The sequence below is a fragment of the Rutidosis leptorrhynchoides genome, chromosome 2 (assembly GCF_046630445.1).
Source record: "Rutidosis leptorrhynchoides isolate AG116_Rl617_1_P2 chromosome 2, CSIRO_AGI_Rlap_v1, whole genome shotgun sequence".
Lineage (NCBI taxonomy): Eukaryota > Viridiplantae > Streptophyta > Magnoliopsida > Asterales > Asteraceae > Rutidosis > Rutidosis leptorrhynchoides.
This window is the reverse complement of record NC_092334.1, coordinates 393,415,704-393,487,792: the sequence shown is the minus strand read 5'-3', so window position 1 is coordinate 393,487,792 and position 72,089 is coordinate 393,415,704. Positions and strand designations below refer to the sequence as shown.

At 33.8% G+C, this 72,089-nt stretch overlaps 4 protein-coding genes and 1 pseudogene across 6 annotated transcripts; all 5 read right to left on the bottom strand.

Annotated features, from left to right (window-relative positions):
- Positions 1-29,463: 29,463 nt before the first annotated feature.
- LOC139892172 (uncharacterized) lies at positions 29,464-34,038 on the bottom strand. The gene is made up of 7 exons (XM_071875211.1): positions 33,716-34,038; positions 33,100-33,225; positions 32,769-32,975; positions 32,023-32,119; positions 30,312-30,415; positions 30,178-30,229; positions 29,464-30,045 (listed from the first exon to the last, which is right to left on the bottom strand). The coding sequence occupies exons 1-7, from the start codon at positions 33,931-33,933 to the stop codon at positions 29,827-29,829; spliced, it is 1,023 nt and encodes a 340-aa protein (XP_071731312.1). The 5' UTR covers positions 33,934-34,038; the 3' UTR covers positions 29,464-29,826.
- A 6,810-nt stretch (positions 34,039-40,848) lies between these two features.
- On the bottom strand, positions 40,849-44,138 carry LOC139892171 (ATP synthase subunit beta, mitochondrial-like). The gene is made up of 8 exons (XM_071875210.1): positions 43,643-44,138; positions 43,422-43,497; positions 43,224-43,312; positions 42,843-42,960; positions 42,425-42,687; positions 42,116-42,340; positions 41,711-42,022; positions 40,849-41,130 (listed from the first exon to the last, which is right to left on the bottom strand). The coding sequence occupies exons 1-8, from the start codon at positions 44,102-44,104 to the stop codon at positions 41,017-41,019; spliced, it is 1,659 nt and encodes a 552-aa protein (XP_071731311.1). The 5' UTR covers positions 44,105-44,138; the 3' UTR covers positions 40,849-41,016.
- A 1,485-nt stretch (positions 44,139-45,623) lies between these two features.
- LOC139892170 (uncharacterized) lies at positions 45,624-47,862 on the bottom strand. Its single transcript, XM_071875209.1, has 6 exons — positions 47,612-47,862; positions 47,468-47,518; positions 46,465-46,691; positions 46,244-46,378; positions 46,071-46,142; positions 45,624-45,978 (listed from the first exon to the last, which is right to left on the bottom strand). Exons 1-6 carry the CDS (start codon positions 47,799-47,801, stop codon positions 45,907-45,909), a joined length of 747 nt encoding a protein of 248 aa, XP_071731310.1. The 5' UTR covers positions 47,802-47,862; the 3' UTR covers positions 45,624-45,906.
- Positions 47,863-49,442: 1,580 nt separating this feature from the next.
- On the bottom strand, positions 49,443-51,218 carry LOC139892169 (transcription initiation factor TFIID subunit 9-like). Of its 3 annotated transcripts, none has more exons than XM_071875205.1 (3): positions 51,138-51,218; positions 49,893-50,209; positions 49,443-49,807 (listed from the first exon to the last, which is right to left on the bottom strand). In XM_071875205.1, exons 2-3 carry the CDS (start codon positions 50,148-50,150, stop codon positions 49,526-49,528), a joined length of 540 nt encoding a protein of 179 aa, XP_071731306.1. In that variant the 5' UTR covers positions 50,151-50,209; positions 51,138-51,218; the 3' UTR covers positions 49,443-49,525. The 3 variants fall into 3 exon arrangements, with proteins under 3 accessions (XP_071731306.1, XP_071731307.1, XP_071731308.1); XM_071875206.1 differs by having other exon boundaries at positions 49,893-50,159; XM_071875207.1 differs by having other exon boundaries at positions 49,893-50,169; positions 51,138-51,205.
- A 2,283-nt stretch (positions 51,219-53,501) lies between these two features.
- LOC139892167 (lipid phosphate phosphatase 2-like) lies at positions 53,502-56,911 on the bottom strand (annotated as a pseudogene).
- Between the last annotated feature and the right edge of the window lie 15,178 nt (positions 56,912-72,089).

The following is a 72,089-nucleotide window of genomic DNA, read 5'->3' as shown; positions in this document are numbered from 1 at the left end:
TCACGTACTTGTGTCTATTTTGTAAATCATTTATAAAACCTGCATGTATTCTCATCCCAAAAATATTAGATTTTAAAAGTGGGACTATAACTCACTTTCACAGATTTTTACTTCGTCGGGAAGTAAGACTTGGCTACTGGTTGATTCACGAACCTATAACAATATATACATATATATCAAAGTATGTTCAAAAATATATTTACAACACTTTTAATATATTTTGATGTTTTAAGTTTATTAAGTCAGCTGTCCTCGTTAGTAACCTACAACTAGTTGTCCACAATTAGATGTACAGAAATAAATCGATAAATATTATCTTGAATCAATCCACGACCCAGTGTATACGTATCTCAGTATTGATCACAACTCAAACTATATATATTTTGGAATCAACCTCAACCCTGTATAGCTAACTCCAACATTCACATATAGAGTGTCTATGGTTGTTCCGAAATATATATAGATGTGTCGACATGATAGGTCGAAACATTGTATACGTGTCTATGGTATCTCAAGATTACATAATATACAATACAAGTTGATTAAGTTATGGTTGGAATAGATTTGTTACCAATTTTCACGTAGCTGAAATGAAAAAAATTATCCAATCTTGTTTTACCCATAACTTCTTCATTTTAAATCCGTTTTGAGTGAATCAAATTGCTATGGTTTCATATTGAACTCTATTTTATGAATCTAAACAGAAAAAGTATAGGTTTATAGTCGGAAAAATAAGTTACAAGTCATTTTTGTAAAGGTAGTCATTTCAGTCGAAAGAACGACGTCTAGATGACCATTTTAGAAAACATACTTCCACTTTGAGTTTAACCATAATTTTTGGATATAGTTTCATGTTCATAATAAAAATCATTTTCTCAGAATAACAACTTTTAAATCAAAGTTTATCATAGTTTTTAATTAACTAACCCAAAACAGCCCGCGGTGTTACTACGACGGCGTAAATCCGGTTTTACGGTGTTTTTCGTGTTTCCAGGTTTTAAATCATTAAGTTAGCATATCATATAGATATAGAACATGTGTTTAGTTGATTTTAAAAGTCAAGTTAGAAGGATTAATTTTTGTTTGCGAACAAGTTTAGAATTAACTAAACTATGTTCTAGTGATTACAAGTTTAAACCTTCGAATAAGATAGCTTTATATGTATGAATCGAATGATGTTATGAACATCATTACTACCTTAAGTTCCTTGGATGAACCTACTGGAAAAGAGAAAAATGGATCTAGCTTCAATGGATCCTTGGATGGCTCAAAGTTCTTGAAGCAAAATCATGACACGAAAACAAGTTCAAGTAAGATCATCACTTGAAATAAGATTGTTATAGTTATAGAAATTGAACCAAAGTTTGAATATGATTATTACCTTGTATTAGAATGATAACCTACTGTAAGAAACAAAGATTTCTTGAGGTTGGATGATCACCTTACAAGATTGGAAGTGAGCTAGCAAACTTGAAAGTATTCTTGATTTTATGAAACTAGAACTTTTGGAATTTATGAAGAACACTTAGAACTTGAAGATAGAACTTGAGAGAGTTCAATTAGATGAAGAAAATTGAAGAATGAAAGTGTTTGTAGGTGTTTTTGGTCGTTGGTGTATGGATTAGATATAAAGGATATGTAATTTTGTTTTCATGTAAATAAGTCATGAATGATTACTCATATTTTTGTAATCTTATGAGATATTTCATGCTAGTTGCCAAATGATGGTTCCCACATGTGTTAGGTGACTCAAATGGGCTGCTAAGAGCTGATCATTGGAGTGTATATACCAATAGTACATACATCTAAAAGCTATGTATTGTACGAGTACGAATACGGGTGCATACGAGTAGAATTGTTGATGAAACTGAACGAGAATGTAATTGTAAGCATTTTTGTTAAGTAGAAGTATTTTGATAAGTGTATTGAAGTCTTTCAAAAGTGTATAAATACATATTAAAACACTTCATGTATATACATTTTAACTGAGTCGTTAAGTCATCGTTAGTCGTTACATGTAAGTGTTGTTTTGAAACCTTTAGGTTAACGATCTTGTTAAATGTTGTTAACCCAATGTTTATAATATCAAAAGAGATTTTAAATTATTATATTATCATGATATTATGATGTACGAATATCTCTTAATATGATATATATATATATTAAATGTCGTTACAACGATAAACGTTACATATATGTCTCGTTTCAAAATCATTAAGTTAGTAGTCTTGTTTTTACATATGTAGTTCATTGTTAATATAATTAATGATATGTTTACTTATCATAATATCATGTTAACTATATATATAACCATATATATGTCATCATATAGTTTTTTTTACAAGTTTTAACGTTCGTGAATCACCGGTCAACTTGGGTGGTCAATTGTCTATATGAAACCTATTTCAATTAATCAAGTCTTAACAAGTTTGATTGCTTAACATGTTGGAAACATTTAATCATGTAAACATCAATCTCAATTAATGTATATAAACATGGAAAAGTTCGGGTCACTACAGTACCTACCCGTTAAATAAATTTCGTCCCGAAATTTTAAGCTGTTGAAGGTGTTGACGAATCTTCTGGAAATAGATGCGGGTATTTCTTCTTCATCTGATCTTCACGCTCCCAGGTGAACTCGGGTCCTCTACGAGCATTCCATCGAACCTTAACAATTGGTATCTTGTTTTGCTTAAGTCTTTTAACCTCACGATCCATTATTTCGACGGGTTCTTCGATGAATTGGAGTTTTTCGTTGATTTGGATTTCATCTAACGGAATAGTGAGATCTTCTTTAGCAAAACATTTCTTCAAATTCGAGACGTGGAAAGTGTTATGTACAGCCGCGAGTTGTTGAGGTAACTCAAGTCGGTAAGCTACTGGTCCGACACGATCAATAATCTTGAATGGTCCAATATACCTTGGATTTAATTTCCCTCGTTTACCAAATCGAACAACGCCTTTCCAAGGTGAAACTTTAAGCATGACCATCTCTCCAATTTCAAATTCTATATCTTTTCTTTTAATGTCAGCGTAGCTCTTTTGTCGACTTTGGGCGGTTTTCAACCGTTGTTGAATTTGGATGATCTTCTCGGTAGTTTCTTGTATAATCTCCGGACCCGTAATCTGTCTATCCCCCACCTCACTCCAACAAATCGGAGACCTGCACTTTCTACCATAAAGTGCTTCAAACGGCGCCATCTCAATGCTTGAATGGTAGCTGTTGTTGTAGGAAAATTCTGCTAACGGTAGATGTCGATCCCAACTGTTTCCGAAATCAATAACACATGCTCGTAGCATGTCTTCAAGCGTTTGTATCGTCCTTTCGCTCTGCCCATCAGTTTGTGGATGATAGGCAGTACTCATGTCTAGACGAGTTCCTAATGCTTGCTGTAATGTCTGCCAGAATCTTGAAATAAATCTGCCATCCCTATCAGAGATAATAGAGATTGGTATTCCATGTCTGGAGACGACTTCCTTCAAATACAGTCGTGCTAACTTCTCCATCTTGTCATCTTCTCTTATTGGTAGGAAGTGTGCTGATTTGGTGAGACGATCAACTATTACCCAAATAGTATCAAAACCACTTGCAGTCCTTGGCAATTTAGTGATGAAATCCATGGTAATGTTTTCCCATTTCCATTCCGGGATTTCGGGTTGTTGAAGTAGACCTGATGGTTTCTGATGCTCAGCTTTGACCTTAGAACACGTCAAACATTCTCCTACGTATTTAGCAACATCGGCTTTCATACCCGGCCACCAAAAATGTTTCTTGAGATCCTTGTACATCTTCCCCGTTCCAGGATGTATTGAGTATCTGGTTTTATGAGCTTCTCTAAGTACCATTTCTCTCATATCTCCAAATTTTGGTACCCAAATCCTTTCAGCCCTATACCGGGTTCCGTCTTCCCGAATATTAAGATGCTTCTCCGATCCTTTGGGTATTTCATCCTTTAAATTTCCCTCTTTTAAAACTCCTTGTTGCGCCTCCTTTATTTGAGTAGTAATGTTATTATGAATCATTATATTCATAGATTTTACTCGAATGGGTTCTCTATCCTTCCTGCTCAAGGCATCGGCTACCACATTTGCCTTCCCCGGGTGGTAACGAATCTCAAAATCGTAATCATTCAATAATTCAATCCACCTACGCTGCCTCATATTCAGTTGTTTCTGATTAAATATGTGTTGAAGACTTTTGTGGTCGGTATATATAATACTTTTGACCCCATATAAGTAGTGCCTCCAAGTCTTTAATGCAAAAACAACCGCGCCTAATTCCAAATCATGCGTCGTATAATTTTGTTCGTGAATCTTCAATTGTCTGGACGCATAAGCAATCACCTTCGTTCGTTGCATTAATACACAACCGAGACCTTGCTTTGATGCATCACAATAAATCACAAAATCATCATTCCCTTCAGGCAATGACAATATAGGTGCCGTAGTTAGCTTTTTCTTCAATAACTGAAACGCTTTCTCTTGTTCATCATTCCATTCAAATTTCTTCCCTTTATGCGTTAATGCAGTCAAGGGTTTTGCTATTCTGGAAAAGTCTTGGATGAACCTTCTGTAGTAACCAGCTAGTCCTAAAAACTGGCGTATGTGTTTCGGAGTTTTCGGGGTTTCCCACTTTTCAACAGTTTCTATCTTTGCCGGATCCACCTTAATACCTTCTTTGTTCACTATGTGACCGAGGAATTGAACTTCTTCCAACCAAAATGCACACTTTGAAAACTTAGCGTACAATTCTTCCTTCCTCAATACTTCTAACACCTTTCTCAAATGTTCACCGTGTTCTTGGTCATTCTTTGAGTAAATAAGTATGTCATCAATGAAAACAATGACAAACTTGTCAAGGTATGGTCCACACACTCGGTTCATAAGGTCCATGAACACAGCTGGTGCATTAGTTAAACCAAACGGCATGACCATAAACTCGTAATGACCGTAACGTGTTCTGAAAGCAGTCTTTGGAATATCATCTTCTTTCACCCGCATTTGATGATACCCGGAACGTAAGTCAATCTTTGAATAAACAGACGAGCCTTGTAGTTGATCAAATAAGTCGTCGATTCTCGGTAGTGGGTAGCGGTTCTTGATGGTAAGTTTGTTCAACTCTCGGTAGTCGATACACAACCTGAATGTACCATCTTTCTTCTTGACAAACAAAACAGGAGCTCCCCACGGTGATGTGCTTGGTCGAATGAAACCACGCTCTAAAAGTTCTTGTAATTGGCTTTGCAGTTCTTTCATCTCGCTGGGTGCGAGTCTGTAAGGAGCACGAGCTATTGGTGCAGCTCCTGGTACAAGATCTATTTGAAATTCAACGGATCGATGTGGAGGTAATCCCGGTAATTCTTTCGGAAATACATCGGGAAATTCTTTTGCAATGGGAACATCATTGATGCTCTTTTCTTCAGTTTGTACTTTCTCGACGTGTGCTAGAACAGCATAGCAACCTTTTCTTATTAGTTTTTGTGCCTTCAAATTACTAATAAGATGTAGCTTCGTGTTGCCCTTTTCTCCGTACACCATTAAGGGTTTTCCTTTTTCTCGTATAATGCGAATTGCATTTTTGTAACAAACGATCTCCGCTTTCACTTCTTTCAACCAGTCCATACCGATTATCACATCAAAACTCCCTAACTCTACTGGTATCAAATCAATCTTAAATGTTTCGCTAACCAGTTTAATTTCTCGATTCCGACATATATTATCTGCTGAAATTAATTTACCATTTGCTAATTCGAGTAAAAATTTACTATCCAAAGGCGTCAATGGACACTTAATTTAGCACAAAAATCTCTACTCATATAGCTTCTATCCGCACCCGAATCAAATAAAACGTAAGCAGATTTATTGTCAATAAGAAACGTACCCGTAATAAGCTCCGGGTCTTCCTGTGCCTCTACCGCATTAATATTGAAAACTCTTCCACGGCCTTGTCCATTCGTGTTCTCCTGGTTCGGGCAATTTCTAATAATGTGGCCTGGTTTTCCACATTTATAACAAACTACATTGGCATAACTTGCTCCGACACTACTTGCTCCGCCATTACTCGTTCCGACACCATTTGTTCCTTTCGTTCTATTAACCCCTGGTCCGTAGACCTCACACTTCGCCGCGCTATGACCATTTCTTTTACACTTGTTGCAAAATTTGGTGCAGAACCCCGAGTGATTCTTTTCACACCTTTGGCATAGCTGCTTCTGATTGTTGTTGTTGTTGCGGTTATTATTGTTGTTGGGATGATTGTTGTAGTTGCTGTTGTTGTTATTGTTGTTGTTGGGCCGTTTGTTGTAGTTGCGATTGATGTTGCGATTGTTGGGATAATTGTTGCGATTATTGTTGTAATTGCTGTTGTTGTTGTATTGGTGATTCTTATCACCGTTTTCCTCCCACTTTCTTTTGACTTGCTTCACATTGGCCTCTTCAGCAGTCTGTTCTTTAATTCTTTCTTCAATCTGGTTCACTAGTTTGTGAGCCATTCTACATGCCTGTTGTATGGAGGCGGGCTCGTGTGAACTTATATCTTCTTGGATTCTTTCCGGTAATCCTTTCACAAACGCGTCGATCTTCTCTTCTTCATCTTCGAATGCTCCCGGACACAATAGGCACAATTCTGTGAATCGTCTTTCGTACGTGGTAATATCAAATCCTTGGGTTCGTAACCCTCTAAGTTCTGTCTTGAGCTTATTGACCTCGGTTCTGGGACGGTACTTCTCGTTCATCAAGTGCTTGAATGCTGACCACGATAGTGCGTACGCATCATCTTGTCCCACTTGCTCTAGATAGGTATTCCACCATGTTAACGCAGAACCTGTGAAGGTATGCGTAGCGTACTTCACTTTGTCCTCTTCAGTACACTTACTTATGGCAAACACCGATTCAACCTTCTCGGTCCACCGTTTCAATCCGATCGGTCCTTCGTTTCCATCAAATTCCAAAGGTTTGCAGGCAGTGAATTCTTTGTAGGTGCATCCTACACGATTTCCTGTACTGCTAGATCCAAGGTTATTGTTGGTATGTAGCGCAGCCTGTACTGCGGCTATGTTTGAAGCTAGAAAAGTACGGAATTCCTCTTCATTCATATTCACGGTGTGTCGAGTAGTCGGTGCCATTTCCTTCAAAATAGTTAAATGGAACAAGTTAATCATACAGAATATTAAGAGTAGTTAATAGTATTTCGTAGCATAATATGAACTCATTTATAAAAGCTTTTTCTTCATATTAGCGTTTTATAAGTTTAAATTCGGGTAGTACCTACCCGTTAAGTTCATACTTAGTAGCTAATATACAATTCAACTACTACAATTCTATATGAAAAACTGATTGTAATAATATTTCGCGTTCAAACTTTTATACAATATTTTACAAACTTACAATACCGCTTATTTTACATAAAGCATGAAATATAGCACACAATAACTTTGATACAAGATAGTTGTGAAGACAATTCTAGCTAGTACACAAGTCGTTCGGCAAAGGCAATAAAGACACGTAATTCATACGTCCAGAAACAAGTCATGCATTCTGGTTTTACTAGGACTACTTCCCATCCTTGGTCTTGTGCAACATAACCGTTATGGCCGTTGATAAGACAGCGTGTTGTAACGTCATCAAAGGGACGAGGGTTACGTAATGTCCAACAGTCCCGTAATAATCTAAAAACCTCATTTCTTACCCCAATTACCGACTCCGTCACTTGTGGAAACGTTTTGTTTAATAGTTGTAGCCCGATGTTCTTGTTCTCACTTTGGTGAGAAGCGAACATTACTAATCCGTAAGCATAACATGCTTCTTTATGTTGCATGTTAGCCGCTTTTTCTAAATCACGAAGTCCAATATTCGGATATATTGAGTCAAAATAATTTCTTAACCCGTTGCGTAAAATAGCATTTGGGTTCCCCGCAATATATGCGTCAAAGTAAACACATCGTAATTTATGGGTTTTCCAATGTGATATCCCCCATCTTTCAAACGAAAGTCTCTTATAAACCAAGACATTCTTGGAACGTTCTTCGAATGTCTTACAAACTGATCTCGCCTTAAATAGTTGTGCCGAAGAATTCTGGCCGACTCTAGACAAGATTTCATCAATCATGTCTCCGGGTAGGTCTCTTAAAATATTGGGTTGTCTATCCATTTTGTGTTTTTAAACTGTAAAATAGACAAGAGTTAGATTCATAAAAAAAATACTTATTAATACAAGCAATTTTTACATATATCATAAAGCATAAGAACACTATATTCCATATATTACACCACACGAATACAACTATCTTATTCCGACTCGCTCGTTTCTTCTTCTTCGGTTTTGGTTCGTTTTGCCAAGTTTCTAGGGATATATGATGTTCCCCTAATACGAGCCGTCGTTGTCCACATTGGTTTAGAAAAACCTGGTGGTTTAGAGGTTCCCGGGTCATTGTTACAACTTAAGGACTTTGGGGGTTGACGATACATATAAAGTTCATCGGGGTTGGAATTAGATTTCTCTATTTTTATGCCCTTTCCCTTATTATTTTCTTTTGCCTTTTTAAATTCAGTTGGGGTAATTTCTATAACATCATCGGAATTCTCTTCGAAATCCGATTCATCGGAGAATTGGTAATCCTCCCAATATTTTGCTTCCTTGGCGGAAACACCATTGACCATAATTAACTTTGGTCGGTTGGTTGAGGATTTTCTTTTACTTAACCGTTTTATTATTTCCCCCACCGGTTCTATTTCTTCATCCGGTTCCGATTCTTCTTCCGGTTCCGATTCTTCTTCCGGTTCCGACTCTTCTTCCGGTTCCTCTTCGGGAACTTGTGAATCAGTCCACAAATCATTCCAATTTACATTTGACTCTTCATTATTATTAGGTGAGTCAATGGGACTTGTTCTAGAGGTAGACATCTATCACATAATATCAAACACGTTAAGAGATTAATATATCACATAATATTCATATGTTAAAAATATATAGTTTCCAACAAAAATGTTAAGCAATCATTTTTAAAGAAAACACGGTCGAAGTCCAGACTCACTAATGCATCCTAACAAACTCGATAAGACACACTAATGCAAATTTTCTGGTTCTCTAAGACCAACGCTCTGATACCAACTGAAATGTCCCGTTCTTATTGATTAAAAACGTTCCATATTAATTGATTTCGTTGCGAGGTTTTGACCTCTATATGAGACATTTTTCAAAGACTGCATTCATTTTTAAACAAACCATAACCTTTATTTCATCAATAAAGGTTTAAAAAGCTTTACGTAGATTATCAAATAATGATAATCTAAAATATCCTGTTTACACACGACCATTACATAATGGTTTACAATACAAATATGTTACAACAAAAAAAGTTTCTTGAATGCAGTTTTTACACAATATCATACAAGCATGGACTCCAAATCTTGTCCTTATTTAAGTATGCGACAGTGGAAGCTCTTAATAATCACCTGAGAATAAACATGCTTAAAACGTCAACAAAAATGTTGGTGAGTTATAGGTTTAACCTATATATATCAAATCGTAACAATAGACCACAAGATTTCATATTTCAATACACATCCCATACATAGAGATAAAAATCATTCATATGATGAACACCTGGTAACCGACATTAACAAGATGCATATATATAAGAATATCCCCATCATTCCGGGACACCCTTCGGATATGATATAAATTTCGAAGTACTAAAGCATCCGGTACTTTGGATGGGGTTTGTTAGGCCCAATAGATCTATCTTTAGGATTCGCGTCAATTAGGGTGTCTGTTCCCTAATTCTTAGATTACCAGACTTAATAAAAAGGGGCATATTCGATTTCGATAATTCAACCATAGAATGTAGTTTCACGTACTTGTGTCTATTTTGTAAATCATTTATAAAACCTGCATGTATTCTCATCCCAAAAATATTAGATTTTAAAAGTGGGACTATAACTCACTTTCACAGATTTTTACTTCGTCGGGAAGTAAGACTTGGCTACTGGTTGATTCACGAACCTATAACAATATATACATATATATCAAAGTATGTTCAAAAATATATTTACAACACTTTTAATATATTTTGATGTTTTAAGTTTATTAAGTCAGCTGTCCTCGTTAGTAACCTACAACTAGTTGTCCACAATTAGATGTACAGAAATAAATCGATAAATATTATCTTGAATCAATCCACGACCCAGTGTATACGTATCTCAGTATTGATCACAACTCAAACTATATATATTTTGGAATCAACCTCAACCCTGTATAGCTAACTCCAACATTCACATATAGAGTGTCTATGGTTGTTCCGAAATATATATAGATGTGTCGACATGATAGGTCGAAACATTGTATACGTGTCTATGGTATCTCAAGATTACATAATATACAATACAAGTTGATTAAGTTATGGTTGGAATAGATTTGTTACCAATTTTCACGTAGCTGAAATGAGAAAAATTATCCAATCTTGTTTTACCCATAACTTCTTCATTTTAAATCCGTTTTGAGTGAATCAAATTGCTATGGTTTCATATTGAACTCTATTTTATGAATCTAAACAGAAAAAGTATAGGTTTATAGTCGGAAAAATAAGTTACAAGTCATTTTTGTAAAGGTAGTCATTTCAGTCGAAAGAACGACGTCTAGATGACCATTTTAGAAAACATACTTCCACTTTGAGTTTAACCATAATTTTTGGATATAGTTTCATGTTCATAATAAAAATCATTTTCTCAGAATAACAACTTTTAAATCAAAGTTTATCATAGTTTTTAATTAACTAACCCAAAACAGCCCGCGGTGTTACTACGACGGCGTAAATCCGGTTTTACGGTGTTTTTCGTGTTTCCAGGTTTTAAATCATTAAGTTAGCATATCATATAGATATAGAACATGTGTTTAGTTGATTTTAAAAGTCAAGTTAGAAGGATTAATTTTTGTTTGCGAACAAGTTTAGAATTAACTAAACTATGTTCTAGTGATTACAAGTTTAAACCTTCGAATAAGATAGCTTTATATGTATGAATCGAATGATGTTATGAACATCATTACTACCTTAAGTTCCTTGGATGAACCTACTGGAAAAGAGAAAAATGGATCTAGCTTCAATGGATCCTTGGATGGCTCAAAGTTCTTGAAGCAAAATCATGACACGAAAACAAGTTCAAGTAAGATCATCACTTGAAATAAGATTGTTATAGTTATAGAAATTGAACCAAAGTTTGAATATGATTATTACCTTGTATTAGAATGATAACCTACTGTAAGAAACAAAGATTTCTTGAGGTTGGATGATCACCTTACAAGATTGGAAGTGAGCTAGCAAACTTGAAAGTATTCTTGATTTTATGAAACTAGAACTTTTGGAATTTATGAAGAACACTTAGAACTTGAAGATAGAACTTGAGAGAGTTCAATTAGATGAAGAAAATTGAAGAATGAAAGTGTTTGTAGGTGTTTTTGGTCGTTGGTGTATGGATTAGATATAAAGGATATGTAATTTTGTTTTCATGTAAATAAGTCATGAATGATTACTCATATTTTTGTAATCTTATGAGATATTTCATGCTAGTTGCCAAATGATGGTTCCCACATGTGTTAGGTGACTCAAATGGGCTGCTAAGAGCTGATCATTGGAGTGTATATACCAATAGTACATACATCTAAAAGCTGTGTATTGTACTAGTACGAATACGGGTGCATACGAGTAGAATTGTTGATGAAACTGAACGAGAATGTAATTGTAAGCATTTTTGTTAAGTAGAAGTATTTTGATAAGTGTATTGAAGTCTTTCAAAAGTGTATAAATACATATTAAAACACTTCATGTATATACATTTTAACTGAGTCGTTAAGTCATCGTTAGTCGTTACATGTAAGTGTTGTTTTGAAACCTTTAGGTTAACGATCTTGTTAAATGTTGTTAACCCAATGTTTATAATATCAAAATAGATTTTAAATTATTATATTATCATGATATTATGATGTACGAATATCTCTTAATATGATATATATATATATATATTAAATGTCGTTACAACGATAAACGTTACATATATGTCTCGTTTCAAAATCATTAAGTTAGTAGTCTTGTTTTTACATATGTAGTTCATTGTTAATATAATTAATGATATGTTTACTTATCATAATATCATGTTAACTATATATATAACCATATATATGTCATCATATAGTTTTTTTTACAAGTTTTAACGTTCGTGAATCACCGGTCAACTTGGGTGGTCAATTGTCTATATGAAACCTATTTCAATTAATCAAGTCTTAACAAGTTTGATTGCTTAACATGTTGGAAACATTTAATCATGTAAACATCAATCTCAATTAATGTATATAAACATGGAAAAGTTCGGGTCACTACATGAAGCTCCGAAATATAATGGAGAACATAAAGCCCGATAACAACCCCAAAATTACAAACCGTGTATATCAATGCGTATAGCAATATAAAGACACGGGAGAATGAAAAACACTATAACCCCAAGGTAATAGTAGAAGAAAATAACTTCCTCTGGTGGCAGATGAAAAAGAAGAATGAAGGATACGATAGCCAGGAAAATATCAAGAATCAGAACTGGATTAAGCATTTTCACAATCTATTGGGATGTATGAAATAAGAAAGAAGATTATAGGAGTGTTGAAAATAAATGAAACGAAAGAGGTCAATTTATAGCAAAATATCGGACGCAGCAATAGAGGCAGATTACGCATTTAATCAAAGAAAATCTTAATTTCCGCAAATTCTGAAAAATCAAATCTTATTTAAATTATGAAGATTTTCTATTCCTTAAAATCCGGAAATCAATCGTTACTACATTAAGAGATAAGACGCATCTTTATTCTCCATTTCACTTTATTACGATAACTTCTCTCATACGCTTCGAGTAATTGGATTATTTTATCTATATTATTCAAACATAGATAAAACTCTATTATCAACCCATATTCGTCATTAAAACATTTTTATTGTTAGCCATGACGACCTCACTCAAATTTCGGGACGAAATTTCTTTAACGGGTAGGTACTGTGATGACCCGAAAATCTCGACTAAATTTAAACTTAATCTTTGTATGATTAACATTTCCGACACGATAAGCAAAGTCTGTAAAACTGAATCTCAAAATTTTTGAATTACTTTTATATATTTAAATACCCTTCGGTTGTTTTCGACGATTCGCGAACAATTATATGTAAATAGATACATATATACTATAACATGAAAAGGTAACAATGTATTAATTGTTTGATACCGTACATTAAACTTATTGGTTTAAATATCTATTTGAATGTATATGATAAGTTGAAATATTTATTATTAAAATTTATTTATAAATAACTTCCAATGTGTATTTAAAAACTGATTTATGTATATTAAAAAGATATATACATATATATAATAAACGATAGTAACATTCGTTTATTGATTCAATTGATATTTAGATAAGTTAACTAAAGCGTTTAAGATGAACCAGTTAAACACTAATTTGTTACAGTGTTTTCAAATTGCCACATTACTCAAAATGCTACAGTGTTTTCAAAAATCACTATTTGCTACAGTGAATTGCTACAGTAAAAATTGACTTTGCTACAGTAACTTTGCTACAGTGGTATATTTTATGGATGATTTAAGACTATATTTTGACAAAGGTACGATTCACGAAACGTAAAGTACAAGTTTTCTCAGCGTACGAAAGGGCGTTCGAAAAACCGGAACCGGGACATAAGTCGAGTGACAACGTACGACTTATCGGAACAAAAATTACAAGTCAACTATGCACGTGAATTTAATATAATATATAATTAATTAATTTAAATTATATATATTATATTTATATTTTATTATGTCGACAAATGTTAGGACAAAAACAATGTGAGCTGTCCCTGGTCCTCATGCGAGTCGCATGGCCAGAAGGCCATTTCCATGCGAGTCGCATGACTCCAGATTTCAGGCCAAGTGCTATAAATTCTCGAGTTTTGGCCAGATAAATCACACACACACATATATTATTTTTACTCCGTATTTATTTATTTTATTATTATTATTATTATTATTATTATTATTATTATTATTATTATTATTAATAATAATAAGATTATTATTAATCTTATTATTTTTATTATTAGTGTTATTATTTTTGCGATACAAAAATAATAATGTACATAAAATATTACGACGGAGTGCTGTCCAAGTAATTTTTCAAAACGAGTTTCCGAGAAAGCTAGAGCTAAGGAAAATATGGGTTATTGCCAAGGAGGTTATGGGTAATATTCGGGGGTATTTTTGTGAATCAAACCTCGTGCTTATTATATCCAATGCGTCTACGTGCTTTCCTGCAATATTGTATATCAATATAAAACAGTGAGTTTCATATGATCCCTTTTACTCAATATATTTTTGGGCTGAGAATACATGCGACTGTTTATAAATACTGAAAATACTAGATTTATATGCGTGAGTTTCATTTGCTCCCTTTTTAATTGCTTTTGCAATCTATATTTTTGGGCTGAGAATACATGCACTTTATTTTAAACGCAATGGATACAAGTACATACTAAATTCTACACTGAGTTTGAACCGAAAATCCCTTAGCTTTGGTAACTAGTAACTGCCAGTTATAAGAATTGGTGGGCGCGAGTAGTAGTATATGGATCCATAGGGCTTGATATCCCCGTCCGAGCTAGAGCACTAGCCTTTTAACGGACGTATGCTATTTGAGAAGCGTACACGTTGGTTTGCGTGTATTATTAAGATGATTATACAAAGGGTACAAATTATATATACGTTAAAGTTTAGTTACCAGGGTGCTCAATTTCGTAGAATATTTTGATAAACGTTTCTGGATGAAACAACTGAAATCTTGTGATCCACTTTTATATAATCTATTGATAAACGTTTCTGGATGAAACAACTGAAATCTTGTGATCCACCTTTATATACAGATTATACGAAACATTAAAACTATGAACTCACCAACCTTTGTGTTGACACTTGTTAGCATGTTTATTCTCAGGTTCCCTAGAAGTCTTCCGCTGTTTGCTTACATGATATACAAGCTATGTGCATGGAGTCTTGCATGCTTTATTCAAGAAAACGTTGCATTCACAAAACCATCATCATGTATCTATTTTGACTGCATTGTCAACGAAAGTATTATTATTGTAAACTATTATTTACGGTGATTGTCTATATGTAGAAATCATCAGATGTCGAAAACCTTGGAATTAAATATTCATTTATGGTATGTCTTTTCAAAAGAATGCAATGTTTACAAAACGTATCATATAGAGGTCAAATACCTCGCAATGAAATCAATGAATGACGTGTTCGTCCATATGGATTTGGAGCGATCGTCACAGTTGGTATCAGAGCATTGGTCTTAGCGAACCAGAATTTGCATTAGTGTGTCTAACCAGTTATTGTTAGGATACATTAGTGAGTCTGGACTTCGACCATGTCTGCATGATAAAAGTTGTTGCTTATAATTTTTTTTGTTAGAAATTACCTGCTAATCATTCCTTGTGTGGAAAATTACCTGCTTATCATTTGTAGTCTAGACACACCTTATTGCATGGATTGCATGACTAGTGTATAGACAAAATGAATATCTTAGCGTATCTGTTACTGTTACCTTTACTTGACAGTTTCCGAAAGTTTCTCCATAATTTACGGATCCTTTGTACTATATAAAGGTATTCTATGTAATTAGAATATCATCCGATATCCGAAAATCATTTCACATCGAAAATTCTTTATCTAACCGTATAAGATGAATTCTACAAGTAATTCGAGTTCTTCGGATTCCGATATGAATTTCCACCTGAGTTCCGAAAGTAGTGTAACCGGAATGAATCAACCAATCAGTCATCACCAATTCTGGATGAATTGGGGATGGGTTCGTAATCAACTTAATCAATGGAGACAAGAGGAAGGCGATCCTTTTCACCAACCGAATTCACCTCTTGGTGAGGAACCTGAGGCACTTACCGGCGAACCCGTTCGAAACACTATCTTTACCCTAATTTCCAGGATATCTCGCAACGATTATATGATAACCAGAATTTTAAACTTTATTCATCCTCTCGTACCAACCGCCAATCATCCTGGAATAATAGAAGAAGTTAACGAGCTTCGCGCTCGAGTTGTGGCTTTGGAGAATATGATGCACAATTTGCAGGCATCACAGGCAGCACCGGTAGCACCACCAGTACCAGCAGCACAACCAACAACAGTACCATTACCACCAACAACAACATCCGCACCGGAAACCTCAACCTCACAATCTGTTCCACGAGTATCAACCTCATATGCACCGTAGGCACCGAAGAATACTAATAACCATAAACGATGAAGTATTGATTCATAACTTCATTGGAGAAATATCCTGCGACGATTATGTAATCTTTAATATAGAAGAGATTATTCGTTTCTAGTTCCAACCGAAAATCAAATGAGTTTAATAACTCATTAAATTTATATTACATCTGAAGAAAATATACATACATATATTTTCATAAAGATTGTAATTGAAAATCCTTTTGTACAAACTGTTAATGATGAGAATATTTTAACGGGTAGGTAATACCCTAGAAATATATAAATTCCACATTAATATGTTACACTATACAATTTTGATTCAACAATCATTAACTATACTGCTCAAACCTATAGATATACGTATCTGTTCATCGCAGAATAACCATTTTCATTCAATTTCATATTCTGATTTCGATAGATCAGAATCCAAGTCAAGATTAAACGAAAAACATCACTCTTAGATTCCTACATCTTTCAAAACCATGCTTCGAAAACCATGCTTTGAATTCAGAACAGTACTAGAACATCATATGATTACATTTTGCGTTCAAACCCATCGAAATTCTTGGAAACACTTCAACTAATGAACAAACGAGAAGACAAACCAACTACACGATATCTACGAGAAGAAAGATTTGTACTTATAATCATACATCTGGAAAGCTCTCGAAACCTAAGTAAAACTTTAACACGTATCTGTGATAAATCCTTTAGCATTGTTTTTACCGAAAATAACCTTGCAATTCCTTTTCAAAGTATCCAGTATTATCAATCGTTCAATCAGTCAACGACGACCTTTCAGACTTGTAACTTTGGCATATACGTTTTTGTTATCAGGGAACCTTTCATGTTTCACCACATTAGCAGTAAATTTACCAACAACTTCATTGATCTTTGACCTTCCGAAAAATCTTTATACTCATTGAAACCGTATCATGTACTCATCCACATCTTGTAACGGCAATTGCCATACCAACTATCGGGAATTAGCAATCAGTATCTTGAAATCTTGTAGCACGTCTACGCCAACAGTTATATGTACATATAACGTCTACCTCCTGGACTTACATACTTCGAATGTGAAGTTTCTGAAAAACACCCCAAACTACGAAACTAGTTCTCCGAATTTTGGAAAAATGTTGATGAAGCAGCAAAAACTGTAAACGACCTTAACAGTCAAAAGTTTGATGATAAAGAATAGTATGGTGGTAAAGCAGAGAAAAAGAGAAGGTTTGGAATTGAAAAACGGATTGAGCAGACCATGAAGGAGGCTGTGGACAAATCACAAAGACTAAATCTACCTTCAAAGAATCCAAATGATTCAGAGTCTGCTGAAATCATTAAAGAATACCTTGCTCCTTACACTAAAACCTTTGCGGACAATATTCTTCATCATCATCTTATCTTAAATATTCTAAAGATATCATCGTATCTCCCATTATAAATATCCTCCATATTTCTGAAGATATTTTTTTAAACCATTCTTATCTGAAATCATTACCTCTTCGCGCTATCTGTGTTACATCATAAAAGAAACTATTTTAATTTCTAAAATCTAAAAAAAAAAAATTCGAAAAAAATGGATGTTTTGAAGTAATGTTGGGAACTGAAGCATGAGTTAGTATAATGTAATGACACTTGATCAACGTGATTATATTACAGTAAGTCATGTTGAGTTTCTAATGGAACGTGACAAAGGTTCACAGATCACACCCTCATCATAAACCATGTTACATAACTCTTTTATTCTATTTAACCTCTAAACATATCAAGAAAATATTTTCTTGATGATTTGGTCTTTTCCGGATATTCTGGTAATTTGACAAGTCAGATTGTGCCATTACCGTTTCTTTCTTAGAATATTAATTATGTTTATTCTGAAATTCATACCTACGAATTCTGGACCATTATTCGCTTGACTTAAGGCCGGGAAGAGAAAACGAAAGCATGAAGCTCCGAAATATAATGGAGAACATAAAGCCCGATAACAACCCCAAAATTACAAACCGTGTATATCAATGCGTATAGCAATATAAAGACACGGGAGAATGAAAAACACTATAACCCCAAGGTAATAGTAGAAGAAAATAACTTCCTCTGGTGGCAGATGAAAAAGAAGAATGAAGGATACGATAGCCAGGAAAATATCAAGAATCAGAACTGGATTAAGCATTTTCACAATCTATTGGGATGTATGAAATAAGAAAGAAGATTATAGGAGTGTTGAAAATAAATGAAACGAAAGAGGTCAATTTATAGCAAAATATCGGACGCAGCAATAGAGGCAGATTACGCATTTAATCAAAGAAAATCTTAATTTCCGCAAATTCTGAAAAATCAAATCTTATTTAAATTATGAAGATTTTATATTCCTTAAAATCCGGAAATCAATCGTTACTACATTAAGAGATAAGACGCATCTTTATTCTCCATTTCACTTTATTACGATAACTTCTCTCATACGCTTCGAGTAATTGGATTATTTTATCTATATTATTCAAACATAGATAAAACTCTATTATCAACCCATATTCGTCATTAAAACATTTTTATTGTTAGCCATGACGACCTCACTCAAATTTCGGGACGAAATTTCTTTAACGGGTAGGTACTGTGATGACCCGAAAATCTCGACTAAATTTAAACTTAATCTTTGTATGATTAACATTTCCGACACGATAAGCAAAGTCTGTAAAACTGAATCTCAAAATTTTTGAATTACTTTTATATATTTAAATACCCTTCGGTTGTTTTCGACGATTCGCGAACAATTATATGTAAATAGATACATATATACTATAACATGAAAAGGTAACAATGTATTAATTGTTTGATACCGTACATTAAACTTATTGGTTTAAATATCTATTTGTATGTATATGATAAGTTGAAATATTTATTATTAAAATTTATTTATAAATAACTTCCAATGTGTATTTAAAAACTGATTTATGTATATTAAAAAGATATATACATATATATAATAAACGATAGTAACATTCGTTTATTGATTCAATTGATATTTAGATAAGTTAACTAAAGCGTTTAAGATGAACCAGTTAAACACTAATTTGTTACAGTGTTTTCAAATTGCCACATTACTCAAAATGCTACAGTGTTTTCAAAAATCACTATTTGCTACAGTGAATTGCTACAGTAAAAATTGACTTTGCTACAGTAACTTTGCTACAGTGGTATATTTTATGGATGATTTAAGACTATATTTTGACAAAGGTACGATTCACGAAACGTAAAGTACAAGTTTTCTCAGCGTACGAAAGGGCGTTCGAAAAACCGGAACCGGGACATAAGTCGAGTGACAACGTACGACTTATCGGAACAAAAATTACAAGTCAACTATGCACGTGAATTTAATATAATATATAATTAATTAATTTAAATTATATATATTATATTTATATTTTATTATGTCGACAAATGTTAGGACAAAAACAATGTGAGCTGTCCCTGGTCCTCATGCGAGTCGCATGGCCAGAAGGCCATTTCCATGCGAGTCGCATGACTCCAGATTTCAGGCCAAGTGCTATAAATTCTCGAGTTTTGGCCAGATAAATCACACACACACATATATTATTTTTACTCCGTATTTATTTATTTTATTATTATTATTATTATTATTATTATTATTATTATTATTATTAATAATAATAAGATTATTATTAATCTTATTATTTTTATTATTAGTGTTATTATTTTTGCGATACAAAAATAATAATGTACATAAAATATTACGACGGAGTGCTGTCCAAGTAATTTTTCAAAACGAGTTTCCGAGAAAGCTAGAGCTAAGGAAAATATGGGTTATTGCCAAGGAGGTTATGGGTAATATTCGGGGGTATTTTTGTGAATCAAACCTCGTGCTTATTATATCCAATGCGTCTACGTGCTTTCCTGCAATATTGTATATCAATATAAAACAGTGAGTTTCATATGATCCCTTTTACTCAATATATTTTTGGGCTGAGAATACATGCGACTGTTTATAAATACTGAAAATACTAGATTTATATGCGTGAGTTTCATTTGCTCCCTTTTTAATTGCTTTTGCAATCTATATTTTTGGGCTGAGAATACATGCACTTTATTTTAAACGCAATGGATACAAGTACATACTAAATTCTACACTGAGTTTGAACCGAAAATCCCTTAGCTTTGGTAACTAGTAACTGCCAGTTATAAGAATTGGTGGGCGCGAGTAGTAGTATATGGATCCATAGGGCTTGATATCCCCGTCCGAGCTAGAGCACTAGCCTTTTAACGGACGTATGCTATTTGAGAAGCGTACACGTTGGTTTGCGTGTATTATTAAGATGATTATACAAAGGGTACAAATTATATATACGTTAAAGTTTAGTTACCAGGGTGCTCAATTTCGTAGAATATTTTGATAAACGTTTCTGGATGAAACAACTGAAATCTTGTGATCCACTTTTATATAATCTATTGATAAACGTTTCTGGATGAAACAACTGAAATCTTGTGATCCACCTTTATATACAGATTATACGAAACATTAAAACTATGAACTCACCAACCTTTGTGTTGACACTTGTTAGCATGTTTATTCTCAGGTTCCCTAGAAGTCTTCCGCTGTTTGCTTACATGATATACAAGCTATGTGCATGGAGTCTTGCATGCTTTATTCAAGAAAACGTTGCATTCACAAAACCATCATCATGTATCTATTTTGACTGCATTGTCAACGGAAGTATTATTATTGTAAACTATTATTTACGGTGATTGTCTATATGTAGAAATCATCAGATGTCGAAAACCTTGGAATTAAATATTTTTTTTATGGTATGTCTTTTCAAAAGAATGCAATGTTTACAAAACGTATCATATAGAGGTCAAATACCTCGCAATGAAATCAATGAATGACGTGTTCGTCCATATGGATTTGGAGCGATCGTCACATCATATCTTTTAATTCATTCATCGAAACTATTCGATATCTAAATGAAAAGTTATTGATTTTTCGTTAGCTTTCCAAAAACATGTATATCATATACCTTTTACCAGTAATATATGTATTTAATTTGTGATTCATTATAAAATGTTTAACGACGAAATTTAGTATACAAGCATGCATAAACATATATACTCGAGCACTAGACATGGATACACAATTAATATATAAAAGATAAGATATGAATGCTCACGTATCAATATTGTGATTCAATATTGCAGAAAAGTACGTAGACACAACGAAGATGATAAACACTAGGTTTGACTTGCGGATAGTACCCATGAATATTACCCATAACCTTCATAGCTATAACCCAAGGTTTCCTTAGCTCTATCCCGCTTGAAAACCCATTTTGAAAGTGACATGCTCATAACCTCGTCGTAATATTTTATGTAATAATATTACTAAAAATAATACTAATAATAATAATAATAATATTAATAATAATATTAATAATATTATTAATCTTAATAATTATAATAATAATAATAATAATAATAATATATAAATATAATACGGAGCAAGAGATAGATTGAAGAAATATATATTGAATTCGATCACCAGGCTTCGCATTTTATAGTACCTGACTTGTCCCAGCCCACCATGCGATCGCATGGTTTTTGGGCATCAAGGCCATGCGATCGCATGGCCCTCTGATCCAGCTCACATTTGTTTAACTTTTAGCTTGTCGACCTATTTTTATATAATATATTTAATTTAAATAATTAATTATATATTATATTAAATTCACGTGCATAGTTAACTTGTAATTTTTATTCTGATAAGTCGTACGTCATCACTCGACTCATGTCCCGGTTCCGGTTTCTCGAGCGCATTTTCGTACGCTTAGAAAACTTGCATTTTACGTTTCGTGACTCGTACTTTTGTCAAAATATAGTCTTAAATTACCAATAATTTATCTTATTTGAAATGTAACTTATAAATTTGAGTGTTTTGGTCATTTACTTCTATAAATCATTGTCTCGTTATTTACTAATGTAATAATATTATCAAACGTTTTATAACCAAATTAATATTACATTTTATCATATTGATAAATATATATTTTCAATATTAATAAACACGTTTTAAAATACATATCGCAAGTTATTCATATATCTAATTCCAACAGTTAATATTCCTTATTATTGTATGTGTCCAAATTACGTTATTTAAACAAAAACATATTAACAATCAATTCTATAATATCTAAAAATATTTTCACACATTTGAAACACCATCAATTGAATATTATGTGGTTTAGTTTTCCACTACCTTTTATCTAACTTTCGTTATCAAACACTTTACCATTCATTCCAAATACCGTTATAAATGAACGATTTTTCAATTCAGTGTGGACTCACAACAGAGACCTGTAATAATATCATAATTCTTAAGGGACTCAATAAATATCTTTTAATTCAATCGTTTGGCATAATCTTTTAACTACGTAGTTAAATATATCAATCAGATAATCAAACCAATAAGGTTAATGCACAGTGTCGTTTTCATAACACTTTGTTACGTTTTCAAGTTATAGTATATATATGTATCTATTTACATATATTTGTTCGCGAATCGTTGAGAACAATTGAAGGGTATTTGAATAGTTCAAGAATTTTAGGATTCAACTTCATAGACTTTGCTTATCGTGTCGGAAACGTTAAAGATTAAGTTTAAATTTGGTCAGAAATTTCCGGGTCATCATAGTTTTGGAGATTATTCATTTCTAATTCAAGCCAAAAATCAAATGAGCTTAATATGATATTAACTCATTAAATCTGTATTACATCTGAAGAAAATATACATACAGACATTTTCATAAAGACTGTAATGAAAATTCTTTGTACAAAGTATTAATTGTGAATTTTTTTTATGGGTAGGTAATACCCGGGAAATATTTAAGTTTGCAATTAATATGTTACACTGTACATTCTTCAACTTTGATTCAAAAATTATTAACAATACTCACAACGATATACAATCATTTTCATACAAATTCAATTACATATTCTGATATTGACGGATCATAATCCAAGTCATAACTCTGAATCGGTGACATCATTCTTAGATCTCTACATCTTTCAAAGCTATACTTTGACTTCAAAACTGTGCAAGATCCTTTAATGTTGTTAATACCAAAAATAATCTTGCAATTCTTTTCAAGATATCAATTTTCATCACACTTCCAACCAGTCAATTCGACTTTTCAGATTAACTTTATTGTAACCTTGACATATACGTTCTTGTTACTGGGGAACCTTTCATGTCCCACCACATTAGCTGTAAATTACCAACAACTCCATTGATCTTTGACCTTTCGAAAAATCCTTATACTCATTGAAACCTTATCATGTACTCATCCACATCTTGTAACGGTAATTGCCATACCAACTACCGGGAATTAGCAATCAGTATTTTGAATATCGCAGCAATTCTACGCCAACAGTTATATATATACATATAATGTCTATCTTCTAGACTTACATACTTCGAATGTGAAGTTTCTGAAAAACATCCCAAAATATGAACTAGTTCTCTGAAATTGGAACAATGCTGATGAAGCAGCAAAAACTGTAAACGACCTTAACAGTCAAAAGTTTGATGATAAAGAATAGTATGGTGGTAAAGCTGAGAAAAAGAGAAGGTTTAGAACTGGAAAACGGATTGGGCAAAGTATGAAGGAGGCTGTGGATAAATCATAAAGACTGAACCTGCCTTTAAAGAATCCAAATGATTCAGTGTCTACTGAAATCATTAGCGAATACCTTGCTCCTTACTCTAAAACCATTGCGGACAATATTCTTCATCATCATCTTATCTTAAATATTCTAAGATATCATCGTATCTTCCATTATAAATATCCTCCATATTTCTGAAGATATTTTCGAAACCATTCTTATCTGAAATCATTACCTCTTCGCGCTACCTGTATTATATCATAAAAGAAACTATTTTAGTTTCTAAATTCTGAAACCTTCAAATTTAAAATATGAATGTTTTGAAGTAGTTTTGGGAACTGAAGCATGAATTAGTATAATATAATGACACTTGATCAACGTAATTATATTACAGTAAGTCATGCTGAGTTTTTAATGGAACGTGATAAAGGTTCACAGATCATACGGTCATCATGTGCCATGTTACACGACTCTTACATTCTACCCAATCTCCAAACATATTAAGAACATATCTTCATGATAGTTCTATCTTTCAGAATATTCTGGTAATTTGACAAATCAAGATCGTGCCATTACGATTACCTTCTTAGAACATTAACTATGTTCATCCAAAACTTCATACCTACGAATTCTGGACCATTATTCGCTTGACTTGAAGTCGGGAAGGAAAAATAAAAGCATGAAGCTCCGATATATAATGGAGAATAAAAAGCCCGATAAAACCCCGAAATTACAAACCGTGTATATCAATGCGATTACCTTCTTAGAACAATATAAAGACACGGGAGAATGAAAAACACTATAACCTCAAGATAATAGTAGAAGAAAATAACTTCCTCTGGTGGCAGATGAAAAAGAAGAATGAAGGATACGATAGCCAAGAAAATATCAAGAATCAGAACTGGATTAAGTATTTTCAAAATCTATTAGGAAGTATGAATAAGGAAGAAGCTTATCGGAGTGGTGAAAATAAATGAAACGGAAGAGGTCAATTTATAGTAAAATATCAGACATAGCAATCGAGGCAGATTACGCATTTAATTAAAGAAGATCTTAATCTCCTTAATTCCCGAAGAATCAAATCTTATTTAGAATATGAAGATTTTCTATTCCTTAAATTCCGGAAATCAATCGTTACTACGTCAAGAATTACGACGAATCTCTATTCCTTTATTTCACTCTTTTACGATAATTTCTCTCATACGCTTCGAGTAATTGGATTGTTTTATCCATATTATTCAACGGTGATAAAACTCTAATTATCAACTCATATTCGTCATGAAAATATTTTTATTGTTAGCCATGACGACCTCACTCAAATTTCGTGATGAAATTTCTTTAACGGGTAGGTACTGTGACGACCCGGAAATTTCTGACCAAATTTAAACTTTATCTTTAAATGATTTAATATTTTCGATACAATAAGCAAAGTCTGTAATGTTGAATCTCAGAGTTTTGGAACTATATTCATGTAATCGATTATTCTTTGACTGTTCTCGAAGATTCACGAACAATATATATATATATATATATAACTTAATGTGCTATATATATATATATATATATATATATATATATATATATATATATATATATATATATATATATGATTTCAAGTTATTTAGTAAACGATAGTAACATTCGATTATTGATTCGATTAATATTTAGATAAGTTAACTAAAACGTTTAAGATGAACCAGTAAAACACTAATTTGCTACAGTATTTTCGAATTGCTACAGTACCCAAAAAGCTACAGTGTTTTCGAAAATCACTATTTGCTACAGTAAAAAAACTTTGCTGCGGTAAAACACTATTTCAAAATGAAAATGTATATATGTATATGTATATACTACGAGGCGATGATTTATAGAAGCAAATGACCAAAACACTCGAAAGTTTGAGATATACTTTGAGTGGTATAGTTTAGGGATAATTTAAGGCTATATTTTGACAAAGGTACGAATCACGAAACGAAAAATGCAAGTTTTCTCAGCGTACGAAAGGACGTTCGAAAAACCGGAACCGGGACATGAGTCGAGTGACGACATACGACTTATCGGAACGAAAATTACAAAACACCTATACACGAGAATATAATATAATATATAATTAATTAATTTAAATTATATATATTATATATATTATATTTAAATATGTCGACGAACTACAAAACAAATCGATTGTGAGCTGGATTTTACAGCCATGCGATCGCATGGCAAACCAGTACAAACCCCATGCGATCGCATGAGGTGCTTTTTCAGAAAAGGTTCTATAAATTGATCGAGTTCTGACTTAATTCACACACACACATATTTATCTATATTGCTCCGTATTATTATTATTATTATTATTATTATTATTATTATTATTATTATTATTATTATTATTATTATTATTATTATTATTATTATTATTATTATTATTATTAAGATTAAGATTATTATTAATCTTAGTGGTATTAGTATTATAATTATTATACATAAAATACTACGACGGAGTGATGTTTGAGTTATTTTTCAAAACGAGTTTTTGAACGGGTTAGAGCTAAGGAAATTATGGGTTATAGCTATGGAGGTTATGGGTATGGTTTGAGGGTTTTGCTCGTAAGTCAAACTAGTGTTTATCATCTCTGTTGCGTTTACATACTTTCCTGCAATATTGAATCACAATATTGATACGTAAGCATTCATATCTTATCTTTTATATATTAATTGTGTATCTATGTCTAGTGCTCGAGTATATATATTTATACATGCTTGTATGCTAAATTTCGTCGTTAAACAGTTTACAATGAATCACGAATTAAATACATATATTACTAGTAAAAGGTATATGATATACATGTTTTTGGAAAGCTGGCGAAAAATCAATAACTTTTCATTTATAAATCGCGTAATTTCGATGAACGAATCAAAAGATATGGTCAACTGAATTATAATTGACGTTAATTGGAATTGCTTTTGAATCTGCAATTAATAATTAAACAACTTGTTTGTAAAATTGATAAATTGGATTTTTGAATATTACCAACCGAGTAAATGAATCCTTAAATAAGGTACGTCTCGTTTTGTTGAACTATTGTCAAAATTGATTTTTTGAAATGACTTTGGATAACTTTTGTATGTCGATCTCGAGCATTAGGATTGTAATACACTATGACCTGATCTAGCTTGATAGACATTTATTGACCAACATATGTTCTCTAAGTTGAGATCTACGGTTATTTGGTAATCCCAGTTTCGGTCACATTTTGGTGAACGACTTTATACGCTGCTAAGGTGAGTTTCATTGCTCCCTTTTTAATTGCTTTCGCAATATATTTTTGGGCTGAGAATACATGCAATTTATTTTAAACGCAATGGACACAAGTACATACTAAATTCTACACCGAGTTTGAACCGAAAATCCCTTAGCTTTGGTAACTAGTAACTACCAGTTATAAGAACTGGTGGGCGCGAGTAGTTGTATATGGATCCATAGGGCTTGACATCCCCGTCTGTTTCAGGTATAGAAACCCTAGCCTGAACTATAAAACAGACGTATGCTATTTGAGGTTAGTACACGTTGGTTTGCGTGTATTGTACATGTTGGTTGCATGTATGTTAAAATAGGGGTACTTATTATAGACGTTAAAGCTTAGTTACCAGGGTGCTCAATTTCGTAGAATATTTTGATAAACGTTTCGGATGAAACAACTGAAATCTTGTGATCCACCTTTATATACAGATTATACGATACATTAAAACTATGAACTCACCAACCTTTGTGCTGACACTTGTTAGCATATTTATTCTCAGGTTCCCTAGAAGTCTTCCGCTGTTTGCTTATATGTTAAACAAGCTATGTGCATGGAGTCCTACATGGCATATTTTATTCAGGGAAACGTTGCATTCACCAAATCATCACCATGTATCTTATTTTGACTGCATTGTCAAAGGAAGTACTATTGTAAACTATTATTTACGGTGATTGTCTATATGTAGAAATCATCAGATGTCGAAAACCTTTGATTTAAATATTCATTTATGGTGTGCCTTTTCAAAAGAATGCAATGTTTACAAAACGTATCATATAGAGGTCAAAAATCTCGCAATGAAATCGATGAATGACGTGTTCGTCCATATGGTTTATAGGGTTTAGATATTAGGGTTTAGAAATTTAGGGTTTAGGGTTTAGATTTAGGATTTAGATTGAGTTTTTAACACGAACGGTTTAGAGTTTAGGGTTTAGGGTTTAAGGTTTAGGGTTTGGTGTTTTGAGTTTATAGAATAAACCCAAAACACCAAACCCTAAACCCTAAATTCTAAATCGGGCTAAATTTTACTTCACAAAACATGAAAAAAAACGTTAACATTCTTCACGAACAATATTATCTTGAATGTTATTTTTGTCGATCGTTTTTCCGCCAAAATAATAACATTCATCACGAAGTTTCTTTTCTAAATGTTCATATTTTCATCCAATCTATAATGTTCGTGAACAAAGTTTTTTCAAAAAACGAATTTTTTTTTGCTTCCCCCGATTGATCCTGCCTATATATATATATATATATATATATATATATATATATATATATATATATATATATATATATATATATATATATATATATATATATATATAGGTATGTTTATGTATTTTATGTAGGTATAGGTGCATGTTTATGTATCTATATGTTTATATGTATGCATGTATGTATGTTTATGCATGTAAATGTGCATGTGGATATGTTTATGCATGTATATATGTATGTAGTTTTACGTACGTACGTATGTATGTACATACGTACGTATATGCATATTTATGTATTTGTGTATCTATGTATGTTTATTTGTTTATGTACATCCCCGCATCGTTCGATGCATCCTGGGACCATTATAGTTAAGGACGACCCTCTTTGTTCTTTAGCTTGGTTGGTTTTCATTTAGTTGTGTGATTTCGGGGATGTTTACCGTAAAGGTGCATGAGTGGTGTTTGGTTTGTTACGGGTGGTTGGCTCTCTGTTTGCGCAACAACTTCCACCTGGCATGCCTTTCGTGTTCAGTATTCAATGCCTTTCGGCTCGGTTAATTGAGGCAATTACAAGCATCGATTTATTTGCGACTTGAGTGCCTCGTAGAGCCTAAATAGATTTCAGGCAGACTTTAAACCCCATGAAAATTTGATTCTACCATTTCCATGATTTTTTTTTTTTTAGGCCGGAGGTCCTCACGGGAGCAATCTCTAGTAGAGAGGGATGACTTTTTTTTATGTGGGTGGAGATTTTTTTCCTCGAGTCGTGGTTTGAGAAAATAACTTCTCTTCTATTTTAAGGTAGAGTAAGGATTGTTTACATCTCACCTTCTCATACCTCGCTTATGCGGGATTGGGTATTGTTGTTTTGTAAAAACAAATTGTATTCATATTCCATATCAATCAAATAAGAGACAAAAATATCATAAACAACTAATCATTTCCAGCTATGAAAAAAATTGAAAGTTGCCCAGAAATTACAAGTGCATATGAAGGAAGTATCAGAAACGATAACTGATACGAAATCAGTATGTAAACATTTGTTTAGAATAGTAGCAAAGCAGTTAACCTTTCAAAATAGTTGAAACAATCAAGAACAGTATCAAACAACATAGCAGTTAACATTTAGGTAATTCAGAAGCACGTTTCGTTGATTTTCGTCGTTAACTTCAGTTTGGACAAAATGTTTAGTTCCATAAAGGTCATCTCAAGTCAAGTCAGTAACAGCAAATTACCAAGCCACTTAAAGACAAGTATACACCCAAAAACACATACAGTAAGCTCGGTTGCTCACCAATTGAACCCTATCGATTGAACTAGTTACGCACAAATGCAACGGTGGCAACACGAGACCCAACAGATCCACCGAACATGAAGGTGGGGTAGGTGCGAATATGATCCAAGTATGAAAAGATAGGGAAGTTTGTGCATTCCTCTAGTTCTCCAGGGGATCCAGTCAGAGCAATTTTTCTTTGATTATAGTTTTCAACTTCTTGCACCAGTTCGTCTCTGGTATGGTTGCATGAAGTAATAACCTATAGCAGAGATTATATTGGTTAAAGTTTATATGCATTTGCAGATCTTGGTTTCTTACTAAAACAAACAAATAAATAAAGGGTCACTGAAATCACAATATTATACTGTAATAGTTAAGAAGCTTAGCTTACAAGTAGGCCACCAGGAGCTACAAGCTTTGAAATGGACTCCCAATACATAATCCTGTATAGAGATTAATGTTGAACAAATATGTAATCTGACCTTTTTCAAAGAGAAACAAAAAATTACTATCACAATAACTTACCTTTTGATAGGACCATCAGGATGCAGTCCGATGGCATCAAGAGTTCCTTTGTCAGTAACCAGATGAAACTTTTTATCCAACTTAGTTTCAAGTATATCATCAACCTGAAAGACAAATGGTAAGTGAAAGCTGAAAAAATGATAAATAAATGGGTTTATGTTTTCAAAAATGTATTAATTTTTACACCTTTTACTATTATACGGGACAAACTTTGAAAATTATTATTGGATTTATTGATGTTAAAAAAACATCTACGGATCTACTGTATGCAAATTGACTATTCTTTGATACATAGTTATTCATTTTATTAGTAAGTGTTAAGCATGCAATAGTAACTTAAATGTATACAATAAAAGTTTCTAGAACTTCAATAGATACAAAAGAAATTTCCGAAGTTTACCTGCTACAATAGTAAAAGTGTATAGTTTAATTTTAATACATTTTGAAACGATAAACAAAACATAAAATAAACAGAAAGGATGCACTAGATAGAATTCATAGCCAATATATTATAGCATACTCGATAATTACATACATAAGGTTGAAATCTACATTATATCACACAGTACATGCATATCAGATATTAGATATGAAAATTATTTTGGTAGTATCAATTGATAGGATGAGAACATGTTAGACTTGAAATATTTCCAAAAACTTTTGGGACACTGAATACACACAGTTTAAAAGGAACTGAAAAACCATAAAAGTAAAAGAAAGGCTTTTCAATAAATTGATCTTTAATTATCATAACAGAAAGTAAGCCTACTAGAAAAAACTCAACCCTCTTAATCTATAACATAAAAGCACAAAAGGGAGACTACAGTGCTAAATTCAAGCTCAACTCTTACTGCTTTCTAATTGGGATCTTTTTCAGGACTAGATGCCAGCTCTAGACTATTTTTCTTCAAATGATGATTAATATGTCCAAAAATTTTAGTTTACTAAGCGTACAAGCATTTTAATTTGACTGATTCTATTTGTAGAAGAGAAAGTTCCATAAGATATATCTTAACGGTACAACAGATATGAGAAGTAAGCAATATGAAATGGAAGATAAAATGAGAACTGGCCTAGAAAGATGTAGTCACCTTTCACATTTTACACACACAATATAGCAAACATACATGAAAAAACATCCTAGAGGTGCTAGCAATTAGAAAAATGGACCATTTGGGTAAATAATTTCTCTCTTAAAAAGTGAAAATCAATAACTTTACCATTAATAATATAAGGACAAACAAATTGCAAGTCACCAAAGAGTAGTCAAATGCTTAAGCCTTCTCAATCAGTTTATCAAAAGGAATTATATTATCTTTTGATAGTATCAACTTTTGTAAGCATAAATAACTAATACTCCGTACTAAAATTACTCAAAAGATTCAAAAACAAATATACAAAAAGTGTTAGCAGATCAGTATGACCCGACTCATTCTATCCTGCACAATACAGTTACCTGTTTTGAACTATTATTCAATACGGGCATGTAGTCATCTCTAAAAGCTCCTATTCTTTCCACAGTTAACTGAAACAAGTATTTACATTATCCTCTATATGTGCACTTCATATACAATTATACAATTCAATCAAATGCATAAAACGATTTTTTTATGCAGTCACCATGAACAAGGACCCTCAAGCATAAATTCTACAGGGAAAGTGTGTGCTGCAAAAATAATTCAAAAGAATAATAAAGCCTATTTGATGATACCAAGAGTTTGATACTAGAAAATCCATCTCGATCGGCAAGGTTTCGAGCAAGATTAACTGCTCCTTCGCTATAGTCTGTTCCAGTCAGATCAGAGAACCTATATGAATTCACATCAACCATAAGGATCCATAAATTTGAGCTGTATTCATGAATAAGACTAACAGTATTATATAGCAAAGAAAACATGAGCCTCGTTGACATACAAAGGAATCAAGGCAACACACATGTCCAAATTGCAGGACTATAAGCAATTAATATATGTCTATATAAGCATTTTGTGACATCACATATCCTAACACAAATGAGCATATAACTAGCAAACTTATCGTTGCATGTTTCATTGTGAATTGCAACTGCCACAGCCGTACTTCTTGTCTTGAGAAATATGTTATACACATAAAAAAAAAGGGAAAAACAATTATTACCCTTTGACATCAATAGGAGACTTAGCAATAAAAATCACACAAATATAATGTTATACAAGAGTGTACCTACGCACGCTTAGTTAGCCAATTCCCCTCAAGGTGGTGTACAGATAATGTGCCCAATTAGTTACAATTATATGATATGCCCGATTCTACCACTACCAGAGATGATGTGAAATGTCAACTATGTGCATCATACGCATACTAATCATTTGACAAGTAAAAGAAATGAAATTCAATGAATAAAATAAGAAGCTAGCACTAAAATGTAAGGTATCGTCACATGGGAAGAAGAAATTAATAAAGGAGTTTGAAATGTACCCCTGCTTAGCAAGCTCTTGAAGAAGCAGACCATTGCCAGTTCCAACATCAAGTACGCTCCAAGCAGCTAAATCTGTCTCACCATGACTACCTAATTCAGAATTTTCATATTCATTTTCATGATGATTCTGCAGTTGCTTTTGAGCAATTTGAGAACACAGATCTTTAGTCCAAGAAGCAACCCTTTCCATAACATCATCACCAAACCTACCAAAGATCAATAATTCCTATTGTAAATCAAAAAGGTAAAGTACTTTCTACACAGCATAAATACAAATTCTCTCACAAAAATTAAAGAACATTGATAACAAGAATTCATTCAGCAACCTACCAAACTTCACCAGCATGCCCATGCTCACGAAAATTTGTCAATTCATCTGCATATGTTGTATCCCAGTAACTTTGGAAGCCCAACATTGACGTGATTGTCTCGGCATCAGGTTCTTCCTTGTCAGAACTATACATCCACATAATACAAAAGTTCAGAGGCAAAAACAATTAACTTCCAGAAGCAGAAAAAAAGTCTACCATATAAACTAAAGCTCTTCCTATTCTTACGCTACAGTTACTACGTCAAACTCATCAATGTAATAAACAGCTAATAACCTAAATGTCTATTACAACTATAATCATGATTTAAACAGTACTCTATATCAACATAGCATCTAGTCAATCCCTAAGACGAGCAACTATAATCATGATTTAAACTTAGGTTCACATGCATCATATATTCATATAAAGTTACAGTCAATAGCTATCTGAACATTAATCTACAAAACGCCTAACAACATAACAATAAAACAGTAATTATAACTTGTTTATTTTAGATTTAGAAATAATAATATATTAACAACACTAAAATGATGATTATAGCAAAAATGAATATTATTAGTAGTTATCATCAAAATATTAATTAAAGTTATATAACTAAAAATTATATGATAAACCTATAATCTGAGGCAGCACGATGAGGTGCAGCGAGAGCTTCAGATGCGTCAGCATTACGTTGATCATCGTCAATTGCACTTCCGTAATCACTTTTGATAGACCAAGAGTCAGCAGCAACAGAGCGGTCGTCATCAGAGATCAGATCGCCGGCAGCTAACGGCGTTCGGACCTGCGAGACATCGGTGTCTTCGGGAGGAGTTAATCGAATTCCGGCCATATTTGGAAGATGAAGCAGATGGAGTGAGATACAAATTTTGAAAATGTGAGAAAGATGTAGAAACCCTAGAGAGCTAATTTTGAAGCCAGCTGACGAGTTACTATTAAAAATGGGAAATGATATAAGGTCTCACTTGTTATAATTCAGTAGGCTTATAACTACCTTTAGTGGTTTGATTCTTGATGTTATAATTCAGTAGGCTTATAACTACCTTTAGTGATTTGATTCTTGATTAAGAATACTAATAATGAAGTGTAAGAACAAAGATGATAATGGAGAAAGAAAGAAACACTTTGTAAGTGTGTGAAATGGTGCAAGTTTAATGCTTGCATTCATGAGTATTTATAGCCTAAAATCTCAATATAAAAATACATACTTTGTGTACCAAAATTGACTATATGTATACACCAAAATTGACTATCCATATCTATATTATTATTATTATTATAACACTCCCCCTTGGATATCAATTTTATTTTGTTGAAGATCAACTATAAATTACTGCCTCGTTAAAAACCTTGCTAAAGAAAACCCAGTGGGAAAAAACTTTAGCTAAGGGAAAAAGAGTGCAGCATGGAGTTGACTCCCCCTCAAGTAGACATCGCTTCAGCTGTTACATCTTTTGAACATGTCTCATGCCAATGTTATGAACGTGTGTTCTGAAAATAGCAGTTGGAAGTGCTTTCGTGAAAAGATCAGCAGAGTTTTTGCTGGATTGAACATATCTCATTTCAATCTCGTTGTCCTTAATGAGATTTTGAGTGTATGAGAAGAATCTAGGAGGTATGTGTTTGGTTCGGTCACTTTTGATATACCCTTCTTTCATCTGTGCTATGCAAGCTGCATTATCTTCATAGATAATTGTTGGACTTTTATCGCGTTCTAGTCCACAAGAATCAGTAATGATTTGTGTCATTGATCTCAACCAAAAACATTCCCGAGTAGCTTCATGTAATGCAATCACTTCGGCATGATTTGACGATGTAGCAACAAGTGTTTGTTTTTGAGAACGCCATGATATTGCAGTACCTCCATTTAGGAATACATATCCAGTTTGAGATTTAGCTTTATGTGGATCAGATAAATAACCTGCATCTGCATAACCAACCAAATCTTGTTTTGATTCGTTAGAATAAAATAATCCTAAATCAGTAGTTCCTCGAAGGTATCGAAATATGTGTTTGATCCCATTCCAGTGTCTTTTGGTAGGAGCAGAGCTGAACCTTGCCAACAAATTAACTGCAAAAGAAATGTCAGGTCTTGTACAATTTGTAAGATACATAAGAGCTCCAATTGCACTAAGATATGGTACTTCTGGTCCAAGAATGTCTTCTTGATCTTCACATGGACGAAATGGATCAGCTTCAACATTGAGTGATCTAACAACCATAGGAGTACTTAATGGTTTTGCCTTGTCCATATTGAAACGTTTCAAAATCTTTTCAGTATATGTTGTTTGATGTACAAGTAAACCATTAGGCATATGCTCAATTTGTAAACCAAGGCAATACTTGGTTTTTCCGAGATCTTTCATTTCAAATTCTTTCTTTAGAAGTTGAATGGCTTCATGGATCTCTTTATTTGTACCTATGATGTTAAGATCATCAACATAAACAGCTATGATCACATATCCGGATGTTGTTTTCTTAATGAAAACACAAGGGCAAGTAAGATTATTTGTATACCCTTTGCTTATCAAGTAATCACTTAATCGGTTATACCACATACGTCCCGATTGTTTTAACCCATATAAAGATCTTTGTAATTTAATCGAATACATTTCTTTGGGTTTTGCATTTGATGCTTCTGGTACCTTAAATCCTTCAGGTATCTTCATATATATATCACTATCAAGTGATCCATATAGATAAGCAGTCACAACATCCATGAGATGCATTTCTAAATTTTTAGAAACTGCCAGGCTGATTAAGTATCTAAAAGTAATTGCATCCATAACAGGGGAATAAGTTTCTTCATAATCAATTCCTGGTCTTTGAGAAAAACCTTGAGCTACAAGTCTAGCTTTATACCTTGTAACTTCATTTTTCTCATTTCTTTTTCGGATAAAAATCCATCTGTATCCTACAGGTTTCACATCTTTAGGAGTGAGAATGATGGATCCGAAAACCTTTCTTTTATTGAGTGATTCTAATTCAGCTCGTATTGCTTCTTTCCATTGAGCCCAATCATGTCTATTTTGACATTCAACCATAGATGTTGGTTCTGGATCATCATCATTATTCATGATGTCATACGCAACATTAAATGAAAATTTCTCATCAAGATTTTTCATTTCATTTCGGTTCCATAATATTTTTAAATATGCATAATTGATTGCAATTTCTGTATTGACATCATCAATCTCCTCTGCAGTAGGAGTACTGATTTGTGGTTCTTCTTGAACACTTTCTTTTACTTCATTATCAGCTGATTTTCTTTTTCGAGGATTTTTATCCTTTGAACCAATTGGTCTTCCACGTTTCTGACGTGGCAAAGATTCATGAGTGACGTTATTGCCAGCTTTTGGAATTTCAATTCGAGCTGGAGTATTTACTGCTGGTATATATGATTTTGTCACCGTTTTTGTATCTGTAAATGCATCAGGCAATTGATTTGCAAGTTCTTGTATATGCATTATCTTTTGAACTTCTGTCTCGCATTCTTTTGTGCGAGGATCAAGATACTTTAATTGAGGTTCACACCATGAAACATCATTTTCTTTATTTTTCATTTCTCCCCCTAATCTAGGGAACAATGTTTCATTAAAATGACAATCAGCAAAACGTGCTGTAAAAACGTCACCTGTCATAGGTTCAATATACCTTAATATTGAAGATGTTTCATATCCAACATATATTCCCAACCTCCTTTGAGGACCCATTTTTGTACGTTGTGGTGTCGCAATTGGAACATACACTGCACAACCAAATGTTCTAAGATGGGAAATATTTGGCTCTTGACCAAAAGCAAGTTGTAGGGGGGAATATTTATGACTTGCACTTGGTCTGATGCGAATCAATGCAGCAGCATGTAAAATTGCATGACCCCATATAGATACAGGGAGTTTTGTTCTCATTATCAATGGTCTAGCGATTAACTGTAAACGTTTAATCAATGACTCGGCTAAACCATTTTGTGTATGCACATGAGCAACAGAATGTTCAACAACAATTCCTATAGACATGCAATAGTCATTAAATGCTTGATATGTAAATTCACCAGCATTATCAAGTCTCACCCTTTTAATGGTGTAATCAGGAAAATGAGCTCTCAATTTAATAATTTGGGCAAGAAATTTTGCAAATGCCACATTACGGCTTGATAACAGACAAACATGAGACCATCTGCTAGATGCGTCTATTAGAACCATGAAATATCTAAATGGTCCACATGGTGGATGAATTGGTCCACATATATCACCTTGAATTCTTTCAAGAAACATTGGTGATTCTTTCTCAACCTTAAGTGGTGAGGGTCTAGTTATCAATTTTCCAAGAGAGCAAGATGTACATGGAACCATTGTATCATGATGGATTTTTCTATCCTTTAGTGGATGTCCATGAGTACATTCAATAATCCTTTTCATCATTGTTGATCCTGGATGGCCTAATCTGTTATGCCATAAACTGAATACACCAGGATCAATATATTTTTCGTTAACTACCATATGTATTTCTGGTACATTTATATGTGTATAATGTAATCCAGAACTAAGTCTTGGCAGTTTTTCAACCACATGACTCTTGTCAGTGATACTTAAATATTTCTCATTTTCTGTTGTCACTGACTGATAATCATACCCGTTAAGGTATATGTCGGAGAAACTCAATAAATTTCTGCTTGACTTGGGAGAAAATAAGGCATCATTTATTAAAAATTTTGTACCATTTGGTAGTATGAAATTTGCCTTTCCTATCCCTTTTATCAAGTTAGCAGGTCCTGATATTGTATGTATAGTTCCTTCCGTTGGTTTTAGATCAATAAAATATTTCTCGGATTTAAGTATAGTGTGTGTAGTTCCACTGTCTGCTATACAGAGATCTCCACCACTTGATTGATGTTGTATTCCAGCAAAATTCATATTGAACTTCATATATAAGAAATAAATAGTGAGTACATTAATATTACACAATATTTTAAACGCAAATAGATAGTACTGAAACATTTAGCAAACATAATGACAAAGACAGACGATATTAAATCGTTTATTTTTCGAAAGACACACAACTTAAACATTCAAGAAATCTTCATATAAATCAGATGGTTTCTCAGTGACTGTTGGATCGACGTTATCCACAAAGTTTACTTCCTTTTCTTTATCTTTCAGCGAATCCTGATACATCTTAACAAGATGTTTAGATGTTCGGCAAGTATTAGCCCAGTGGCCCATTCTACCACATCTGTAGCAAGATTCTTCAGAATTTTTAGAAGAATTTTCTTCAACATCTTGTTTAATGGGCTTGTTTTGTGGTTGATATTTATATTTTCGTGGATTACTATTTCTTTGACCACCACGGCCACGACCACGACCACGTCCACGCCCATTACCATTACCATAAGGATGGTTTCTACCATAGTTATGGCTTTTGGCATGATGATGGTGATGGTTATTATAACCACGACCTTGCCCGCGTCCTTGTCCCTGTTTATAATTATTTGCAGTATTTGCTTCAGGGATTGCAAGTGTACCAGTAGGACGGGATTGCTGATTTTTCATTAATAGCTCATCATTTTGCTCTGCAACTAAGAGATATGAATTAAGTTCAGGATATGTTTTGAACTTTAGCATTCTCAAATTTCTTTGCACTGTGATGTTTGCAGCATTCATTGTGGAGAAAGTTTTCTCCATCATGTCTGCATCACTAATTTCATGTCCACAGAATTTAAGTTGTGAACATGTATTATACAGAGCTGAGCTGTATTCATTTACTTTCTTAAAGTCTTGGAACCTTAATGTTCTCCATTGTTCCATTGCAGCTGGAAGTAAAATTTCTCTTTGATTATTGAATCTGCTTTTGAGACCTTCCCATAAAACATGGGGATCTTCTACAGTCACATAATTATTTTGTAAGCATTCATCAATATGTTGATGAATAAAGCAACATGCCGTAGCTTGTTCTTTTTCAGAACAAGTGTTGTTTTCATTTATGGTTTCAAGAATGCCCATTGATTTAAGATGCATTTTTACTTTTATAACCCATGGCATGTAGTTGTTTCCAGTTGATTCTAAAGGAGTAAATTTAAGCTTTTCCAGATTCGACATTTTCTATTATCAAAAATTAAAACAAACATCATGATAAATTAGAGTCAATTTATATTCATAAGTATATAAACATTAAACATAAATTTAATATAACATAAATGATAAGTAGGTGACAGTGTCGACCATGTGTAAGCAATCATAAATAAATGTTATATAACAAAAATATAAATATTAGTAAACATAAATGAAAATTTGGCGACAGTGTCGACCATATATTTTTTCAGGTGGTATAACCGACCTATATCATTCTGGTGGTATAACCGACCATATATCATTTTGGTGGTATAACCGACCATATATCATTTTGGTGGTATAACCGACCATATATCATTTTGGTGGCAGAGCCAACCATATTTAGTATTAAGATTATCGTGCTGATAACGTGTTATAATTCAGTAGGCTTATAACTACCTTTAGTGGTTTGATTCTTGATGTTATAATTCAGTAGGCTTATAACTACCTTTAGTGATTTGATTCTTGATTAAGAATACTAATAATGAAGTGTAAGAACAAAGATGATAATGGAGAAAGAAAGAAACACTTTGTAAGTGTGTGAAATGGTGCAAGTTTAATGCTTGCATTCATGAGTATTTATAGCCTAAAATCTCAATATAAAAATACATACTTTGTGTACCAAAATTGACTATATGTATACACCAAAATTGACTATCCATATCTATATTATTATTATTATTATTATAACATCACTCACGTTAGTCCAGTTTTTTTCAAGTCAAATTCATTTATTCTACATAATTTTTAAAAAAATACATAAAAATATCAATCCAAATATATTTTTTAATACCGTTAAACCAATAACCCTCTTTAATCATGTTAGTACATTTCTATTTTTACATATTATCGTAACTTCGGAATTATAATTTGAAGTTGGTGACAAATCGTTACTTATTCAGACCTTTAAAACTTGCTTATTTAGTGTTACGGCTCTTTTAATCGAGTCAACGACAAACGTGACTGTCGCTTAAAGTCTAAATTGAACTTCAGACATGTTTAAAACCCATAAAAATTTGTAACTACCATTTTCATGGCGTGTTTTTTTTTAAACCTACTTATTGGTCGGAAGTCCATTCGAAATTAATTTCTCTATCCATAGAACATTGAGATGGATGACTTTCTCTACTCTGTGTATTTTACTTTGAGTAGAAAAATGATTTGTCTTTATTTTAGGATAGAGGAATGAATGTCAACATCTTACCTCTCCTGACCCACTTTGTGGGATTAGGTCTTGTTGTTGTTGGTATTTCATAATTCCTTATAACTTTTTAACTAAATTTATATTTTTAACGGTGAAAATCAAAGAATAATTATATTATAATTATAATTATAATTATAAAAAATAATAAATATAAAACTATGTTCATTATGTTACATGAAATTTATTTTGGGAGGCTTGAAATGTGTTTGACAAAGAATGTGTAGAATTGAGTGGAGCATTTCCCTATCACATAATTTTTATGTCCATATGTTGATAAGTTGCAACTCTCTCTAACTACGAATGACGAAGAAATTTAGTCGGGTTTGCGAGATATTTGTACTACACAACATACCATACAAAAATAGAACAAGCCAAAAACTTTTAACCGATAACATGACATTATAAATAATTAAAAATAAAAATCTTATTTCTACTCAAAAAACGAAATACATAGTTTCTCGCCTTAAAATGCACCTTACATGGCTAATAAATTGGCAGCTAGCCAAGAAATGTGCAAATGCTCGAGAGTCAGAGCACGAATTCGTGATGCCCTTTTAACAATTAAGTAATGATCACAATAAAATGATGAAAATGATAATTACGATTAACTAACATTCTCCTTTGCCATTTTTGCAGCCTTAGCAATCACCTCATCGATTCCTCCAACCATGTAAAAGGACTGCTCTGGGAGATCATCGTACTTTCCATCAAGAACACCCTACACATATAAGAAAACATACATCATAAATATAAATTAAATAGATATCAATATATCATATATATTATGCTGTTAACAACACATATAAGATAGGTGCAGCCAAAAACAATATAATTATATGGTTAGTCCTTCAACAGTTCAACCTCGTATATAATTAGTCCCCATCTACACCTTGTTTCACCCTTCCGAGTAGTACGAATGGGAAAACCTCTCTACCTTTTACCCTTTTTACTACACCTTGTTTGCAACTCAAATATTCTAACACACATTTTTCCAAAAATATATACATATTATCCACCCACCCACTTTTAACATGAACCTATAACTTTATTGTTTCACATCAAACCATATAATAGAAATACATAACATATAAGGTTTTCTCTGTTCAGGCTATTCGGGAAAAAGAAGTATTTTACACGGCCTATCAAGGTATTCAGTGACCGTTTTCGACCATTTTTTTTTTTCGTTGCCCCAAGATATGAATCTAGTAAGGTCTGAACCCGGACCTCTTGAGAGGAACTAGGCCCAACCACACGGCTATCTTCATTGGTTAAAATAGAAATATAGATATAATATATACCTGGAAGCTGGCAATGCTCTCTTTTAACTCGACATATTTTCCGGGAGCACCGGTGAAGACTTCTGCAACATGGAAGGGTTGACTCAAGAAACGTTGAATCTTACGAGCACGAGAAACAGTCATTTTGTCGTCTTCACTAAGTTCATCCATTCCTAGAATCGCGATAATATCTTGTAGATTCTTGTACGCTTGAAGAACTTCTTGCACTCCACGAGCAGTTTTATAATGCTCTTCACCAAGAATACGAGGAGATAGCATTCTAGATGTTGAATCCAGTGGATCAACGGCAGGATATATTCCCAACTCCGAAATCTACATCATATTTTATTTATAAACCAATTATTACAACCAAACAAAAAAAAAGTAAAAAAAAAAAAAAAAAAAAATTAGTGGCTGCTTGAGTACTTGTCGAGAAAGCACGGTGGTGGCATCCAAATGAGCGAAAGTAGTGGCGGGAGCAGGATCTGTTAAGTCATCAGCAGGCACGTAAATAGCTTGTACAGATGTGATGGAGCCTTTCTTGGTTGTCGTAATACGTTCTTGAAGGCCTCCAAGATCAGTTGCTAATGTTGGTTGGTAACCGACAGCAGACGGAATACGTCCCAACAAAGCAGACACCTCAGAGTTGGCCTATCAAAACAAGAAAACAATTATAACCCGCCCATTTTGCCACCGATATACTAATATGGACATAATGTAGATGTTATTGTTTACCTGAGTGAAACGAAAGATGTTGTCAACGAAAAGAAGAACGTCCTGTCCTTCAGCATCTCGGAAGTGCTCAGCGACAGTGAGTCCGGTCAGCCCAACACGAGCACGGGCGCCAGGTGGCTCGTTCATTTGACCATACACAAGAGCACACTTGCTTTCAGACTGCTTGTCACCAAGCTTAATCACACCACTTTCAATCATTTCTCTGTACAAATCATTTCCCTCTCTAGTTCTCTCTCCAACACCAGCAAACACCGAGAAACCACCTGATCAAAGTTTCGGTTTTATTATTTTCATCTTAGTCATAATAATTCGGTCCAATACCTGACTTTCAATTAAAAGAAATAATATTTTGGCCAATTTTTAAGCAAAAATATTATTTTTCTCTGTGATTAAATAACTAAGAATGGTTAGAACAAACCATGGGCTTTTGCAATATTGTTAATAAGTTCCATAATAAGAACCGTCTTCCCGACACCAGCACCACCGAACAAGCCGATTTTCCCACCTCTTTGATATGGAGCAAGTAGATCCACAACCTACAAACCAACGATCAAAACATTAATAGATCAAAAGAACATGAATATAAAAAACAGCTAAAAGTGTGTTTAGGATTGGGTCTTCAAAGTAAAATTTTGAGTGTTTTGAGAAAACATGTCAACCCTGATTTTATTAAACTGCGTTCGCGAAACACATTACACTAATTATATGCATTTTGAGAATGTAAAAATCATATGATCTTTATAAAATACAATCCGAAACACACATTGAAGATGAGTAATTAATATGAATTAATAATTACTTTGATTCCAGTGACAAGGATCTGCTGTTCAGTTTCCTGATCAACGAAAGCTGGAGCTTCACGATGAATTGGGAGATAGTGACTTGTCTCTTCAATATTCAAACAATTAAAAACAAAAAAATACGCATTTAGTTACAACGATAAGATCAAAAACGAAGCAAACATTAGGGTCAGTGGTGTATAAATACAATGCCTTACTTAATTCACCCTTATGGTCAATAGCTTCTCCAATAACATTTATAATACGACCAAGTGTCGCCCTGCCAACCGGGACCTGCCATATGCAAAACAACATTTCAGTTAATCACATAACCACATATGTACAAGTATTCATCATTTCATCATCCTCATAATAGGGTTAAATACAATATTTTATTTTATTTTATTTTACATTAAAAAACAAATTAACCAATTATTACCATGATAGGAGCGCCTGTGTTGAAAACTTTTTGGCCTCTAACAAGCCCTTCAGTTCCATCCATAGCAATGGTTCTAACCATATTCTCACCCAAATGTTGAGCCACCTCCAACACCAACCGAACCGGGTTATCCATCACCTCCAATGCCGTCATAATCGGTGGCAACCCATCTTCAAATCGGACGTCCACCACCGCACCAATCACTTGACAAACTTGACCAACTGCACCTTTACCCGATTGTTCATCCGTAATCTTTCCAGTTATCTTGGAAGATTGTGGTGAGGCGGGGGCCACAGCTTCAGCTGTGGCATATCCCGCCCGTAACGCCCGGTTTATTAGAAAACCGAGAGGTGACGGGCGGACATGTGAACATGGGATTGGTGAGAAATGTCGTTTTGTTATTGATGGTGATGGTGATTTCACACGGCGGAGAAGGGAGGCTAAAAGCCTCCTGGTAGCCATAAATAGTATAAAGTCAGAAACAATAAGATGTAATGGCTTAGAGTAGTTGATTACTTATCTGCAGAAACTGCAAAATTAATTTTATATGTTTCATCTAAATATTGTGAGTGTAAATGAGTAAAATATTGAGGTAAAAGAAGAATTATTCAAAGGGTTGAGGTTTGTTCTGATTTTGCATTTCCGATGGACATGTTGACAGACGAATTCAAACAACGGTGAGGCACCACGTGTCATTGGAATACTCTTTTCCAGGAGATTTTAGAGGAATTTTTGTTTAACTAAACATATATGACCCTTTTAGTTTGATTGTTTTCGTAAAATATTTCCCTTTATATACATTTGTGAGTGACGGAGTGTCACTTAATAGTGTAAAACTAGAAAAAATCCGACCGCACGTTGCTGCGGTTGTATTCGACGCGCGGTCCAATTTAGATATACGATGCCCGTTTCGCGTATAGTTAGTCGTGTTGTATATGTATGTATATGTATGTAATATAGCCCGAAATATTTTTTTTTTAACGATGTCCGTTTCGCGTATAGTTAGTCACGTTGTGTTCGTAAAATTATTTCGAGTTGAACGGTGGTCTCGGAAAAATTTAACTCGCACCGAGCGTGAATATAGGACCCGTTATTTAGTGTTTTTTTAACGATATCCGTTTCGCATATAGTTAGTCCCGTTGGGTTCGTGAGATTTTTTCGAGTTGAACGGTGGCCTCGGAAAAATTTAACTCGCACCGAGTGAGAAGATAGGGTCCGTTATAAATTCGGGTGGAGTAAGGTTTTTTTATTTTAATTAAATTATAAATTTACTTTTTTTACCCCTGAAAAAGCGTAAAGTTGAGGGGGTGTTGTGTAATTTGTGTGAAGGTTGGGGGACCATTTGTAGTGTGAACGCAAACTCAAAACGGTGATTCGTTAAAACTAAAACGACCAAAAATGGGGTGAGATTTAGTATACAAAAATGGGGTGAGATTTAGTATATAGGTATAATATAATAATATAATAATAATAAAATTGTGCTTGAAAGAGATTTTGTTTTGAGAAGAGATAAAACAAAATACAAATGACAAGGGATGGGAGTTGTCGATTTTGTTAGTCAGCAACAAAAATACATTTTTTTAAATATATATCAAGTCCTGGTGCTGGTTGCTCCATCTCATGTTCATTTGTATTGAATTTATTTAAACTTAATTACCAGCTAACACGCTTCGGCAAGAATGGTACTGCCCTTAGAAGCCGAGGTGCACTGTGTGAAAGCTCTTTGTAGTGGACATGGAGTTCAGGCCCTATTCGTGGTAGCCATTATCACCTGGTCTTGGTTCAGTTCATATGTCTGATTTTCCACACCCTTAATAAACTAGTTTATTTCTAAATTTTTACAAAGTGTATGTGTTGGCTGAAATCTGGATGTGAGATTGCGAGTCCGAACATAATTCTTACATTCTAGAAAGTTACTTTTGTAGATCCTGGGTTAGAACAAAACCTTGGGACAGCCTTTGAATTTGAAGTAGAAGGGAAGTGCACATTAAGCAGAATAGACCAGTATGTAAGAACTCAATGATCCGGCATACAATTAAAACACAATGATAAAAGTTGCATAGCAAAACTGAAGAAATTTAGATAACATGCCAACAAATAAAGGGCTTTGAACACAAACCTAGTAAAACAACACAGCATTTCCAAATAATTCATCAACTTGAGCAAAATCTAATGAAAGGTATACCATGCTATTTCATCATCCACTTTTTCTTTTTCTGTAACCTATTCTTACTTGCCGCAAATAAAACCGTTCCACCCGCTCTTTAAATATCACTTTTACGACTCTTCTTCGCTGACTTTTTTGTATTCTTAGGCTTCGAAACAACAGATGTTTTCTGCAGACAAAACAAGAAATAAATTCGCTTTATCAATTAAATTTCGCAATTCAAAGTATTAACCAACATCACGAGCGATAATAACATTGTACCTCCTTTAATCTTTTCCTCTGTCTCTGTCTCCCTCTGTTTTTCTTCGTAACCTTTGCTGCATTCTTGTTTGACTAACATAAAATAAATCACATTTAATTAACTAATTAAATATTTGCTACATAAACGTTCATTAAAATCGCAGTTATTCATTAAAATCGCAGTTAAAACTAACCTCAACAAGAGCTAAAGTCGATGCATATCTCTCCTGGTGAGTTTCCCCATCACCAGCGTCCTCAATTTCTCCATCACTATTTAGCATCATTTTAAGTCTTCCTTCCTTAAATAGTTTTTCAGACCGAGCATGCCTCTATCATAAAAAAACACACACACACATAACGTATCATCATTATGCTCGAATTCCGTATTTAGTAAATGATGAAATAACAGTCCAACCTTGGATTTTAGATGAACCGTTAACGTTTCCTCAGATAGACAAACAATTCTTGGGCATAACTTGCACTTGAAAACTGATTTACTTTTCAAAACACAGTCTAAAACATCAGATTTCATTGCATAATTCTTTTCTTTCTTCACCATATCAGCATGCTTCTCAACAACAGGAACGTGAACATCTTGTTTGTAAATCTCACCGTCGCTGACATCATCGTTTATTGGTGAACCTGTAAATCATCATAACTTTCAATATTAACAAGTACGGAGTATTACACCAATAGTTGCCTCTAGATTAGTGATAAATATATTTTGACATTAACACAAATGAGTATATATTAGCAGCATAATAGAGCATCATCTGAAAGATAGTCATGGACCAAACATCCATGATAGGGGTGTAAATGAGCCTATCTTCTCCCGAGCTACTCAAACAAAGCTCGTTAAAAGCTCGATTCCGAGATTAAACGAGAATGAACTAAAGCCAAATAGTATTTGAAGACCGTTTAAACGAGCATGAGATCCTTATATCGAGCTCAAACAACTTGGCGAGCCTATATGAGCCATTCATTTACATACGTTAACTATTAACTACTCCGTATTATTATTGTTATTATATTATTATTATAATTATAGTAATAGTAATATAGTATAAAATTATACTCCGTACTCCGTATTATATTATATATACAAAAACGAGTCCAACTCGAGCCTAGCTCAAGCTCGAACTTGTTGAACAATAAACGAGTTGAGCTCGAACCTAGTGGAGCTCGACTAGACTTGTTGACACCCCTGCTATGATGGTGGCAGCAAAACCAGTTAGTAATCAGTCATATACTAATATGACCCGGCTCAAAACATCACTATAGAGTATAGACCTTGACATAAATCACAACTTTTTATTTAAATAACTACTCCGTATAACTTAACTATTAACTATATACAAATATATCAAAATTAAATTAAAAAAAAATTGAAAAAATAATACTAACAATAATAATTCAACCTGGAGAATCAAGATTAACTTCATTTGCTGAGCTATCTTCACTTTCATATCCTGGAAACAACAAGACTCACATAAGTAAACAATTCAAATATCAAGCTGAATTTAAAACTAGCATTAAATTGAAGAATGCGAATAACTATAAACCAGAAGATGAAGATGAACAACGCCTATCCTGTTTACTTGATTCAGCGGCCACGTTGTTAACATCATCTTCAGCTTCTTCATCTGATGATTCTTGTGCGTCGAGCTCTGAATCGGAAGATGACGATGAAGAATCAGAAGGGGCGTCATCTTTATCCCCATGTTCAACCTTGTAAAACCTCCTTTTAATCATATCTTCTACTAATAATCAAATTGACAACCAACAAGTACAAATTTAACCTAACGGCAGGGCTGTCTTTAAAAAAATGGAGGAGGAGCAATTGGAGGTTTTAGTTTCTTTCTCTTTAAACCCTAAATTATTTGAGCCGTTTTAATGGGCTCTTACCCGATCCGAACTTGCAACAACAATACCCGATTCGAACTTAGATATTTGTTTATTGTTTTATGACTAAAAGGGTTTATTTGTTTTTATTTTATCAAGTTAAGTTGCTTAAATAAATATAAAAATATAAAATATAAATGTAATGTAATAAAGTATGAAAGTAAGTGATGAATACGTAATAATTATTCATGTAACGCCCTACAACATCGGATCTCTTTTTATTTATTTAATAATACGTTTTTTACCAAAAAAATAAAAAATAATAATAATTATTTAATTAATATGGTTAAATAGTTAATGGTTAGTGATGTTGAATAATAATTTTAACAAATTAATTCTCATCCGGCTCTACTATTGTTGAAAAATCAGTTGATAATTAACTTATAAAAGTGATGACTAAAATGAAAATTCACAGTTAAAAAAATTCATTAAGACGCGTTTTATTTAATAAGTCAAAAACAAATTAAGTTACTAAATTTCATATTATTAAGTCCATTAAATCGTATCTAAACGGTGTATATTTTGATATATGCAAAACCGTAATCTAATAATCTAATTTGTTGTTGTACTTTTTTTTTTTTCCTTCGTTCAGTTTAGAATGTTTGTTACTATTTTAAACGGAAAAAGAAAGCCTCAACCAGAACCACATTCCTTTTGCGAAGAAGAACGAAACGAAGTGAGAAGCCGGGGGCCCCCGGAGACACGGTCGAAGCATGCACCAAACGAGAGTGGAGGTTACGGCTTGCTTATCTTTCTATAATCGTCTTTGTGGCTCCTGTTGTTGGAAGCCTCAAAAAGCGAAGGCCGAGCTGTAGGTCATTAAGCGTATTAATTTTGTTGTTTACCAATAACAAAAAATTATTGGGTGAATATGATATTTGAAAATGACGAAGGTTCAATCACGATGACTTCGATTTGTCCGCAAAACAGATTGTAACCATAGGATTAGTCAAACCGCAAAGCGAATCGGATCAATATGGCACTAGTTCTGGAGTTTATCGTGAACCTAAAAAGGGGGAAGGATTGAGGAGTGGACTAATGATGGGATCAATCGTACAATGCATTCTGCTTACCCTTGTAACATGTTCCACTAATTGGGACTAACAAGTTCTTAACTTGTCACACAATTTTACTTTTTATGTTGAACTTTGTTAGTCTAACAACTGATCATATATAGTGGGTGTCACCGGTGCTTTTTATTACATTTTCAAGAAATTATATGATTGCTTAATGTGTTAGCAAAACACAAATCACGATTTCGCAAAAAAGTGATTATCTGCGTTTTACTAAAGAGAAAACAAGGATTTTGAAAAGCAGTTCATAACATGCATTTTTAGAGCGCCATTTTAAAACGCATAGGCGGTCTTGCAGTTTTAACAATCCGAAACCCCCTCTAAACTTATTTTAAGCATTATAAACCACTTTAACATTACCGAGTTTCCATCTTTTCAACTCTTTCATATTAAACATCTAACACATACTCGTAGTAAATATCAATAACAAAGATCTCAAGATAACAATTTACGCGAATCTCCGTTTCATAAAACACAAGTAATATCGACTTAACAAAAAGTTCACCTAGCACGTTTTGGGCCAAGTGGAAACGAAACTCGTTGAGGGGTAGTTTGGGGTAAATCACTCATCTTTTCTTGCGATGAATTTGTCTTAGAATCAGTAGCTTCTTCTTCCTCTTCCTCAGTTTCTTCAACAGCTTCATTTGTATGTTTCTTCGAGATCACAAGCTGATAATTCGGACTGATTAACGTCTCCGCCCCGGGGGGCAACGCCATCCCAGGTGTCGTTATCGCCTTCGGCAATGGAATTTTGTTCCTGGTCTTTGCCAATTCTAGTAGCACCTTTTTAAAAATACAAATCACCAGTCACAATGAAATATTAACAGAATAAATATAAATAAATGACAGATTTAGCGTTGTAGTATACCTCTCGTGGTGGGGGTTGGGAGAAGCTGAAATTGACTTTCGACTGAATGGCGAGTTTGACATCATCGGAGTCAATAGTTGACTTTCCAGCATGCTCTGAGTAAACCTGTGCATCGGTCAGCACATCAACTGTATACCGGTACCAAAGTTCTAGAAACTGGTGAACAACACGAGGTTCGTAATTTTCAACTCCCATTGATTTCAGCAACTGTTTAACAATTTTGGCATCCCTAGGCAAATCCTCCTCTTCATCAGCCATTATTCAAACCTGATAATATCTGAAATTTAATCCTCTATTTTGAAATTGAACCAAACAGCCTAGAAAATCAAACTTAATAATTCAGTCCAAACTTAATTATGCGATTTAAATAGAATTAACTTAATTTTTCCACTAAAAAACGATTTTCATAGAAAAACATATAATGTAAACTGTTAACCACCACTATATCTAGCACACATACATTGATGTGACTGAATAAAATTACATTCACTTCAACTCAAACCTTTAATAATCTGTATTAGCTGATTTATTTAAGGTTGTGATATGAATTGGAACTAGAATATATCACTTCAAATCAGACAGATACATTGAGTAAAAAATACAAGGATGTACCTTAAAACGATACCTAAGCAGATGGTTTGTAAAGGAAAACTTATCGAACATCGCCCTTTTATAAGAAAATTTAACATGTGCACCAATTAATATTTAAGGCACAATTAGGCGTATAATTTAGCCAATTAGGCACGTGAAGCAATACTCAAAATATCTACATTAACAGCAGATTAAGTCTTCATTCTTCTACAAACTTAACCAAATATGGTACATATTATGATAAGGCACACTGAAAGGTCTAAACCCTGAAAACCTAAACAACCTACAGTACATACACCAGATACTTAATGAGAAAACTATAACTTGTCAGCTACAAAACCTATATCGTAAAGCAGTAAGGCTAAATTGACAGTCACTATTCATTAGACATTTAACTATTTAAGCGAACACCTGGTAGGCATAAACAGATCGACGTGATACAAATGACACATTAATTAAGATAAAAAAAAAAAAAAAAAAACAAGAGTGACTAGAATTTGTAAATTTCAAGCCAGATACGCTAATTCAGTTATGTAGTTATTTCAAAATAACAGACGAACCCTAGCAATATAGGGTGATCTAAATTTCGAAATTGAAAGCTAGAAGTGATAATCTAAATAAATCCTTAAATCCAAGTGAAATAAAAGTTCTTACTTGAAGAAAACCTGCGGAAGAACTTGAACAATAATCGTACTCGTATGACTAAAATGAACGAGAAGATGTTGAAGCAATCTTTTTGATTATTGAAAAGAGAACAATATTACGGGTAGTCGGATAACGACTAACGAGGGTTCCAAAGATTTTTTATTTATTTAAAGGCAGGCTCCAAAGATCTAAATTATATGAAGAGTTTTTTGGTATTTAAATATGAATTTTTTTTTAAAGTTAGCCCAAAGGGCTATACATTAAATTAAAATGTTGTAACTTGTTGAACACTAACTTGCTAATAATCACTTTCCTATACTTTTACTTTTTGTACACACAAATTTTTCTTAAGCATAGTGCTTAGGGCTATGTTTAGAAAAATCTTTTAAATATTTATGGAGTATTACTTTTTTTCGACTTTTGAGTGTATTTCACTCTGGGTGGAGAAATAACTTGTTTTTATTCTTTGATAGGAGACGAATTATCTACATCTCATCTCCCATACACCACTCATGTGGTATTGGGTTTTGTTGTTGTTTGTACTTTTTTTCGACAAAAAAACTTTAAATTTATAAAAATCCGAAGATATTCATCGAAAAGATTAAAGCCACGAAACTAATACATCTCAAAAAGACCTAAAGGCCAAACAAAACGATCAATTACAAAGAAACATTCAAAAAGGATCTGAAATAAACGACAAACAACAAACCAAACAGTACGTTAAAGATAAGAGAAAAACCAGGATCACAAGGGTGTTCATCGGTTCGGTTTTCGGTTTGTTCAGTGTATTCGGTTTTGAATTTTTTTTTTATAGCAAAATCGAACTGAAAACCGAATTCAAAATTGAAACCGAACCGAAACTGAAAATCGAATTCGAATTCGGTTCGGTTTCAATTAAAACCGAAAATCATGAAAAAATCCAGAACCATGGTAGTTTAATTGTGGCATTATCGATGTCTTAGTTATTAAAACATAAAACAATGACGTACTATTAAATTATCAAAAATTCGATGATTTATTAATATTTACAGCTTAATTGTGACGTTTACTTCTTCCCTTATTAAAAATCGAGAACATAATAATTTATGTAACATAATTATACTGAGCTATCAAATCGTCATATGGGTGAAAACCTATTTAAATGATTGGATTCCAAAATATAATTACATTAAAACATAAATATATTAAAAATTTTGAATTCGGTTTTCGGTTTAACCTAATTTAGAATTTTCAAAACCGAAAACCGAATTCAAATTCGGTGTCGGTTTTACTCGATCCGAAAACCGTTTTTTAAATTAGGTTTGTTTTTTTACGGTTTGGTTTTCGAGTTAAACGGTTTCAAACCAAATACTGACTACCCCTAGATCACATACGAACACACACGCCATCAACAAATCCCCTTGACGTTAAACTTCCTCAACTCCTCCCCATGAACCTTACGGGCTTTAGGTTTTTCTTCTTTTGAAACCGCACTCGAGCCAATCAACTACCCTTCAACCTTATGGAGTATTACTTTATTACTCTCTACGTCACAAATTAATTGTCCTTAACAAGACAAAAATCACACATTTTAATAAAAATTAACTGTTACATGTATTTTTTTTTGTTAACATTCGAGTTTCACTCCTTACTTTTTATTCAATTTTTTATTTTACATACATAAAACATAAAATAAAGACACAAAAGAACTTTGCCCTATTATTCTTATTTATTATAAAAATATTTATCGACATAGTCCAAAAATTTTAGTTCGCACGGATTTTCCACCTACAGAACATTACCTAGGCTCAATTTAGCTTGGTACCCAATATGTGGGTTTAAAAAACTCTTAAGAACAAAGGCTTTAAGTTCTAAAAAAATCGCATTTATTAGATAATGATATTCGATATATAAATTACAGGACTACATATCTGCTCAAGATGCCCACCAAAAAACGGTGATGTTAGAGCGCCATAAGTGATAGTGTAATTTTATTCAACGTTTAGGTCAGTGTTCTTTAGAAACACTGAAGGTAAACGTCGGTTTGGACAATAGAAGCACTGAGTAGAACGCCTAGTAGAACATGAAACACTGAGCAGAACACCAAGTGAAACGTCGGCTCAAAGTGGGGAATTGCCGGTTCCCAACATTCTCGTAACTGAACTTTGAAAAAAAACAAGTGCAACGTATTTGCTCTTAGGCCCGCCCACTCCCGATACAACCATTGGGCTTTAAATAAGCTGAAGTCCAACTCACATGTAACGGTGAGTTCTATGTATCAAATGAGGATTAACATAAGAGCAACAAGTGCCACCTACACAATATTAATCCCCATTCAACTTGCCACATCACTACACTACAGAAGCTCTTAGTACCAGTTATATCTTTGCCAACCAAAAGATTTGAATTTGGATACAGTTAATAACAGACCAGTTTGTACCAAAAAGAATGAACAAACAATACAGCTTATTATATAAATAAGTAACTACCAGCCTACCTAATTACAGTTTCACGATCATACAATATCAAATGAGGATTGTCTAATAAAGAATCCATTACTCGAAATTACACAGAAAACATGCCGGTTTGGGCAACCAAAGAAGGTTCAGGTTCTTGAGAGTCTAAACGAATCTTCTCTATAGCCTGGAAGTATGCATAAGGTCCCCAACCTTCATAAGTATTCATAAAAGAAGCACACATTAAATCAAATAGAATATAAAACAACAACAAATAGAAGAGTAGAAGTGTGAAGGAAAAACAGAGGACATCTGATTTGTTCTAACGAAAGGTATTTTAGTCAAATGATATACCTTCAGCATGATATGGTGGTGCGAAAAACTGCAAATAGCAGAACGTAGCAATGGTGATGCCTGCAATTGTTAATGAAATAATACTAGTTATACGAACAAGAAAAACAATTTTTATCATTTGGAGTTACATATCAAGAAGTGTTCATTTCTTAAAAAAAAAAAAAAAAAAAAAAACCTATAATCTAACACACATATAACAACCACCAATACTTGCATCAAGACGTGTTGGATTACCTATAACACCTCCAGCAAATACATCTTGCCAGTGATGCCAATAATCATTAACACGAGAAATGGCAACGAGAGATGCAACAAGTAGAGGCAAAACTATTATACATAACTTCGAAGTTTGGCCTTTTTTGTAAAAAACTCTTTAACTTTCCAGATAAATAGAGCGACAGGAATCCAAGACCCGAAAATGACCCTGCAACAAAATTATAAAAATATTAATAATTGACGGTTATTATAAGAGGTGGCAAGATGGACGGGTAGATAAGTTAGGTAACAGCCTGAAAGAGATTTGGTTGAAACGGGTCAAATAAGCACGATGTGAAATGGACTAAGCTAGGATGCCAGGTTAAGTTTATTAAATAACACTTTTTGGCCATTGGTTTTTAGAAGACAAATGAATTAGTAAATAATAAAGTGTTAATTAGGTTATAATTTCAATTATCTTTGAATAAATAGATTTAGAAGGTTGAATGCATTAAAAATTCAGTTTGGGTGACTGACAACCTTTTAAACCATTATGACCAATTCCCCTTTAACTTATACTGCCGGTTGATTCTTTATACATAAAACACAGCCTAAATTGTCCCTTCATAAGTAAATGGGTCAAATATTCACCTGTAATTAAAATTATTAAGATTTGACTGGACTAAGAATCTTGAATGAATTAAAACATAACCGTTATGAAAGGGGAAAAAGTGAGTGCATACACGCGAAAACAAATTTGAAGCAATTGTTACTAACATGAAGTGTGTCCACTCAAGAAACTTTTATAACCTTCTCGTACTACAATGCTATCACCGTGACATATAACATTCCCCAATTGATCATAAAGCTGAAAATATAGTTGAATCTTGTATAAAACATGCAAATCTTTTACAAAGATAAAGAGACAAGAAACAAAACAATCATCATAATTCATAATTACTTAATTAGTAATTAATAATAATTATAAATCAGCATACATCTTTACCATCTGGAAAACAACGCCAGAAAAAGTCTGGTCTAGGTCTACCCACTGCATCCTTAATAGCATCCGTGATAACCCCAGTTATTAAAACCGAAAATAAAAGCCCTGTCGTAATAAATAAGAATCACTCATATTCTAAACCCAAAAGGATGCTTTGAGATTTTTTAGATTAATTGAAAGGACAAAAGATTTTAGTAACCTAATATGGCATGATGAAGATCATAGACATCCCTTCTTCGGAAATAAAAGGCCAAGAAGACGGTAATCGGAAGCAATATTGCATATACCTAATTAGCAGAGGTATATTCATATTCATATTTTATATAACCAAAATTATTGTTAGTTACTAAATGATTGAGGATTTGGGTGTTGGGATGTGCGTTTGAAGCGATTTTACAATATCTAGTCATGATAATCAGTTAAAAAGAGTGATCAAAATTATGTCTTTCTGATTGTTATGGTCAACTTAAAGATAAATTCAGAGATCACTTTTTTGCCAAGCACATTTTTCTGATTATCTGGTTTTTGCAAACACATTAATCAAATAATCTCTCCAAAACGCATTCCCAAACGCCCCCTAAGATCACATTTTGTATAAAAATATATCCAAACACCCCTTCTCCTAAATGATGGAAAAATTACTTACCGGAACAGCCCACAACGGAACCGTGTTATCCTTCAAAGGATATCTAAGATCCGTCATCATGTCTTTACCAACATAACGATGAAAAGGAGAAATATAGTTTAGAAGTATCATTAAAACCGCCAATACTATAACGACTAACCAATCATACATGTGAGTCCTTGCGACCACAATCCCATGAGACCACACAGTATGAGTTTCCACCTGTCTATTTGTTATTCTACTCTGTAAATATATGCCATAAAAGAACGTAAGCAAGTGAAAAGCTGACAAAATAACTGAACATTAGTACTACGAATGTCATTTGTTTCTGCAAGTGATACCTCTGCTTTGTTATCATCAATTAAGGGAGAATAAATGTGATAAAATCGCTTGTTTGAAATATCTACCTTCCTGCTTGATGAATCCTGCAAAATCAGTTTTTTTTTTTTTTTTTTTTTTTTTTTTTTTTTTTCTTGTAAGTGGAAGATTATATAACTTGAATGCCCTTATCATCAAATTACATCAAGTGAGAAATGACCAAAGTTGCAAAAATCGTTAATCGGGGAGTACTCAGTTGGGACTTTTTAAGGAGTAAGCCGAAACTCGCGGAGTAACAGAGTGTTGACCATGTTTGACTTTGACCAATTTTGACGAGTTTTGATCCCCTAATTTGTGGACATTTAGGCTCATGAGCCCGTGGCTATTATCGATCTTCCACCTAATTAGCCCATAAAGAGATCATGGGTGTTCATTCCGTACATAACTGCCCTAAACACAAATCTTAAATTGATTGTTCATGGATAGGAGCTCATAAATATAGTAGAGACGATTTAAGCAATATAAGTTTGTCACTTAAGCTTGTAGTAAATAAATATACAACTGAAAACCCTAAAACCTTTGGAACTCACCTGAGAGGTTTGAGTAAAATTGAAAAGGGATCTCAGATTCCATGAAGCAAATTGCCAAGTTCCCATTACAATCAAACCAATTAATAATGATTATAGTAATAATACTCCGTAATAATTACTTGTATCAAAATAACTCATAAATATGTTAATGTCATTATGCAATGATGATGGGATCTTATAAAGGTAAATAAAATGAGATCTTTGTCAAGTAAAAAGATGGAAAATATGGATCGAGCGGGCGAGGGAGGAAGGGAGGTTTTTGGAGGAAATGAGAGGGAGTCGCGAACTCACGAACAGAAGATCGACTCAAAACAGCCTATGTTTTGAGCAAATGGTGGGACCGGAAGTACAACTAGAAACTATAGTCTACCGTGCCCATTTGATATCCTTTTTCAATAAGATAACTCGATAATCGTCCGTACCAAGCTCTAGGAGCTTGATGTAAACCATAAAGGGCTCGTCGTAATCGGTAAACTTTGTCAGGATGAAGATGATCTTTAAAACCCGGAGGTTGACTGACATATACTCGTTCGTTTAGCTTGCCGTAAAGAAATGCACTCTTAACATCCATTTGATAAACATTGAACTTCATGAAAGAAGCGAAAGTCAAGAAAATGCGAATCGCTTCCAATCTGGCAACATGAGCAAAAACTTCATCGTAATCAAAATCAGGATCTTGCTGATAACCTTTAGCAACTAATCTTGCTTTGTTACGGGTAACATTGCCATCTTTGTCGAATTTGCACTTCCAAACCCATTTGAGATCAATTACTTTAGCACCATGCGGCTTAGTAACCAGCTTCCAAATATCTAGACGATTGAATTGCTGAATTTCTTCTTGCATAGCCATGACCCAATCAACATGCTTCAAAGCTTCTTTTGTAGTCTTTGGCTCAATTCTTGAGATATGACATGAGTACTCGTAATATGCAGCAGCAGCTGTCATATGAGCATCAACTTGACCATCAAACTGAACTTGTCTTCGTGTCCTAACGCATGCATTTGGATCTCCAATTATATTTTCTCTAGGATGAGCAGCTGTAGTTCTGAGAACTGGGTGTGCGGGAACAGGTATCTCGTGGTGTAGATTCGTGGTATCTCCATCTTCAGGATTATCAGAATTCTCACTTGAAATATCAGATCCGCAGGTATCGTACACTGGATCAACATCTTGATCTGAATCTTGTGCTGGTTCAACGACAGTAGGTAATGGAGTTGGAGTAGGTGCAGACACTTCTGGCTCGTTCTGTAAATCAAACAGCATTTGTAACTCTACTTCATTCTCCGTCTGATCTGGAGCAAGATTAAATGAATCAATCAGCTCATCATAGTTGTAGATCCAAGGATGACTTTTGGTAGCAGTCTTTGTGTAATTCCATTGGACGTCAACTTCAGACCATTCTTCAACACATCTCGTCTCATTGTTGAAAACTCGCTTGTTAGGAGAACTATACCCTAGAAACACTCCAGTAACTAATTTTGAATCGAACTTACTTCCTGGTTTTCTCTTCAAAATGGTACACGGGGCACCAAATGGTTCTAGATGCTTCAAAGAAGGTTTTCTCCCATGCAATAACTCATAACACGTTTTACCTAGTCGTTTAACAGTTAAAACTCGATTCATAGTGTAACAAGCATTTGCAACAGCTTCACCCCAAAAATGAACAGATAAAGATGAATCAGCTAGCATAGTTCTAGCAGTTTCAATCAAAACCCTATTCTTTCTTTCAGCAACACCATTCAACTGTGGAGCGTATGCAGAACTGAATTGCATATTGATACCTTTTTCAATACAGAAACCTGCGAGATACTGATTTTTAAATTTTGTACCATTATCGCATTGAATCTTTCTAACTTTCAAATTAAAACCTGTCTCTAATCAATTGATTAGCACTTTCAAATTCTCAAACGTATCAGACTTCTCTTTCAAAAACATAACCCATGAGAATCTTGAATAATCATCAGTTACCACCAGACAGTACGTACTACCATCAATACTTTCAAACTGAATTGGACCAAAGAGATCCATGTGCAACAACTCAAGTGGCGCAGAGATTGGATTATACTTCACGAACTTGTGTGCTTTCTTTCTCTGCTTACCCTTCTTACAACGAACACATGTGCCTGGAATCTAAAATGAACGAAGATCAACACCTTCTATGAGATTGTTGTGAACCAAATGGTTCATCTTCCGAAAACTTAAATGACCCATGCATTTGTGCCATGTAATAGACTCTTGTTCAGTCGCTTTAGAAACAAAAGTTTGATGATGTTCAGCAGTTGAAGTAGCAACATTCATATCTAGCATGTATAAATCAGATTGTCGAGGAGCCTTCATCAAAATCATTTCAGGAGAAATCACAAACTCTGGTTTCAAGATGTAGCTGAATTCGTCATCAAATGCTACTTTGAATGATTTTTCACAGATTTGTGAAACAGATAACAAATTATTTGCAAGCTCTTGACAATAGTTCACTTTATCAAAACTGACTTTATCATTCTTCAATAAACCCTGAGCTAAAATATGATCACCCTTATCTCCAGCAAATGCAACATAACCTCCCTTAATTGGGTGTACATCCGAAAGAAGAGATAGATGTCCAGTCATATGTTTCGAAATGCCGCTATCCACAATCCAGGTGTTGTTTGCAGGTAGCCTGGTTCCCTGCATATCACATTAAGAAAATTAATTGATAATGGGAACCCACGCCCGGACGGCAGTAGGTTGTCCATTAACACCCATAGCTTGAACTTCCATCCATTTCCCATTTGAGTTCGGAGGAATCTCATCATTAGAAACCTTAAACTTAGAAAATTTGGAAGGAGAGGTGTCACACTCTTGGCGTTTGACATTCCTCTCTGAATCAGAATGATTCTTCCGTGGTCTAGTTCTTGAAAAATACTTTCTGCGACTAGCTCTTTGAGATGGAGACCTCAACTTTGGTTCAAAAGGTCTACCTTGCTCACTAGCACTGGCAACATTTGCCTCAAAATTTCTTTTAGAAATTTTTCCCTTCACAGGAGAAAAATATCTATTGAAGTACTTCCTTTTGGAGTCTTCAAAGAAAACATTTGTCTTAGATCTTTTATCACGAAGTTCATCATTTACAGGGAAACCTGTTCGATGAACATGAGATGATCTAGAATCATCATGTGATAAGTCAACTTTATGTCTCAGTGATCGGAATCTTCTAGGACAATAAGCAGCAATGTGTCCAAAAACAGCACAATTAAAACATTGTCTAAACTCCCTATGTCCTCTGAATTGACACACATTATTAGAATTTGAAGATGAGGGGTCTTGTGCTCTTACTAACACATGAGAATCATATGATCTATCTTTCTGAACAGGCTTAGGGGTAACAGGAGGAACAGGTCTGTCAGCAAATCTAGGATTTTTCAAAATCTTAACAGGACCTTTTGGTGTTCTAACTCTACTTGTCTTAGAGTTATCTCCTAACCCAGTTTTCCTATCTTCCTCATGATCTAGAGCACCTTCAGCAGTATCATCAGAAGTTGTATTCTTAGTTGAACTACATTTTTTATTCTTTTCAACATAATCTTCATAACTAGGAGGGATACAATCTTCTGGTCCACCGTCAACTACGTTTGCATTAACAAATGTGTTCTGAAAAGGAGGAGATGCAGAACTATATCCAATACCCTTTCCCTTGGTGTCATTAAGTTCCACCATTAATGCATTCCATTGTGACGCACTTGCCCAACATTTCATTTTGATTGAAATTGCCTCTAAATCAGCTTTAACGCATTCATTTTCTTTCTTTAGTTCATTAATTGTGTCAACACGTTTAATTAAAGCTTGATTTATGTCAAAGTTATAACATTTAAGATCGTGAAGTTGTTTTTTATAAACTTTGTTTTGCTCTTTCAATTCATTTTCAACCTTAGTGGTCACGTGGTCAGCATGCCATTTTTCTTTCATCTCCGCATATGCCTTTGTTAAATTATCTATTGTGTAGTGACCCGAACTTTTCCATGTTTATATATATTAATTGAGATTGATATTTACATGATTAAATGTTTCCAACATGTTAAGCAATCAAACTTTTTAAGACTTGATTAATTGAAATATGTTTCATATAGACAATTGACCACCCAAGTTGACCGGTGATTCACGAACGTTAAAACTTGTAAAAACTATACGATGACATATATATGGTTATATATATAGTTAACATGTTTTTATTATAAGTATGTATCTCATTAGGTATTTTAACAATGAGTTATATACATAAAAATGAGACTATTAATTTAAGAAACTCGAAAACGATATATATAACGATTATCGTTATAACAACGTCTTACTAGGTACATATGAATCATATTAAGATATTGATACACTTGGTTAATTATGTTAAATGATAAATAAATATATTATTAAGTGTATTAACAATGATATACATATGTAAAAATAAGACTACTAACTTAATGATTTCGAAACGAGACATATATGTAATGATTATCGTTGTAACGACATTTAACTGTATATACATCATACTGAGATATATTATATATCATAATATTATGATAATATAACAATTTAACATCTCATTTGTTATAATAAACAATGGGTTAACAACATTCAACAAGATCGTTAACCTAAAGGTTTCAAAACAACATTTACATGTAACGACTAACGATGACTTAACAACTCAGTTAAAATGTATATACATGTAGTGTTTTAATATGTATTTATACACTTTTGAAAGACTTCAATACACTTATCAAAATACTTCTACTTAACAAAAATTCTTACAATTACATCCTCGTTCAGTTTCATCAACAATTCTACTCGTATGCACCCGTATTCGTACTCGTACAATACACAGCTTTTAGATGTATGTACTATTGGTATATACACTCCAATGATCAGCTCTTAGCAGCCCATGTGAGTCACCTAACACATGTGGGAACCATCATTTGGAAACTAGCATAAAATATCTCATAAAATTACAAAAATATGAGTAATCATTCATGACTTATTTACATGAAAACAAAATTACATATCCTTTATATCTAATCCATACACCAACGACCAAAAACACCTACAAACACTTTCATTCTTCAATTTTCTTCATCTAATTGATCTCTCTCAAGTTCTATCTTCAAGTTCTAAGTGTTCTTCATAAATTCCAAAAGTTCTAGTTTCATAAAATCAAGAATACTTCCAAGATTGCAAGTTTACTTCCAAGTTTTCTAAATCCATTCCAAGTAATCATCCAAGATCAAGAAACCTTTGTTAATTACAGTAGGTTATCTTTCTAATACAAGGTAATAATCATATTCAAACTTCAATTCAATTTCTATAACTATAACAATCTTATTTCGAGTGGAAATCTTACTTGAAATTGTTTTCGTGTCATGATTCTGCTTCAAGAACTTTCAAGCCATCCAAGGATCCTTTGAAGCTAGATCCATTTTTATCATTTCCAGTAGGTTTATCCAAGGAACTTGAGGTAGTAATGATGTTCATAACATCATTCGATTCATACATAAAAAGCTGTCTTATTCAACGTTATAAACTTGTAATCACTAGAACATAGTTTAGTTAATTCTAAACTTGTTCGCAAACAAAAGTTAATCCTTCTAACTTGAATTTTAAAATCAACTAAACACATGTTCTATATCTATATGATATGCTAACTTAATGATTTAAAACCTGGAAACACGAAAAACACCGTAAAACCGGATTTACGCCGTCGTAGTAACACCGCGGGCTGTTTTGGGTTAGTTAATTAAAAACTATGATAAACTTTGATTTAAAAGTTGTTATTCTGAGAAAATGATTTTTATTATGAACATGAAACTATATCCAAAAATTATGATTAAACTCAAAGTGGAAGTATGTTTTCTAAAATGGTCATCTAGACGTCGTTCTTTCGACTGAAATGACTACCTTTACAAAAACGACTTGTAACTTATTTTTCCGACTATAAACCTATACTTTTTCTGTTTAGATTCATAAAATAGAGTTCAATATGAAACCATAGCAATTTTATTCACTCAAAACGGATTTAAAATGAAGAAGTTATGGGTAAAACAAGATTGGATAATATTTCTCATTTTAGCTACGTGAAAATTGGTAACAAATCTATTCCAACCATAACTTAATCAACTTGTATTGTATATTATGTAATCTTGAGATACCATAGACACGTATACAATGTTTCGACCTATCATGTCGACACATCTATATATATTTTGGAACAACCATAGACACTCTATATGTGAATGTTGGAGTTAGCTATACAGGGTTGAGGTTGATTCCAAAATATATATAGTTTGAGTTGTGATCAATACTGAGATACGTATACACTGGGTCGTGGATTGATTCAAGATAATATTTATCGATTTATTTCTGTACATCTAACTGTGGACAACTAGTTGTAGGTTACTAACGAGTACAGCTGACTTAATAAACTTAAAACATCAAATATATTAAAAGTGTTTTAAATATATTTTGAACATACTTTGATATATATGTATATATTGTTATAGGTTCGTGAATCAACCAGTGGCCAAGTCTTACTTCCCGACGAAGTAAAAATCTGTGAAAGTGAGTTATAGTCCCACTTTTAAAATCTAATATTTTTGGGATGAGAATACATGCAGGTTTTATAAATGATTTACAAAATAGACACAAGTACGTGAAACTACATTCTATGGTTGAATTATCGAAATCGAATATGCCCCTTTTTATTAAGTCTGGTAATCTAAGAATTAGGGAACAGACACCCTAATTGACGCGAATCCTAAAGATAGATCTATTGGGCCTAACAAATCCCATCCAAAGTACCGGATGCTTTAGTACTTCAAAATTTATATCATATCCGAAGGGTGTCCCGGAATGATGGGGATATTCTTATATATGCATCTTGTTAATGTCGGTTACCAGGTGTTCACCATATGAATGATTTTTATCTCTATGTATGGGGTGTGTATTGAAATATGAAATCTTGTGGTCTATTATTATGATTTGATATATATATAGGTTAAACCTATAACTCACCAACATTTTTGTTGACGTTTTAAGCATGTTTATTCTCAGGTGATTATTAAGAGCTTCCGCTGTCGCATACTTAAATAAGGACGAGATTTGGAGTCCATGCTTGTATGATATTGTGTAAAAACTGCATTCAAGAAACTTATTTTGTTGTAACATATTTGTATTGTAAACCATTATGTAATGGTCGTGTGTAAACAGGATATTTTAGATTATCATTATTTGATAATCTACGTAAAGCTTTTTAAACCTTTATTGATGAAATAAAGGTTATGGTTTGTTTTAAAATGAATGCAGTCTTTGAAAAACGTCTCATATAGAGGTCAAAACCTCGCAACGAAATCAATTAATATGGAACGTTTTTAATCAATAAGAACGGGACATTTCAGTTGGTATCCGAGCGTTGGTATTAGAGAACCAGAATTTTGCATTAGTGTGTCTTATCGAGTTTGTTAGCATGCATTAGTGAGTCTGGACTTCGACCGTGTTTACTTTAAAAAAAAAAAGATTGCTTAACAAATTTTGTTGGAAACTATATATTTTTAACATGTGAATATTATGTGATATATTAATCTCTTAACGCGTTTGATATTATGTGATAAATGTCTACCTCTAGAACAAGTCCCATTGACTCACCTAATAATAATGAAGAGTCAAATGTAAATTGGAATGATTCGTGGACTGATTCACAAGTTCCCGAAGAGGAACCGGAAGAAGAGTCGGAACCAGAAGAAGAATCGGAACCGGAAGAAGAATCGGAACCGGATGAAGAAATAGAACCGGTGGGGGAAATAATAAAAGAAAATCCTCAACCAACCGACCAAGGTTAATTATGGTCAATGGTGTTTCCGCCAAGGAAGCAAAATATTGGGAGGATTACCAATTCTCTGATGAATCGGATTCCGACGAGAATTCCGATGATGTTATAGAAATTACCCCAACTGAATTTAAAAAGGCAAAAGAAAATAATAAGGGAAAGGGCATAAAAATAGAGAAATCTAATTCCAACCCCGATGAACTTTATTTGTATCGTCAACCCCCGAAGTCCTTAAGTTGTAACAATGACACGGGAACCTCTAAACCCCCGAAGTCCTTAAGCTCGTATTAGGGGAACATCATATATCCCTAGAAACTTGGCAAAACGAACCAAAACCGAAGAAGAAGAAACAAGCGAGTCGGAATAAGATAGCTGTATTCGTGTGGTGTAATATATGTAATATAGTGTGCTTATGCTTTATGATATATGTAAAAATTGCTTGTATTAATAAGTATTTTTTTTATGAATCTAACTCTTGTCTATTTTACAGTATAAAAACACAAAATGGATAGACAACCCAATATTTTAAGAGACCTACCCGGAGACATGATTGATGAAATCTTGTCTAGAGTCGGTCAGAATTCTTCGGCACAACTATTTAAGGCGAGATCAGTTTGTAAGACATTCGAAGAACGTTCCAAGAATGCCTTGGTTTATAAAAGGCATTCGTTCGAAAGATGGGGGATATCACATTGGGAAATCCATAAGTTATTATGTGTTTACTTTGACGCATATATTGCGGGGAACCCAAATGCTATTTTACGCAATGGGTTAAGAAATTATTTTGACTCAATATATCCGAATATTGGACTTCGTGATTTAGAAAAAGGGGCTAACATGCAACATAAAGAAGCATGTTATGCTTACGGATTAGTAATGTTCGCTTCTCACCAAAGTGAGAACAAGAACATCGGCCTACAACTATTAAACAAAACGTTCCCACAAGTGACGGAGTCGGTAATTGGGGTAAGAAATGAGGTTTTTAGATTGTTACGGGACTGTTGGACATTACGTAACCCTCGTCCCTTTGACGATGTTACAACACGCTGTCTTATCAACGGCCATAACGGTTATGTTCCACAAGACCAAGGATGGGAAGTAGTCCTAGTAAAACCAGAATGCATGACTTGTTTCTGGACGTATGAATTACGTGTCTTTATTGCCTTTGCTGAACGACTTGTGTACTAGCTAGAATTATCTTCACAACTATCTTGTATCAAAGTTATTGTGTGCTATATTTCATGCTTTATGTAAAATAAGCGGTATTGTAAGTTTGTAAAGTATTGTATAAAAGTTTGAACGCGAAATATTATTATAATCAGTTTTTCATATAGAATTGTAGTAGTTGAATTGTATATTAGCTACTAAGTATGAACTTAACGGGTAGGTACTACCCGAATTTAAACTTATAAAACGCTAATATGAAGAAAAAGCTTTTATAAATGAGTTCATATTATGCTACGAAATACTATTAACTACTCTTAATATTCTGTATGATTAACTTGTTCCATTTGACTATTTTGAAGGAAATGGCACCGACTACTCGACACACCGTGAATATGAATGAAGAGGAATTCCGTACTTTTCTAGCTTCAAACATAGCCGCAGTACAGGCTGCGCTACATACCAACAATAACCTTGGATCTAGCAGTACAGGAAATCGTGTAGGATGCACCTACAAAGAATTCACTGCCTGCAAACCTTTGGAATTTGATGGAACCGAAGGACCGATCGGATTGAAACGGTGGACCGAGAAGGTCGAATCGGTGTTTGCCATAAGTAAGTGTACTGAAGAGGACAAAGTGAAGTACGCTACGTATAACTTCACAGGTTCTGCGTTAACATGGTGGAATACCTATCTAGAGCAAGTGGGACAAGATGATGCGTACGCACTACCGTGGTCAGCATTCAAGCACTTGATGAACGAGAAGTACCGTCCCAGAACCGAGGTCAATAAGCTCAAGAAAGAACTTAGATGGTTACAAACCCAAGGATTTGATATTACCACGTACGAAAGACGATTCACAGAATTGTGCCTATTGTGTCCGGGAGCATTCGAAGATGAGGAAGAGAAGATCGACGCGTTTTTGAAAGGATTACCGGAAAGAATCCAAGAAGATATAAGTTCACACGAGCCCGCCTCCATACAACAGGCATGTAGAATGGCTCACAAACTAGTGAACCAGATTGAAGAAAGAATTAAAGAACAGACTGCTGAAGAGGCCAATGTGAAGCAAGTCAAAAGAAAGTGGGAGGAAAACGGTGATAAGAATCACCAATACAACAACAACAACAATTACAACAATAATTGCAACAATTATCCCAACAATCGCAACATCAATCGCAACTACAACAAACGGCCCAACAACAACAACAACAACAACAACAACAACAACAACAACAACAGCAACAGCAACTACAACAATCATCCCAACAACAATAATAACCGCAACAACAACAACAATCAGAAGCAGCTATGCCAAAGGTGTGAAAAGTATCACTCGGGGTTCTGCACCAAATTTTGCAACAAGTGTAAAAGAAATGGTCATAGCGCGACGAAGTGTGAGGTCTACGGACCAGGGGTTAATAGAACGAAAGGAACAAATGGTGTCGGAACGAGTAATGGCGGAGCAAGTAGTGTCAGAGCAAGTTATGCCAATGTAGTTTGTTATAAATGTGGAAAACCGGGCCACATTATTAGAAATTGCCCGAACCAGGAGAACACGAATGGACAAGGCCGCGGAAGAGTTTTCAATATTAATGCGGCAGAGGTACAGGAAGACCCGGAGCTTGTTACGGGTACGTTTCTTATTGACAATAAATCTGCTTACGTTTTATTTGATTCGGGTGCGGATAGAAGCTATATGAGTAGAGATTTTTGTGCTAAATTAAGTTGTCCATTGACGTCTTTGGATAGTAAATTTTTACTCGAATTAGCAAATGGTAAATTAATTTCAGCAGATAATATATGTCGGAATCGAGAAATTAAACTGGTTAGCGAAACATTTAAGATTGATTTGATACCAGTAGAGTTAGGGAGTTTTGATGTGATAATCGGTATGGACCGGTTGAAAGAAGTGAAAGCAGAGATCGTCTGTTACAAAAATGCAATTCGCATTATACGAGAAAAAGGAAAACCCTTAATGGTGTACGGAGAAAAGGGCAACACGAAGCTACATCTTATTAGTAATTTGAAGGCACAAAAACTAATAAGAAAAGGTTGCTATGCTGTTCTAGCACACGTCGAGAAAGTACAAACTGAAGAAAAGAGCATCAATGATGTTCCCATTGCAAAAGAATTTCCCGATGTATTTTCGAAAGAATTACCGGGATTACCCCCACATCGATCTGTTGACTTTCAAATAGATCTTATACCAGGAGCTGCACCAATAGCTCGTGCTCCTTACAGACTCGCACCCAGCGAGATGAAAGAACTGCAAAGCCAATTACAAGAACTTTTAGAGCGTGGTTTCATTCGACCAAGCACATCACCGTGGGGAGCTCCTGTTTTGTTTGTCAAGAAGAAAGATGGTACATTCAGGTTGTGTATCGACTACCGAGAGTTGAACAAACTTACCATCAAGAACCGCTACCCACTACCGAGAATCGATGACTTATTTGATCAACTACAAGGCTCGTCTATTTATTCAAAGATTGACTTACGTTCCGGGTATCATCAAATGCGAGTGAAAGAAGATGATATTCCAAAGACTGCTTTCAGAACACGTTACGGTCATTACGAGTTTATGGTCATGCCGTTTGGTTTAACTAATGCACCAGCTATGTTCATGGACCTTATGAACCGAGTGTGTGGACCATACCTTGACAAGTTTGTCATTGTTTTCATTGATGACATACTTATTTACTCAAAGAATGACCAAGAACACGGTGAACATTTGAGAAAGGTGTTAGAAGTATTGAGGAAGGAAGAATTGTACGCTAAGTTTTCAAAGTGTGCATTTTGGTTGGAAGAAGTTCAATTCCTCGGTCACATAGTGAACAAAGAAGGTATTAAGGTGGATCCGGCAAAGATAGAAACTGTTGAAAAGTGGGAAACCCCGAAAACTCCGAAACACATACGCCAGTTTTTAGGACTAGCTGGTTACTACAGAAGGTTCATCCAAGACTTTTCCAGAATAGCAAAACCCTTGACTGCATTAACGCATAAAGGGAAGAAATTTGAATGGAAGGATGAACAAGAGAAAGCGTTTCAGTTATTGAAGAAAAGCTAACTACGGCACCTATATTGTCATTGCCTGAAGGGAATGATGATTTTGTGATTTATTGTGACGCATCAAAGCAAGGTCTCGGTTGTGTATTAATGCAACGAACGAAGGTGATTGCTTATGCCTCTAGACAATTGAAGATTCACGAGCAAAATTATATGACTCATGATTTGGAATTAGGCGCGGTTGTTTTTGCATTATAGACTTGGAGGCACTACTTATATGGGGTCAAAAGTATTATATATGCCGACCACAAAAGTCTTCAACACATATTTAATCAGAAACAACTGAATATGAGGCAGCGTAGGTGGATTGAATTATTGAATGATTACGACTTTAAGATTTGTTACCACCCGGGGAAGGCAAATGTGGTAGCCGATGCCTTGAGCAGGAAGGACAGAGAACCCATTCGAGTAAAATCTATGAATATAATGATTCACAATAACCTTACTACTCAAATAAAGGAGGCGCAACAAGGAGTTTTAAAAGAGGGAAATTTAAAGGATGAAATACCCAAAGGATCGGAGAAGTATCTTAATATTCGGGAAGACGGAACCCGGTATAGGGCTGAAAGGATTTGGGTACCAAAATTTGGAGATATGAGAGAAATGGTACTTAGAGAAGCTCATAAAACCAGATACTCAATACATCCTGGAACGAGGAAGATGTACAAGGATCTCAAGAAACATTTTTGGTGGCTGGGTATGAAAGCCGATGTTGCTAAATACGTAGGAGAATGTTTGACGTGTTCTAACGTCAAAGCTGAGCATCAGAAACCATCAGGTCTACTTCAACAACCCGAAATCCCAGAATGGAAATGGGAAAACATTACCATGGATTTCATCACTAAATTGCCAAGGACTGCAAGTGGTTTTGATACTATTTGGGTAATAGTTGATCGTCTCACCAAATCAGCACACTTCCTGCCAATAAGAGAAGATGACAAGATGGAGAAGTTAGCACGACTGTATTTGAAGGAAGTCGTCTCCAGACATGGAATACCAATCTCTATTATCTCTGATAGGGATGGCAGATTTATTTCAAGATTCTGGCAGACATTACAGCAAGCATTAGGAACTCGTCTAGACATGAGTACTGCCTATCATCCACAAACTGATGGGCAGAGCGAAAGGATGATACAAACGCTTGAAGACATGCTACGAGCATGTGTTATTGATTTCGGAAACAGTTGGGATCGACATCTACCGTTAGCAGAATTTTCCTACAACAACAGCTACCATTCAAGCATTAAGATGGCGCCGTTTGAAGCACTTTATGGTAGAAAGTTCAGGTCTCCGATTTGTTGGAGTGAAGTGGGGGATAGACAGATTACGGGTCCGGAGATTATACAAGAAACTACCGAGAAGATCATCCAAATTCAACAACGGTTGAAAACCGTCCAAAGTCGACAAAAGAGCTACGCTGACATTAAAAGAAAAGATATAGAATTTGAAATTGGAGAGATGGTCATGCTTAAAGTTGCACCTTGGAAAGGCGTTGTTCGATTTGGTAAACGAGGGAAATTAAATCCAAGGTATATTGGACCATTCAAGATTATTGATCGTGTCGGACCAGGTGCTTACCGACTTGAGTTACCTCAACAACTCGCGGCTGTACATAACACTTTCCACGTCTCGAATTTGAAGAAATGTTTTGCTAAAGAAGATCTCACTATTCCGTTAGATGAAATCCAAATCAACGAAAAACTTCAATTCATCGAAGAACCCGTCAAAATAATGGATCGTGAGGTTAAAAGACTTAAGCAAAACAAGATACCAATTGTTAAGGTTCGATGGAATGCTCGTAGAGGACCCGAGTTCACCTGGGAGCGTGAAGATCAGATGAAGAAGAAATATCCGCATCTATTTCTAGAAGATTCGTCAACACCTTCAACTGTTTAAAATTTCGGGACGAAATTTATTTAACGGGTAGGTACTGTAGTGACCCGAACTTTTCCATGTTTATATATATTAATTGAGATTGATATTTACATGATTAAATGTTTCCAACATGTTAAGCAATCAAACTTTTTAAGACTTGATTAATTGAAATATGTTTCATATAGACAATTGACCACCCAAGTTGACCGGTGATTCACGAACGTTAAAACTTGTAAAAACTATACGATGACATATATATGGTTATATATATAGTTAACATGTTTTTATTATAAGTATGTATCTCATTAGGTATTTTAACAATGAGTTATATACATAAAAATGAGACTATTAATTTAAGAAACTCGAAAACGATATATATAACGATTATCGTTATAACAACGTCTTACTAGGTACATATGAATCATATTAAGATATTGATACACTTGGTTAATTATGTTAAATGATAAATAAATATATTATTAAGTGTATTAACAATGATATACATATGTAAAAATAAGACTACTAACTTAATGATTTCGAAACGAGACATATATGTAATGATTATCGTTGTAACGACATTTAACTGTATATACATCATACTGAGATATATTATATATCATAATATTATGATAATATAACAATTTAACATCTCATTTGTTATAATAAACAATGGGTTAACAACATTCAACAAGATCGTTAACCTAAAGGTTTCAAAACAACATTTACATGTAACGACTAACGATGACTTAACAACTCAGTTAAAATGTATATACATGTAGTGTTTTAATATGTATTTATACACTTTTGAAAGACTTCAATACACTTATCAAAATACTTCTACTTAACAAAAATTCTTACAATTACATCCTCGTTCAGTTTCATCAACAATTCTACTCGTATGCACCCGTATTCGTACTCGTACAATACACAGCTTTTAGATGTATGTACTATTGGTATATACACTCCAATGATCAGCTCTTAGCAGCCCATGTGAGTCACCTAACACATGTGGGAACCATCATTTGGAAACTAGCATAAAATATCTCATAAAATTACAAAAATATGAGTAATCATTCATGACTTATTTACATGAAAACAAAATTACATATCCTTTATATCTAATCCATACACCAACGACCAAAAACACCTACAAACACTTTCATTCTTCAATTTTCTTCATCTAATTGATCTCTCTCAAGTTCTATCTTCAAGTTCTAAGTGTTCTTCATAAATTCCAAAAGTTCTAGTTTCATAAAATCAAGAATACTTCCAAGATTGCAAGTTTACTTCCAAGTTTTCTAAATCCATTCCAAGTAATCATCCAAGATCAAGAAACCTTTGTTACTTACAGTAGGTTATCTTTCTAATACAAGGTAATAATCATATTCAAACTTTAATTCAATTTCTATAACTATAACAATCTTATTTCGAGTGGAAATCTTACTTGAAATTGTTTTCGTGTCATGATTCTGCTTCAAGAACTTTCAAGCCATC

Excerpts from the sequence above, each read along its gene's own strand:
- LOC139892171 (XM_071875210.1), bottom strand. The coding sequence starts at position 44,104 with ATGGCTACCAGGAGGCTTTTAGCCTCCCTTCTCCGCCGTGTGAAATCA. Across the intron at positions 43,313-43,421 it reads TGACCATAAGGGTGAATTAA|AGACAAGTCACTATCTCCCA; the intron begins GTAAGGCATTGT and ends TGAATATTGAAG. Across the intron at positions 42,961-43,223 it reads TCCTTGTCACTGGAATCAAA|GTTGTGGATCTACTTGCTCC; the intron begins GTAATTATTAAT and ends GTTGGTTTGTAG.
- LOC139892170 (XM_071875209.1), bottom strand. The coding sequence starts at position 47,801 with ATGATTAAAAGGAGGTTTTACAAGGTTGAACATGGGGATAAAGATGAC. Across the intron at positions 46,692-47,467 it reads AGTTAATCTTGATTCTCCAG|GTTCACCAATAAACGATGAT; the intron begins GTTGAATTATTA and ends GATGATTTACAG. Across the intron at positions 45,979-46,070 it reads AGAGGAAAAGATTAAAGGAG|AAAACATCTGTTGTTTCGAA; the intron begins GTACAATGTTAT and ends TTTTGTCTGCAG.
- LOC139892169 (XM_071875205.1), bottom strand. The coding sequence starts at position 50,150 with ATGGCTGATGAAGAGGAGGATTTGCCTAGGGATGCCAAAATTGTTAAA. Across the intron at positions 49,808-49,892 it reads CCCAACCCCCACCACGAGAG|GTGCTACTAGAATTGGCAAA; the intron begins GTATACTACAAC and ends ATTTTTAAAAAG.
- LOC139892172 (XM_071875211.1), bottom strand. The coding sequence starts at position 33,933 with ATGGCCGGAATTCGATTAACTCCTCCCGAAGACACCGATGTCTCGCAG. Across the intron at positions 32,976-33,099 it reads GGGCATGCTGGTGAAGTTTG|GTTTGGTGATGATGTTATGG; the intron begins GTAGGTTGCTGA and ends GATCTTTGGTAG. Across the intron at positions 30,416-32,022 it reads TTTCTAGTATCAAACTCTTG|GTTGATGATATACTTGAAAC; the intron begins GTATCATCAAAT and ends TTTGTCTTTCAG.